This window comes from Molothrus aeneus, chromosome Z (assembly GCF_037042795.1).
Source record: "Molothrus aeneus isolate 106 chromosome Z, BPBGC_Maene_1.0, whole genome shotgun sequence".
In the NCBI taxonomy this organism is placed as follows: Eukaryota; Metazoa; Chordata; class Aves; order Passeriformes; family Icteridae; genus Molothrus; species Molothrus aeneus.
In genome coordinates, this window is record NC_089680.1 from 47,662,244 (window position 1) to 47,723,191 (window position 60,948).

Sequence of the window (60,948 nt, forward strand, 5' to 3'; positions counted from 1 at the left end):
GGAATTACAATTGAAGCCTGTGATTACAGGGGAGGAGGTTTGTTCTCAGGTGCTCACTAAAACATACAGATGTGCCTATGTTGAGCAAACTGCAAGGATAGTGCCCAAACTCAGAGAGAATGAGGCTTCTTATACAGAAATGTGTAGCCAAGAGCAAGGTTAAAAGGGTACATAAAACCAGATAAAAACTTCATATGTAAATCTAGTCCATCTTTATTTCATAAAGAGAATTAACTCATGAATATAGCTGTGTCCATTTTGCCTTCATAATTCATGACTGGCTGTGGGTGTGCAAATACATTGCAGGTATGTGTCTGACATTGGGCTTCAATAATGCCAACAGGGAGCTAGACAGGTGTTTGCCAAAATGCAACGGGGCAATACAAAGATGACTTGTAGTAACAAGTAGATAAAGATTTCCTCTTCCCCTCCCTCCACTATTCTGATTATAAAAAGGTTAAAAGAGCTGCAAGTCCCAAATAATTAAAAACAACAGTGCAAAACATGACTGTGCCTGACATCTTCACACCCCTCTCCAAACTGTGCATGACATATGATATGCAATCATATGGTTGGTTGAAGTCAGCTGTCCTGGGTTGTGCCATCCCAAGCTTTTGTGCACCCCCAGTTTGCTTGCTGGGGTGTTGTGAGAAAACAAGGCCTTGGCTCTGTGTAAGCACTGCTCATCAGTAACCAAAACCACCCTGTAAAAATAATGCTGTTTTCAGCACAAATAGCCCTGTAATAGCTATTGTGAAGAAAATCAACTGTACCTGAGCCAAAACCAGCACATCATATTAGGAATATGTCCACAGCTCCTAGTCAAACAGCAATGCTGTTGTGCAAATTTTTGAACTATATGAAAAGGGTTCCCCTTCTTGGTCATCTCTCTGCATTGATGGACTTGATAAAGCAATGGGGAAACGATGCTTCAGATGAAGGTATAGCTCTGGAAAACTCTGTCACAGATTTGCATTGGGGGAAATAAAACTTTTTTATTTCTTTTATTGATAGATCTGAATTCTGATTTGCAGAAGATTTTTAAAAATGCAATTGTGAGGCATTCTCTATCTCTTCATTTGAAACTGCATTCCACTATGCAGTGTAGACAGAACAAAACTGCAACAAATCTCTCCTGTCACTGATCATAATGCACAATTGAAGCACCACAGGCCAAGCTATCATCTGAGTAGTTCTGTTTGCTTAACTTTTTCATTGTGGCAGAGGCCAGAGTTAGGCCTGGAGAGATCAGCCTGCAGGTATTCCTATCCCCACTTGAACATCCATTCAATGCCTGTAGCATTCCCTAAAACCAGACCAAATCAGCACTAGGACGAGGACTAAAGATAAAGTGAGACTATCACAGCTGGGCAGACAGAGCTTGGGAAAACCTGCTGTAGTATATGTTTACCTTTGGGCAGATGGAGAAAGATTAAAAGAGCAATACTAAGTGGCTGCGACTGTGGTGGCCCAGCTGACAAATCCTTCTGGCAACACACAAGCTGAGCAGCACGATTCACACAAGTATCATCTCTGCATTTGATTTACTGTATCCCTTACCTAGGAACACACATGGGAAAAGTACCTACCAAGAAATATGCAACATCCTGTTTGTTTAGGCTCAGCCCTGGCCAAAACCAGGGCTTTGTTCATTTTTAGGCGCCAGCTGGAACCCTCCTACCCCACCACGGAGGGGAAGGGGCACACACAGGTAGCAGTACTAGGGAATTCAGAGTTCAAACTGTGCAGGTGTTGGCTGCAGGTCCCACGGCCCCTCCAGACGGCAGGCGGAGGCACCTATGAAAGGAACGGGAAGGCACCTCCGTCTTCCTCACGGCGGCAGCTCCCCTCCCCCGCCCGTTAGAGGGCGCAGCGGAGAAGCCCCGGCGGATCCCGTCGCGCCAGAACGCGAAGGGAGGCTGAGGCGGCACCGGCGGCGGCACCGGCCCGCGCAGGGCCGGCCCATTGGCGCCGGCCCATTGGCACCGCCCCGCCGGCACCTGGCGCGGCCCCGCCCGGCCGCGGCGGTGGGCGGGCCCCGCATGCAGATGCGTCCCCCGCCTCTCCGGTGCGTGCTGAGGTCAGGCTGGGCTGCGCTGCCAGCGCGGAGCAGCGGGGTTGAGGTCGCGGCAGACCCGGAGCCGCGGGGGCGGGCGCGGAGCTACGGCGAGTGCCTGGCTCGGGCCGGGAGCGGCTCCCTCCCGCCGGGAAGCCGGAGGGCTCGGCGGGGCCCTTCCAGCCGCTGGCAGCGGGCGAGCGGGGAGTGCGCGGAGCGGGGCGCCCGGCCCGCCCCGCCGACCCGCTCCTCCATGCGGGCGGCGAGCGGGGCTAGGGCGCGGGGCGCCGGGGGCAGCGCGCAGCGGTGCTGAGGTCGCGACCGGGAGAGACGATGGCCAAATGGCTGAATAAGTACTTCAGCCTGGGCAATAGCAAGACCAAGAGCCCTCCGCAGCCCCCGCGGCCCGACTACCGGGAGAAGCGCAACGGTGCCGGCAGCGCGCCCCGCCCCGAGGGGCTGCCGCACCTCCACCTCCACCACCACCACACCTCGCCCGGCTTTTCGCGCCGCCGTCCGCGCGACGACACCAGCGACCTGCTCCGCGCCTATCGCGCCCAGAAGGACCGCGACTTCGAGGACCCCTACAGCGGGCCCGGCTCGTCCCTGCGCAAGCTGCGCGCCATGTGCCGCCCGGACTACTCGGCGCCCGAGGACCTGGGCGAGGGAGCCCTCAAGGCTTCCTCCTCCTCCTCCTCATCGTCGTGCTGCGCCACGCCTCCCACCACCGGGTCCCCGCACCTCTTCCGCAGCCACAGCGAGCGCCGCCCGGCGACGCCACCCGACGTGAAGTACATCTCCCCCAAGCACCGGCTGATCAAGGTGGAGAGCGGCGGCGGAGGCGGCGACGGCGCGGGCAAGAAGCTCAACAAGGGCTCCAAGCAGCCGACGGTTGCTGCCCCCTCTGCCATGAAAGATAAAGTAAGTGTTGTGCTCCTGTTCCTGCCCCTGTAGGCTAGGTGGTAGGGCTGGGGCTACGTCAGGCCCTGGAAGGACTTTTGGCGAGGGGACTAGCTACTGTCCATCTGGAGTTGCCTCTGTTCTCAGCCATCCTTCATTGGGTGGCCTGGCCCTCTTTAATGCTTTAGGTCATGCGGGGCATGTGCAGGGGTAGCACGTGAAGTGATGGTGCCTTGTCCTTATGGCTTCAAGCTCACTTTCCTTGTGATGGGATACGTTCCCAGGTGTGTCTGGCCCTCCTTTGAGGCACAGTTCACTGCCAGCCTCATGATGGGTACCAAGGCTCTTGTTGTGACCCTGCAGAACAGGGTATGAATCGTTAGGGGGATGCTTGGGGAGTGCTAGAGGCCCTTGAAAAGCCTTGTGCTTGTGACCCCAAGCTGAGGCCTCAGCGCCACTGCGTGTGGTATTGGACAGTCATATATAAAAATTAAACTGGTTTTATGGAGAGGATTTGTCATTTGCTTATTTATAAACTTCTTACCTCCTAGTTCAGTGTTAAAGGTGGTTCAAAGTCCTGTGTTACAATGGCAGGGCAACTTCATGATAGCTGTGTTTCCAACTGGTTTGTAGCTGAAGCAAATTCCATAGCTACTTGCCCTGTTGCAAACGTTATCCTGTCTTTTACTGGTCATTCTCTTCAAATTTTAACAAAACATTCTAGACACAACACTGGAAAGTACTGGCCTTGGGAACTCAAGTTAGAGAGGGCATAGCATTAATTGTTTTTTAAGAACACATCCTCCTGCCTGTGTTGGTCTGGGGAGTATAGTTCAGTTTCTCTCATGTATTGGAAATAAATGTTTCTCTATTTTGTTAATTGGCATTTTCAACTCCAGGATAATAGTGACATCACAGGAATTTCAGGTATGTTCTGAATGTTATCAGTCTAAATGATCTCTGTGTACATGTTTAAATATGTAACATGATTGCATTGCCACACTTCCATGACAACTTGATAAATTATATCTGTCCAGGTGGAATTCCAAAGAAATCTGCTTGTGATGGTGATGATATAGGGTGAAAAATCTAGGATTTATTCTGTTGTCTTAGTTGGTGTTCCTGACTGGAAGCAACGTTTTTTGTGGAAGTGATTGATTAAAGGCTAGCATCTCACTATGTTTTCCTCTATATGTTAGAATCTATTCAGTCTTCTCTAAATTTCCTACATTGGTATTAGGTATCCTCTTTTAGGGAACGCCTTTCAGCAAAAACAAGTGCTTGGGGCCGAATGTATTTTTTCTTTTTTTAAAAGCTCTGTTCAATTTTAGACCCTACTGAAGCAATTTTTATCAGGAAATACGTATTTGTTGCTAGGTAACGTGCTGCTTTGTAATGGTCATAAGTCTGGATGCTGATCCCAAGCCCTTGTTGCAGGTTTTGAAACTTGTAGGCAAAAATTCTCATATTTAGCGGTTTTTTTCCAATTATTGAGAGAGAAAACTATATGTGACAAGCGGGAAATCTGAATGTATCTGAGAAAAGCCAACTGTGGCTGCCTGCAACAGCATTTTTATGCAACATAGCTTGCCTTTTGTTCAATTGTGTTAGTTTATCCCAGCAATGGATGTGAAATCTCATTTATTTCGCAGCCCCAAAATGTAGAGTTTGACAGGTGAACTTGGCAAGTAGTGGGCCAGCAAGGAACTGCTTCTCTTCTACACCTGTGATTCACTGAGGAAGAAAAATTGGCAATTTTAGTTAACTGAGTGTCTGTAGTTCATTAGCGAACAAAGCAATTGAAAATAAACTTCTCTAAGATATAAGAAGACAGTAAAGATGGAATAAAACCCCCCAAAGCTAGAGGTCTGCTGTTCATAAGAATTCACAGACATGCTAAAAACATTTTAAAAACTGGGTTTTTTATGCTGTGTGTAAGATAGCATAAGCTGGTAAACAGTTTAGGAATAAAAAAAATAAATAAGGGCCATATAGTTCTGTCTTCACAGTAGTATGTTAGTGTTTAATGATCCAGTAATGCCTGTTAAAAATGTTTGTGTTTCATTCCAGCATCACTGTTTCAGTGTTTTGGCGGTGTTTTTTTTTTTCTGAATTCATTTACAAGGATAGAATGCTGTTTTCCTTTATGTGTTGATGGAGAAGTGAGAAGCAGGGGTTTCAGCAAATTCAGTGAGCAATTTTATATCTTCTGTGATTTGTCATCAGTAAAGAATTGGATGAAAATCTCAGTTTTGTGTCATACTTGAAAGAGTTACTGGAATGGGAAGGGGATTCATGGAGGTGCTTGTTTGGTGTGGCTACTTATAAAGGGCAAATGTCAAAGTACAGAGAGTGGCAGATTGGTTAGCTGAAAATCCCAGAGGAAAAGAAAAATTGTAAACTAGCTGATTCAGGGAGTAAAGGGGATGGAGATTTAAAGTGGTGGCAGACATGATTATATTATGTAAGATTTTAGACAAAGGCTGGTAAAGTAGCCAGAGAGATATAATCTATCTGGGATTCAGGAAGTTTTGATATGTAGCAGTGGAAATATCAATTAAAGCTGAAGCAGACAAACCCAAATTGCCACGCACCTTTTAGTAGTGAGGTGACTAACCTCTACAACAGATGCAGTGAGAGTCATCATTTCCAGATGTCTTTGAATTCAAATTGTTGGGTGGATTTTTTTTTTTTTTAATTGTGTAGGTAATACAATTAGGTGGGTTTGGGGACTTAAACTGTGGTGTTTACCTTCAGACAAGGGAGAGCAGGGTGTGCTACAATTAATGGCTGAAGCAGTTCGGGTCCTCCAGTATGGTGGATAAGGAAATTATTGGCTTCCATCTTTAGTGCTGGCTTGTGAGAGCTTAAGTTATTTGCTTGCAACAAAGAAGCTAGGGAGTTTGGGCAAGTTGAAACAACGTGTGGTTTTATTCTGGATCAATCTAGCATCTCCTGTATTTGTGTAAGCATAAACACAAGACTTTGTTTAAGACCAGCTCACTAGGCAAACCACTTGTGAACGGAGATTAAAAGAAATAAGCTGAAATCTTTCTGAGTTATTATCTTCTATCTGGATTTACACACACTTGGTGTGTGTAAATCCATGACATAAAAACTGAGGGGGAAGTGTCTGTGTGAAAGAATACTTCAGATATGTTTTCACCTATTATGTATTTGAACCTAACCATTTCTCTGCCAGGTTTAGCAGCTGAAGAACCTGGGATATTTCCCAAAAACAGCTGCATCATACTTCATCACAGGAAGTTCTTAAGATGTAAGCCTGGGTTCGTAGCTCATTGTCCTTTAAAAGACATTTATTTCATAATGAGCAGCGTTTTGCGCTATCTCTGTTCAGTGGAGACAGAACAATGTAACAATTCTTTATATTGAATTCAGAAGACACTGCAAGTTGCAAGATCCATTTCCACAGGTGTTAAAGAAATTTTTGACATTAATCTCCCTTCTTTATTAGATAGGTTTGTTGGCACAGGTCAGTTATGCTATCTGGTAGTGCCTCAACACAGGGACTCTGAACAAATAAATCCCTAGGCAATTATACACTTACAAACCAAACTCCCTATCCCTCACATGACAGTCTGGACAAACAGCAGCATTGGGGTCTGGGGTCTTCTTACTTCTGGTTTTCTGGTTTGTTACCAATTGCTTGCTGTATGTTTAGTTGGTTCTGCCATCCTTGTTGTAATATGGTTGTTGCAGTCCATAAGCTGTGATCTATTATTTTTTAAATAATATTTAAAATGCTAGTTTTGTCCAGTTTAATTATTATTAATGTACATATTGTTCTCTCCAGCCTGTACTATAATCTCTGTTCAACTTAGACAACATAACCTTATAGTTCCAATAAAGTTCAACCTACAGCCTAACAATTCTAGCTATTTTTGTCAAGCAAGCACTCAGCTACTTTCAAATAGTACAAAATTTTGAATGGCAAGACAGGATGTGTCTGATGCAGTAGAGAATAACTTGATTCTGCACAGTCAGAGTCGATCTAGTGCAAAATCATGTGAATGTTGTGCAGCAGCAGCAATCAACCAGGCAACTGTTCAGGACAGCAGAGCTGCTGACTTTATGTACAAAGTTCTGAAAACACTATCTATGCATAAGAAACACATGCCTTTGCAGTAGACTAGCAAAGTAGTGTACCTTTTTGAACTTCTGACATCTTGCATAAAAGTGATTAGACTCTGTACAACATTATTAAGATCTTTATATTATTAAAACACTGTTTTAGGTTTGAGCAGATGCTTGTCTTATTTTTGTATATGGAAAGTCTATATTTTATTTGATCTTTAAACTGAGAATAAGTCGTGCATTTAAAAGAATCTTGCAGCTGGTATTTCAAGGTGAAATACTGAGAAAACACTTGAAAGATGTCTAAACAGTGTTGGGTTTATTTGTATCAGAGAATATTATTTCTAGAGATCGTAAACTACAAATGTAACTCAGTGTCTTATTCCCATGTTTCATCCATTGCAGCAGAGTTCCAAGCTGCCTCTCCATATGGTTGGTTCTGAAATAATCCTCCTCTCTACATGTGGTTCCCATTGTTATATGGCTCTGTCTTTGAGTGAAAGCAAAAAAATAGTCATGGCTGCTGGTTGTGCATTAACTGCTTAGGCAAGGCCATACATAAGGGCAGGAAATTATAGTTTTTCTGCGTATCTATGTTGTTACAGGGCAGCTATAATGCAACTAGAAATGCAATTTTTTCTCATATGTCAGTCTTATGATTAAGGGACTACAGCAGTCTTGCGAAGAGGAGGATATTTAGATACAGCCTGAGACTTTGGAGTCTTGGCTTCAGAACTTTTTTGGAATGATGTGGTAGGCTGTTCAGTTACGAGTATGCTTGGCATCTGCACTGTATGCACTGCTTGGAACGCTCATGGCTTTGGAAGCTATCCAAATTGTCAGACTTCTGGGCACAAAGAGATACAAGCAGAGAGAGACGATCAGGAAAGAGTATGAAGGAGTTGGATGACGTGGAAATTTAAGAAGGGAGTGGTAGACTTCTGGAAGAATGTATCATGTGTATGTCTTTGCAGTAAGCATCTCAACTCCATTGTAAGAAAGTTCCTCAGATACTGCCTTTGAACAAGGGACTGGACTTGCTGTTCTGCTACAACACTGGGGTCACCGTAAATGCAGCTTTCTTACTACTGCATGATAGCACACATGTTACCTGTAGACTTTCCTTCAAAACTGTCCAGATGAGGATAGACTACAAGTACTACATTATTTTACATATCCAACTTTATGTAAACTTGCACACCAACTGTTAGCATTAGACTGTTGTAATGTGTATGTGGCAGTAAAACCTTCTATAGGCTAAATAAGGTTATGCGATTTACTATGATTCAAAGGGCATTCTAACTCTAAATGAGAAATTAGGAACAGCAAAAATTGTATGGGAATTCAAGTAAGTATTTTAGCCTGATTAATGAGGAGAAAGGATCTAGAAAAGAAAAAGATGAAGCTGTGTTTCTCTTTTTAAACATTAGGTTTGCATGTAATCTTGTAGTTTGCTATCTGATCTTGTGGCCAGTTTACCATTTTATTTGCTTGGATCACTGAAGAAGTGTCTAGTTTTATAAGATTCTTTGCTCTCCAAGCTCACTGACAATGGTGTAAGAGATATGTTTGTGTCTCTAAACACCTTTGTATATGTCCTTGCTTGTGCTAACCACTGCCTGGTGGCAAACAATTTGGTTTGACTTTTTACTCCTTTGCTGTCCTGTGTCATTGTGGTTGTATCCTAAACTAACAGTATGGTAGGCATGGTTTGGAAGTGGAGGAAGTGATATGAGACTAAGCAGTTGAAACAGCATAATGGTGGATTCTAGCAAGAGATAGGAAAAGACTGTGGTGAAGATCTTCCTGGGTAGGCCGTTGTTTTTGTAAATGTTACTGTTAGACAGTCTATTTGCAAGGAAACAGACATAAGGTGTGGTTTTGGAGTAGTTGTGCATTGTCCAGGAAGTGTGGAAAATTGTTTAATTGTTTTACAAAATATATTCTCCTAATGACATAAAAGGGGTACAATTTTTTTAAGCTTTTTTTAAAAAACTTTGTTTTCTAAAGAGAACAATATATCTTAATTTTTCTGCTTGTCTTTCCTTCAACAACTCTTAGATCTACTGAAAAATCCTCAAAGCTGTATTTTCAGATTTAAAATACTTTAATGGATGGGTCAAGGAAGCACTTGTTTCTTTCTGAGGGAAAAGGTACAAATGCATTTTTAAACTTTGAGCAGGAAGTGCTGCATTGCCTGCCATGTGAAGAGTGGTCTGCATTGCCCTTTGTGAAGCAGTGACACATATGGGATAGCAGGGGACTTCAGTTACTGCCTGGGAATAGAGGAGAGAAATGGAGGGCAAGAAGGCAAGAGCTGTTATTTGTATCAACTTATTAGCAGTTCAGTTCTGTCCCTGTGAGTGTGTGGACTTATAAAAATTGAACAACAATTCACCTTCACTGAGCACCAAACCTTGTATGTGGAAGAATATTGAAATCCTGTTATTAAAAACTGGGGGTTTTTCCCCCAGCACCGCACTATCAATTCACAACTCTCTGAGAAATTTAGGCACCACATTCCCTAATTTGTGTTTCAATTACCTTTTAGATGAGATCTGTCATTCTTTGGAAGTCACCGCTATGAATGAGGTCTGTGATTCCTTCTGGGGTCAGAGCTAGTGTTGGTCTTTCTTAATACCCAAATTTAGGACTAGGAGGAAAAGCTCTTTATACATTTTATCTGTAGGGTAGTCCTCTAGAATCATACCCTAAATTTCTGACTTGGTAGCAAGGTATTAAATGCCCTTGATTTATTTTTCCTGATACTTTCAGGAATCCGACCATGTACAGATCACTCTATTAGCATGTTTTCCAAGGCTGTGAAATTTATTTTTAATAAAAAGTGGTCCTTGGGATACAGGGAGGGTTATCCAACAGGTTCTTGAATTCAGTGCTTCATAGAAGAAAAGTGGAAGTCTTTATTAATCTGGAAAATAAATCAAGACCAAACTTCACAGTCCTGCTGTATGCAGGCTGAGCTTTGTCCAGGTTTCAACAGCCAGAGATGTCTAGTTGCCTGAATTTTACATGAAAATATAATTATTTAGGAAACATCTGCTTAGGGCATGTTTGGGATGTGAGACCTGGAGGTTCCTTGGGGTCAAAGAGAAAAATCTGGCATTTGTCAAAAATATCATGTTGTGAAAAAGCCCCTAACATACCCCTGCAAAAAATCTGCAACCAGTACAACACAACACCAACCAAACAAAATAACAACACAACTGTCCCCATTTAATATTGTTAATCACTGTTGGCCACCATGATGATTAGATGGATAGAGCACCTCTCGTATGAGGAAAGGCTGAGGGAACTGGGGTAGTTCAGCTGGGAGAAGAGAAGGCTTTGGGGTCACCTAAATGGAGCCTTCCACTATCTGCGGGGAGCCTACAAGAAATCTGGAGAGGGACTTTTTTACAAGGGCATATAGTGACAGAGCAAGGGAGAATGGCTTCAAAATGAAAGAAGATTTACATTACAGTTTAGGAAGAAGTTCTTTACTGTGAAGGTGGTGAGGCCCAGGTTGCCCAGAGAAGGTGTGGATGCCCCATCCCTGGGAGTGTACAAGGCCAGGTTGGATGGGGCTCTGAGCAGCCTGGTCTATCTAAAGGCATCCCTGTCCATAGCAGAGGGGTTGGAACAAGATGATCTTTAAGGTTCTATCCAACCCAGGCCATTCTGTGATAATTTAGAGTGACTTCTACTGTAGCTAGGGACTAGTCTTTTGTGAATACAAATTCTCAGAGAGGTTTAAGAATTTTCATTACATTGTGTTAAATGTGTTAACTGTGGTGTTTCAGAGATATATTCACAGTTTTTAAGTGCCCTTGTCTTCTGTATCTTTGCTGATAGACACATGCTGTTATCTGCGATATTGGTGGGCTCAATTGCAACTCACAGGAGTTGAAAGAGGAATATATGGTCTGCCATTATACAGTTATTTAAGTATGTGCCTGCCCATGGCAAGGAGTTTGGAACTAGAGAATCTTTAAGGTCCATTCCAACCCAAACCATTCTATTATTTAATACTGATAATATAATAATATATATTATTTAATAAAAGAAATCTTTAAAGTAAATGTCCCCTAATAAATTCCCCAAAGGCCTGGTGGACAGGAAAAGTATTTTAGATTTTTTGCTACGTGTTGTTTATTATAATTTCTCTTGGATTCTTCTAGAACAGTGTGTCCTTAATCACAATAGCCTCTAAATTAGTGAAATAGCTAACAGTTCTGTGCTGATGTTGGTGTTTTAAAGATAGCTTGATCTTCTGCATTTCTGTTCAATTAAAAAAAGAGATTACCTCTATTTTTTCAGAGTGGTGAGTTCTCATTTGTTTCCTTCTTTTTCATTCCCTTGAAAATGTTTGGTTTAGTCAGATAGAGACACCTGTGAAATTATGCACTTAGGTGTGTTCTTTGGTTTCTTCCTGTGGCTGCATATGCAGATTATGCTTTTGTATGCAAATACTCATTTAAACTTGTGTTTAATATGATAATATTTGTCAGACTTTTTTTAAGACTGTAGAAGAACAAAGACTATGCATCAACAGTGAAGCTTGCAACTTAGTTAATATACAATAGAAGGATAAACCAACCGCAATTTCAGCTTATATGTAATTTTCTGGGAGGTGGAGTGATTATTGGGCTTTTGATCTTGTATCTGCTGATGAACTTTTTAGCTAGAGTTATGGTTTTTAATTTGTCAACTTGTCTGGTAACTGAGCTGTACTCTTTTTCTCTATCTTCTGATTTTTAACTAGCAACCTGCAAGGAAGAGCCCCTGTGAGTGTTCTTTAAATGGTTTTTGACTTCTTTTAATAACTGTACTTTTATTTATGTGTTAAAGTTTCTTTTGCTTGATGTTACTGATGCCTCGAAGTACTACATCTACATATATACAAAAATAGAAAATAGTATCATGTACGTATGGGATGTCATAGAACAGGCTTGAATAGAGCAGGAATCAGTAGTTGTAGGAGCTCCTAGTCCACACTCAGAATGTAGATCTCACATTCTCTCAAGAGATAAGCCATAGGTCTTTGACAATAACCCTGACAAATGCAACTGATTTTGACGTTAATTTGGAATCTGGATGACTGCCTTCTGGGGATTCCTGATAGCTGTGTTTTCATTTTGACAGACTGGACCTGTGAGGAAGGTGGCTGGATTTGGCAGAGCAGGGAGCCAAATTAAATATGTCCTGCTCCAAAGGTCATCCTCTGCGTATGAATGCTGTCTTTAGCTGTGCATAGAAAATTTCAACATGTTGCCATTCCTCTGATTATGTCCAGGGTAGATGTGGCAAGTACAGCATTAGATCCTGGATAATCTAACTAGCTGAGACTTCTAGGAGGGATGCATTGGTAGACATGCATTGGTGGATGCTGTCCATTATCTTCTACCTCCTGTCCAGTGTTTGTCAGTCAGTAACATGAAAGATCAGTTTGGAGACCAGTCAAACAAGTTTAGCCATTTGCCTTCGAAGTGCACTAAATCAAAGCTGTGGAAGGGGCACTGCATGCAGGCCCTGACCTGAGATCTCCTGTGCTCGCCTTGGCCTCTGGACTGTAGAAAACAAATGCCTGACTGAGACCAGTTTGCTGGGCAGTGGTTGAAAGGTTGTTGGGAGAAATATAAACAAACAAAATGCCTCTTTCTGGAAAGCTAATGAGCTCTGATGAACACAGGAGCACATTGGTTGTCGCAAGACCTGCTCCTACATGCCTGTGGGGAAGAGGTGACAGCATGGTGTTCTCACAGTGGATCTTCCCCATGTGGCACGGAGGTGATCAAGATAATGATCTGCAGAGCCCCCACTGCATATGCAAGGCATGTACCTGTGATATTTGTTTAACATTGGAACGCTTTTTCTTTCTCAGGATAGCATGAAAGCAGTATGAGAAGAGTGTATTAATACCATCTGTCATGAAGCAAGTGTTTTGTTTAACTAGAAAATTCATGTACTCAGAACCTTCTATTTCATCAAAAGTTTTTGTCTATACTTTGTCTACCAAGCATGGAGGCTTGGAAGGTGAGCTCATTAAGCTAAAAGTAGCTTATGTGGAGATGGCAAAAAGACTTGCAGAGTAGGAACTCTTTTTCTGCTTGAGATCTCTGAAAACAGGAAAAATAATCCTCTGAAATAGGGTTGTCAAAAGCAGTTCAGACATTTACAGTAAGTATGTTATAATAAAACCGGCAGTCATACTCATTTGAGGATTTTTTTGAAAGAAGTAGAAATACTTGAGACTTCCTAGAAGTGGAGAATTTATAGCTGTTAGCAAGTATAGAAGAAATCAAATTCTGGCACTGGCCAGCTGCTACATCTAGGATGAGAATTACTGAATTTTAGTATATATGGAAACAGTAACAGTCAGCTGGGGAGTCCTCTGACAGCTCAGCATTGTAAATCCACTTGTAATAAGATATACAGTTCCAGGAATGGTAAAGCAGATTGCTCCTTCTGCCTGAGTGCTGAAAAGTGGGTTTGGTATTTGCTGTGAAAGGGTGTTGTTTAGGTTGGAGGTTTTTGGGTGGCTTTTTTTTGGGGGGGGAGGTGGGGGGGGTCTTGTTTGACAGCATCTTTTATGTATAATTTTCCTCCTAGTATACTTTGGGCAAATGAAGAAGAAGAAATGTCAAATAGCTGTGCTAAGTCTGCTTTCTGTTTTGTGTTCTAGTACAGTTATGCAAAGGATTGGCAAGTACTATGTGTCAACATTTGCAAAGGAGAGCAGCACAGAGCAATGCAACCACCTAGCAGCTCTTGACAGGCTCGGGCAGAAGGCAACATGGATGGCATTTCAGCTGCATCACTTTTGGAAATAAAACTGCCCTTGTGACTAGGAGAAATTACTACGTGATACACGTTGTCCTCTTTGTCTCAAGGGTGTGCAGCTGCTGTCACTTGATTTGCTCCTTGGGCATATGTTGCCAGACAGGGGGGAGGGGACTTTTCCCCTTTGTGTTAACTGTTTTTAGAAATAATGAGGGAGTAATTTTGGACACCAAGTGAAAGAAAGAATTATGTTTTCCTCTCTTGATGATCCATGTCAGTCTGGTGATTTCTGGTCAAAAAAAAAGCTTCCAGTCACTTTCAGCTCTGAGTGGAGGAAAACACAAAAAACCCATAATTAAAACGTCAGTCTTGGTAGTAAAATAAGCAAAATAAGTAGTATAAAATTGCTATGTGCCAGTGTTACGGGGCCTGAGTAATGACTCTGAAGTGTGTTAGATGTTTTGTTTCCTAATCTTAAAGGAGATCTGTCTTTCCTAATAGAGTGCTCATTTATTCCATGGCATTCGTGCAGGTGTTTGATCTGTGAATACTTGTGTGTCCTGTTTTTCTTCTCTGACTGGTGGGATATGCTGGCAGCAGGAGACAGAAGCAGATGCAGCCTCAGTCTCTCAGCTGGCAGTATAATCCTGGTTCTTTGTTGAAAATATTGAAACTGTTGGTTTCAATATAGCACTGTGCTGTAACTCTTACTAGTGCTTGTCTTAAAAATGTGAAGTAACTCATTTGAAAAATCCCTTGTAAATAAAGTAAGCAGTCAGGGCAAAACCCTTTAGGCTTGCCTTGCTTTGAGTGATGAGTTGGATAGGGTGATCTCTTGTGGTTCTCTCCCATCTGAATAATCTTATGGTTTCATAGGGATTCTGATGTTGAAGCCTGCCTCTGCCTGCTTTTGTTTGCTTCAGACTGTTTTGCCTGCTGTAGATTCTATCTCTGTGCTCTGCAGTATTTCTCATAGGAGGATTTCTGCCTTTGTCCCAGTCCGCTTGTCGCATCCCAGAAACAAAGATTAGCTCTACCACTTCAATTATAGGGAGGAATGATTCCTGTGACTTCAATTGACTGATAAAAAAACCCATAGATAGGTCCTACACAGCATACAATGATTTTGCAGTTGTTAGGAAAGCAGAGTAATGTAAGGTCAAGTGTGAGATTTTCAAACCTTGAGATTTTTTTAGTCTCCTAGTGGAGAAGAAAATGTCTTCTGACAGATAATTTCTTTTTGTTATCTTTTGTCTCAGTTCACAAAATATAAATAAAATAATGTTCCTTTGAGCGAAAGAATGGCACAGATGGTTTTGGGGGTTTTGTGTCTTGTTTTTTTCAAGACGTAAAATTAAAAGGCTTCTTATTAATGCAGTGAAAAGGGTAGCTTTAGAATATTTATTTTAAAAGTTTCTAGGATTATTTTCAGTTGTAGTTCGTAAACCTTAAAAGCAGAGGAGATGAAGTATGTGCAAGGGAAGAAGGGAAGGAATTTTTTTTTCCTGAATATTAGCAGACTTCTCTGATAAGATTTGCACTGGATTGAAGTTGCTGACTGGTTGGCTCTTTCTAATCTTGTGCTAGTCAAAAATCTTTTTGACATGGAGTCTGCCTTCATGAGGTTTCTGGTATAAATAGGCGCACACTTGTATTTCAGTACCATTTAGTAACTAATCTGTGGCAATTGCGTATTTATCCTCTGAACCAAGACTGTACTTGGAAGATGGCATAGGATGCAGCCGAGTGAAGGTGTTTTTATTTGCTGATAGGATGTCATTGCCTTCTGCTTTGCACATCTCACTGGAGACTTTAGTAACAGGCTCCTTCCTGTCTTTCAGGTAATGATAGCTGATGACTACTCAGATCCGTTTGATGCCAAAAGTGAATTGAACAGAATGGGAAAAGGGGAGAACACCGGCTATATGGAGCCGTACGAAGCCCAGAGAATAATGGCTGGTAAGAAAAGGCAGTTGCACGTGTGAGCTCCAGTTGCATGGCAGTTCACATGCATATTATAGCTGCTGTGAAAGAGAAATGTCCTTTGGCATGGAAAACCATGTTTCTGAAGATGCTTAGGTAGGCAGCAGCAAATGCCATTTGCAGTGCCAGAAGCACTGCATTTTCCTGCATATGCCTTTATACCTAAAAATACTGCTCTGTACCTCGCTTTTAAATGTAGAAGTTTTGTACTGTCAGGTGATAAGATGAAAAAATAAGCGCAATGGGAGTTGGAGTGTGTATTCCTCTTCTCGGCAATGTGAAGGCTGTCATCTGTGTATGTGGGTGAGATGGCCAAAGCATGACATTGTGTTATTCCACTTAAAAACAGTTGAACAGCTTGCTAATGGACTTCTTTCCTCAATCAGATTTTCCTCAATCAGATTGGACTTCTTGGTGTTGGAGGAGGGCTGCAGATCTACATCTTTCTGTAATTTCTTTCCTTCCTTGCTTCTCTGATGTTTTTTTATCAACAGTCAAAATGAGACACTATAGGATGCCTGTGAGCCTTTAATTGCTCTTCCTGATAGTGTTCTTCCTTTTCTGTTATGTAGGAAAATGGTTAGTGGTGATGTTGTTGTATGCCTTTGAACTATTTAAATCTCTGGTACCAGCAGTGTGCAACTCTATTTTTTCTGTGTATTTTCTTTATCAGAATCAATATCCTACTTGTTGGCTGAGCAGTCTGTAAAATGTTCTGAGGTATTGGGCCATATGTTTTTAATTTGTGATGATTTGACCAGTCAATACATATGTTTGTGCAGATCAAATGTACATTTCTTGGATTTGTACAGCAGGTCCTTTTTTTCTCGTTTTGCGGTATAAGTCAGTCTTGTGCCCAGTTAAGTTGATTGTATGCTTTCCTTTTCTATTGGCAGCTCCTGTTTTGGGCCCTCAGGAAAGATTAATCAGTGGGGGAAGATGAGGCTGTTGGATGCAAAGATCCTTTTTTCATGCAAGTGTTCCTATTTTTCTTTTCTTAAAGCATTTCTGAAGAGAGACACAGGAAATGACATGGAAACAGTTCTTTGGAAGTTTTCAGTACCTTATAGAAGGGCTGGGAGCTGTTACTTCTCATTAGTGTAAATCTATTAATTTTAAGTCAAGGAATTTCTCAGAAAATCATATTAGTCCAAATAATTTCTTGCTCTTTATACAGCAGTGGTGAGCACTTTTAATTTAAATTATTAAGCTTATAGTGCATTGGCTTGTTTCTTCCTGCATTTAGGACTGGAGTTTCTTCTCTCTTCTTTTCAGATTAGTCATAACAAATGAGATATTTAGTTGGACGATACTGGATGGCTTATCTGCAGAAAGGGACAGTAGGTTCATGAGCCATTGCAATTACAAGACATCCTTTTGCCTAATTGGTACTTGGTGCAACTGATAAGCTGTTATATCTGCTCCATGTCATTATAAAGGAAACATGAGGAGGTCTTCAAGATTCTAAAGACACTTTTGAAAATAGGGTTTAATTGATTATAATGATAGAGCAAATGTTCTCTATGTTGAATATTCATGTGACTGAGCAAGTAGAAGATGATTGATATACCTGTGAAGATATTTTGTGTTTTGAGATCTGGGTATTTAGTTTCCAGTCATCTTGTCCTAATGTGGATAGAGAAGGTCTCCCCATAAACCTCCATGGCATCAGGCTATGTTGACTGTATTCAAGCACATAGTTTTATGTGTGGGGATTTTGTAATTGCTCAGGTACTGCCTTTGCACTTTACTTGATGAATGAAAATCCAAAGGCATCTTGTTGGAGAATTTTTAAATGTTCTGTTTATACTTACTGAGTGAGTTCTATTATGTACCTGCTGCTACTGAAGAAGACCTTTTGACTGAAGTTTGACTTGCCTCAAAATATTTACAGCTTTGTTACATTTGTTAGTTTTGTTATCTGATGTTCTTCTATTCATCAGATCACAAAACTAACAAATGCCATCAGATGGCTATCCGTTTAGCCTGACTAATCTGATTAAATCCTTCTGATTGCATTTAAAGTGGCTTAATCCTAGAGAGCACAAATTTGCATAATCCAGCGGAATGCACTGTAGGAGAGATAGAAAATAAAACAGTTTTTTATCAGTTATTCCATGTTTACTGGTGTACCTTAACTCTTGAACTCTGGGGACCCAGTGTAAGGGTCGTTGAAATATGACCCTAAAACTTTTGTGCATGCTATGTGTTCTTTGAGTTAGTAGAGGATTAGGCAAAAGCAGGTGTCCATATGAAATAAGACCTTGTGATTTCAAGATGAGAAAGTAAGCTTATATCTGAATAGAAATGTATGATGTCTGAAGTAAGTAGTATTTTAATTCAGAGTTTATCCTTTCTTCCTAAAAGTTCTGTGGTCTTGCAGTTGTCAGGCAGTTTGTTCTGAGCTGATGTTTAATTTAAAAGAATAGGCAGTCCCTGAGTTGATTTACTTCAATTAATTATTGAAATAAATAATTTTATCTGTTCCCATGCTGTCTGTGGTTAGAATTGGGTTCTGTCAGGCTTGAAGTTTCTTCTGCTGATAGTGCTCCCCAAAAATCTGCAGATTTGTGGTTGTGATGACTGGAAAAAAGGGCAACCTTTATGACAAGGTTTAGAAGGACTTCTCAAGGAAAGACTTGACCTGAGGCCAAAGTAGAATGTGTTGACAACATGATAAATGCATGTTGATAAGAAGCTATCATCTTTTGTCAGCTGAACACATCTGCTGTGGTATTGCCATTCCTATGTGTCTGTCTTTGTCTTCAGGAAATCCATGCCAGAGGTTCATAGAGTATCCCTGGCAATCCAGTTCCTGAAGTGCTATGTGGTGGGAATCTCAGCTTGGCTGGGTGTGCATGCAAAGCCACAGCAACAGTTGTTGCATCTTTGCCTTGACCACAACCTCTCTGGAGATTTCATGTCCCAGAGTAACTACATGAGTATATAGGAAGTTCTCTGTGGTATATGATGTGAAGTATCCTGGACTATGCATGGAATTGGCTGAAGATTCTGGACTGGCTGCTACCAAGCATGCAGTGACAGCAAATAGAGATAGCTGATTTCTAAGGATCCTGAGTAGTAGGTGGACCTTACTTCTCCCCTGGCATCAGTTTGTAGCTGCTGCAGTGGCATGTGGTCTGTCACAGAAACAAGCCTGTGCTGCTTTACCTAGGCTGTAGCCAAGCATCACTGCTTGGATCAGGTGTAGTATGTTCTTCATGCTTGAGAGAGAGCTCTGCAGAGAAGCAGTGGCTGGAGATGCTGCATTTGAACATTCAAAAAGTGAATGGCTGAGATACTGTCAGGTCAGAGTGCTGGTGATCATAATATCCAGGCCTCTCTGTCATCCATTTCTCTCAGGGAATGCTAGGAGACGAGAAGTTATTTCCACTTGAGTATTTACTCTCATCAGCCTGCGCTGAATGTCAAATCCTGAAGAAGTGTCTGTTTTCTGTGGTAATCCCTTACCTGAGAGGAGAGAGGTTTCCTTAGTTCATGGATATGACTATGGCAATGGTTGGGGAAAATGTGTGCATTTTTTTCACCTTAAAATCCCCTAAAAGTCAGAAGGCCCTGTTCCAGCCTTACAGCCATGCCTTTCCTCTTTCTCCTGACAGCTGTGCATGTTGACATAACTCTTCCAGGCATCTCTGCCTCTCAGAAAGAATTAACACTAGTCCTCAAATTGCATGAAACATTTGCCATCAAATGCCAGATCAAGGCTACCTATACCACAGCCTTCTGTGTGCTGCATCATGGAGTGCATCTAAAACTTGCCTTTGGAGAAGGATCCAATTTTAGATCATCATTCAAATGGAGATATGCTGATAGGCAAATTGTTGCACAAACATTGTGTTATTTTAAGGTATGATAAGGAATACTGCCTTTAGAGATTGAGATAATATAATAAACTGCATCTGTTGTCCTACTTGGCGCTTGGATTTGAAGAGAGCATCTTGCTTCCAAAAGGAGATATTTTATGCCCTGTGTAACTTCTAAAGTTACCCTCATCAGAACAACTTATGATCTCTTGAGTATGAAGCCCCTAGCATGATACATACTATAATATATAATTCAGCTTACTCAAACCACCATAAAATTAAGGTCATTTTAAGTCTCAAAATAATTTGAAACATAATGAAAAATGGCTGGGTAAGGGGCAGGGATGTTTGGTGAGAGAGGAAGTAGAAAGCATTATTGGGATATGAGGCCTACCCTGAGAAAAGTGTGTTGGCAAAATCTCTTCTCTTTTTTTCTGGATCAGGAATTGTATCTTCTGTTCTGTAGAATGGTCAGGGAAGGAGAAATTAAGCCCTTGAATTAGAGCAGTGATTTGAAAGGCGAGATAAGCATGCGGTGCATCAGTGCCCTGATTACTTAGAGATCTAGGAATGCCTCAGGTCTATGCCCTGGTAGTCTTGATGTACATCACGTTTTTCCTTTGCTTTTATAGATATGACCTAGGACTGTGCCAGAGACATCAGCCTCTTTATGAAGTTCTGGCCTCTAGTTCATGCATCTGCCTCAATGTGGTAGCCAGGGAGAAAACACTCTTCTTGTGTCTCATAATTCAGAAGATTTAAATGGGTAGCATTACTGCAAACAGTTGATTTCCTTGAGATGTAACGTACGATGTGGTATTCCTCATGGAGCAAATGCTATGTTATGTGCAGACTTAAAAAGGCTGCCATAGCACTATGGATAAAACATACACTGTGCCTCTGTTCTGATCTGGGTAACTTGAGAAGTTCCTCAGGGCATAAAAGATCTCCTTTTGGACAGTCAAAGTAGGTGTTACAGGAGGAAAGAATTCAATTTGTTATTGATGTATTTCTCACAAGAGTCTAGTCACACAATTGTCCTGGGGACTGGACATGTTAGATCTTGTAAGTGGGATGTGCCAACCCATGAGATTAGGGAAAGTGCTCACTGTGCATTTGGTGAGTCTGAAATTGACACAAAAGCATGCCGCCACTACTTCTTGAACATTGGAAAATCTAAGTCATGAAAAGGCTTCTGGCCATAAATGGAAATCTGAATTCAAGTTTCAAACTGAAAAGATAAGCTTGTATGCATGCTCCAGGGTTAGGTGAGTGATGTAGCAGAAGGATCTGTGTACTGGACTGAAGACCTGGAGAATCCCTAGAGCTTTTCCTAGGGATTCTCTAGAGCATTAGAATCATGGTACAGAGATACTTGTTTTCTTGCCTGTGTTGTTCAATGCTTTCATCAACCTGAGCAATTACATATTAGCAAAAGTGAGCACAAACTAAGGGAAGTGTGTGATGAGGAAGGACAGGATTCTCATCTAGAGGGGCTTTAATGCATGTGAGCATTTTGTCAACAGAAGCTCTTTTAAAATTAAATGAGGGGTTATTAGAGAGAATTCCAAAAGAAAAATCACAGCTTTGTTCATAGGCTCACAATATTAGCATCCTCTTCTTTTCTTCTTTTTCTTTGTATTTATCATCCTGTCTCCATATGCATCATCCTGGCTCTACCATAGAACAGCAGTGAACAAGTCTAACTAGCTCATACTTAGAGATTTTGTGCTGGGCTTCTTTCTCTGAGGATGCAGAAAGCTGAGACTCCTCTATAGGTGCAGACAGTGCTAGAAGAGTAAATGCCTTCTTGCACTTCACTACTTCCTTCTAGGGACTGAGGTAAGAGTCCATAGCTGCATCACAATGGAATCTCTAATGCATGACAGGCGGCCTAGCAAAAACAGTGCACCTGCCTTAACTGGGAGCTTCCCATGGACATGCTGGGAGAAGTAGCTCAGTCTTCATGCAAGCTATCACAGAAATGCTGGGAATATGGAGAAAACAGCATTCCCATGAACCTGGACCTACTTCAAAAGGTCTTGGGTGTCAGTTTCCCTTGTAACTAGAAAGGCTGTCTTTTTGTTCAGACATGTAACTTCATCTGAATAGTCACTAGAGCACATTGGTGGTGAGTCAGATCTTGTAAAATTCTTTACCAGGTGGCCTCTGGCATGTTGCTTGTTGGCACCGGGTTTGCAACTGCAAATAATATAAGAAAAGCAATGATAACTACTTTGATAAAGGCTTTGATTATGATGCCTGGATTAGCACGTACAGATGGGAAGTTTAGGAAGAATATTTTTGGCTTATTGAAAATCACTAAGCCTAGCAAGCTAACCAGATCTCTAAGCACTGTAGTGGCTCTGTGTAAGATTTGCTGTCTGTCTGTACTTGAGCATGGCAGACAGCTGTAGTGAGCACAGGAGAAGCAGTGTATTTGTCCACTAAGCTCAACAGCTGGCATCATTTTCAAAAAGCTTTAAGCTCCTTCTTTTGTTCCTACATTTATGTGTTTCAAGTCTAATTCTCTTTGAGGGTCTAACAATAGGCTAGCCATGACTGGAAATGAGCCCCAAATGAGAATCAATCCATTGTGAATTCTTCATTAGCACTATTATCATCCGGTTTCCAGATGATGTGAATAGACCACATGATGGTCATTCTAGTAAAAAAATTAAGATTTTTATTTTTACCTTTAAAAGTCTAGAAAAGTGCAAGGTAACACTTCACTCTTGAAATTTAATGCGCATGTGCTCTCATCTCAACATTTGCAATGTGGAGAGCCACTGGGTAGGATTTGAAGATCAGCAGCACACCAAAGTAAGTTTGTGATTGATAAGAAGATGATTTTATTTGGTGTTGGGAGTTTCCTTTGGAGCAGCACTGGAAATCTTGGGGAGCTCTTCCTAGAAGTGACAAAGGAGGAATGTCCGATGTGTTCTGAGCATTCCCATCATTTGGAGCATAGTGCTAGTGTTACTGTCACCTGCTGCCATCCTGTAGTGCAAAACTCCCTACAGCTTGTGAGAAGTGAGGACATATGCTCTGAACAGCTGTGCTTCTTCTTTAAAGTATGCTAGATGCAATTTTAATTAGAAACCTCCTGGGCTTCAGCATCTATTTCAAATTGTTTCTTACTTAATTTGGAATTTGGACAGACATTCCATCGGGCAATGATTTAAGGGAAAGAAATTGTCTAAGAACAATTACAGAAGAGAACGTCTTCCTTGGCATTAGGTCTAAAGTGCACGAATTGAGTGATGTTTGAAATAGTGCTGGACCTGCTTCAACACAAGTCCTTGCGTTCTCTGAGCAAAGCAGCGTGCTGTGAAACCCTACCAGTTTAGAAGCATGTCCAGTTGCCAGGATCATCAGTACTTCTCTTCCTGTCTTCATGAGCACTTGTACCCCATGAGTGACTGTGAGAAGATAAAGCCAGAAAGGGGAGAACCTAGTTTCTCATGTAGTGAGAGACTGTGATGTGCAGTGGTTGCTGCAGCTGGGTGCATCACTGGGCTGGAAACCAGCTGTGCATAAAATTAATACAATTTCTTTATGTATAAAGATGTTTCCTCCCTAGAAAGATTTAAGGTGGTCTCTCTAATGTTTAATACTACAAGTTTAATTTAATGTTGGTTTTGTTTGTGTTTCTACACCTTCATCTTGCACTTTTGATTTGATATAGTTTGGAAATGGACTAAATGTGAAACTTGAATCACAAGCCTGAATAAAAATTGAGATTTTCACAGTTTCTTGACTCTTGTTCTCATTAAGACAAAAGTTTATGCCCAAAATAATGGAAACAAGATGTCTAGAACTTTGGAAATGTACATCAGAATTATAGTAAACTATCTGAGGATGCATGTTGAAGGACTGTAACTTCATTCATTCAATTTCCTTGCTCACTGTCTGATGAACGTGTACTTGCATAAAAAGCAAGGTGAAGGAATGGATGTTTGGGAAAAAGAAACCAATGAGGTCAAGATGCTATTTAACCTTTGCCTGCAATCTGGAAGACTGGTGTTGGCAAAAAAGCAGTCATTTCGAGACACTTTCGATGAAGATGGTTAGTTCAACAAAACCTATCTGCTTTCCTAATATAAGCAACGTGTGTAATGTATGCAGGTGCTTTTTCCTTTGTGCCTACCTGTGCTTTGCATGCAGTGTTGCCTGTGGCATAGGGAGTTAGATTTGTGTTTCTTAATATGCTGCTTTGATTCTGTGTCTGTTTTCACCTGCCTTCTACTCCATCCTTCTCATTCCCAGATAAGTTTCACGATTTTGGACTGTTCTTCTTAAGAACAATGATACTTTTAATATAGGATGTGAATTGCCTGTCCTTTCAAGACAGCAATGCTTCTGGCAGCAGTTTGAGTAGCACTGAGGTCTCTGTTGTCAAAGAGGATCTTTAATTGTAGCACTCCAGCAGCTGAGTCTTGGAAATATGAAAAAGAGAACTGTGACCCTAAAGTGAAAACAATTCAGTCAATTGGAATATTGGTATTCTTTTGGTTACAAAGGTGAAAGAGCTAGTGTTTTTTCATTTTGTGTCCTGCTGATCTGTTCAAATCCTTTACATCTCCCTCCCACCTCCCCTCTACCCTCCTCTCCCCAACTCTTACCCTCTAGTACCATGTATGTTTAATTTGAAGGTGTCTCACTTCTCTGGTCATCTATTTCATCTTGGTACAAAGGATTCTCTTAGGTAGAACATGCCTGAATGAGAAAGTATATGGACATGAAGGGATCCTCTGCCTGCCCTGTAGAGATTGGTGTGAGTTGTATAAACCCTTAAATTGGATAAAGTAAATAAAAAATGAAATTGTTCTGCATTTTCCCTTGTAATCAGACCTCTGTAGACTGTGATTCCTTCTGATTTAATCAGTGTTCCATCTGTTCTTTCCATGTCTGGAAAGGCTTAGAGACAGTGAACACAAACTGAAATAACAGGTTCATTGAATACAGAGGGGGAAAAAAAAATCTCACTATGAGGACAGTCAGATTGTGGAGAAGGTTGCCTAGTGAGATTTTTGTAGTCTCTGTCTTCAGAATTTTTCAGGACTGGACTGAGAAACCAGAATGTGAGTAACCTTGTCTGACTCTGTAGCTAAAACCTGCTTTGAGTTGTACATTGAACAAGATTGCTTCCACTTCCTGAGATTTTGTTTAACCTAGCTTATTTTATGATCCTGCAACTGATTTGTAAAAGTGAGAAGTGGCTGTGAGAGTCAGCATATCCCAGACTTGATTGCTGGAACCCATGTTTGTTTAGTCTCAGTTGATTTCCAGCTTCATACCATGACAGTATGTTCCCAATACTGATCCTTTTAAACTTTATCTCTGGGAAGACCAGACAGGTGACTGTGAGGCACAAGGACACAGTCTGCTGAGATGTAGCTTGAGCAGGGGCTCATGCACAAATACTCTGGTTTTGTGGAGGTAACCCTAGAAGGGCAGACTCCATGCTGAAAGCATGCTGTTGAAGCAAGGAAGTCTGACTCCTGACAGCTGTTCACTATCAGTTTGTGGGGGGGATGGAGCAGAGGCTGAACAGATGGGTTTCCAGACTGCGCTCAGCCTGTACGTGCACTTCTGGACTCTGTTGGCAGGAATTGTGCTTGCTTTCCAGGTGGAGGTTATGATGGAAGCATAGGTGACTGATGCCATTGTGCCCACAGCAAAGGAGCACTGTAAACTCATTTTTGGTCTGACTGGGAGAAGTGCTATTTTATTAGATAGGGGGACATCAGAGGTACATCTTGCCAGCATATCAGCTCTCAATCTTCTCAAGCTGGTGCCAGCTCTATTGCTTCTTGCAACATGGCTCAAAAGCAGAATGTGGAGAATTTGTTACCTGAATAATCAGCAATGTATGGGAGATGTAGACTGTTGCTGATGAGTTTTACAGGGCTTTGTTATATGGAGATGTAATAGCGATATTAAAAGAAAAAATGAGACATGCACTTGGGACAAAAAGTGATACAAAAATCCCTTGTCACTCTTGCCTGTATCTTCCATTATGCTTTGTTTTCCTTTTCTCTTTTATTCTTTTGCAAAGAGGCTTTTAGCCAAAGGAAATGTGAAAATGTTTAAGAGCAGCATGTTAATAAACAAGCTAGTGTCAGGATGACGAACCTGGGAATAGATATTTCTAGCCTAACCCTGATTTATTGTTTTTTAAAGGCAACTACTGGACTTTACGCATGCTATCAAGCCAGAAGGAATTTCTACCCTTTCCCTGGCTAGCTGTGCTCAACTTAAAGGTCCTGCTTGGGGGTCCTTCCCCCCCCCCTCCCCCCACAAACTAGTGAGATTTTTTTCTCAGAAGAACTTTCCCAATCATCCTCTTTCATATTATACTCTCACTTACTCAAATCACTTTGGGTTTTTTATCTGTGCTGTACAGAAGAGTTAAGTAGGCTCAAAAAAGCTGGTACAGGAAGTATTAGTTAAGCATGAGGTAAACAGAATAGTTCTTTGAAGGAACAAGATACCCTTTCAGCCCTGATATGTTGTCATCTTTATTGTGCTTAGCTTGCTAGTAAATGAATAAAATTTTTGCCTGCTTTTTTTGCTTCCAGACTCTGGAAATCCCAAGTGACAAAAATTTGAGTGAAACCTTCAGTAAATTAGGTCCGTTTTTGACATCAGCTGTAATGTAGTAGCTAGTATGCTTTTTTCAGTTAGGAAGCCCAAAACAGAGGAGTGCTTTCATATCCTTAGAAGTAAATGACACTTGAAGATTCAGCCGGTTAGTTTTGTGTCTGCTTTTGCCACAGAGACTGTACATCTTGCCACATCAGTTTACCAACAGTTTAATGTGGCTTCACAGCAGTGTCATAAAACAAACTTAAAACTTCAGTGAGAAGTGGTGAGAAACACAGTTTTTGTGCTCTTTGCATTTTATGTTGGGTCGCAAAAACGTACAGCTTCTCTCTTTCTCTGATTTCTGGCTATGAAGAACTCTGGTTGAAAATGCTCCTTTGGAGGAGCTCAAAAATCTATGCAAATACAGCTGTTCTTTATCATTCTGGCTGATAAAATTATTAGAGGCAGTTGTCTGCAGGAGCAGCCTGTTCCTTCTGGCTGAGGTCAGGTAAGCTTCATCTGGTTTTGGTGTGTGTTGGTGTGCTAATATGTCCATTAATCTTTGTTATCCCTACTCAGGTAAAGACCTAGGACACCTTCAGTGTGTTTCTGCTTGTGATGGACTGTGTTGTGCTACTGTGATTAAATTTGTTGAATAATACCAATGTACAAATAGAAGATGGAAATACTCAGTCTTCATCTGGGCTTGAGCAAGGCTATTCATTGTTCAGTTTCATGTGTAGGTGTCTTGGGAGAGTCCACATACATCTTGGATTTATGAAGCAGGATGTAAGCATGCAAAACTGATGCTATAGCAGGTTACACTAACAATTAAGAGCAACACAGGTAAACCTGGGGGAAATTAGGTTTGCCCAAAGGAACTCAGCTTGCTTTCTGCATTCATTTTCTGTGGATAATTTGAAAATTCACTGATGAAGTAGTGGGTTTTCTGCTGTTCTGATTCTTGTCCTTTGTACAGTTGAACAACAGTTGCACTTGTCTGGGATGGGCTGCAAGACAGAAAAGCATGAGCTTTTTCTAAGCAAGTCCTGCAGCAGCAGTTATGACTCTAATGCAGCCTGAGATTGCTGTGAAGGTGTCTGTGCTGCTGCCTCAGTTGAAATAGAAAGGGAAGAGTGAGATGAAGTTTAAAAAAAGGTGATGTCTTTCATATATACTCTTGATTTTGCATTATATTTTTGTAGAGTAGGACATACTATAGCTCTTTCCTTTGGCTGTGACATGCACCATCACTGAGATCCTGGCATCATGGTAGAATAATAGAGCATAACAAGACAGCCGCTCTTAACTATTCTTAAAAGATCTTTTTGTATCCGTCTCTTAAATAACAAAAAAAAACCCAGCAAAAAATAAAGCCTTCCACAGTTGTCTCCATGGGTGTGGTTTTGTGCATGGTAAATGTTTCCGTGTTCACTGTTGGGTGGTTTAGAGATGCATATTGAAAAGTAAGAGTGTAACTGGAAAATTTACCAGAAAGTGTTGACTCAGTTGCATCAGGATCAGGATTGCAATGAATTTTTATAACCTGACTTTTTCTCACTTGACCTAATTGGAAAATATTAAATATTGCTCTTCCAGATTTGTGATACTTCCATTGCAAGAAGTGAAAAAAGTACTGATTTATGATGTTTGCACATGACTGTCATTTGCTTTCTTAAAGCACCTGTTCTTAACCATTCTGTGCTGAATGCTAACCAGATTTATTTGCTGTTATGTATCAGTGTAAGCACAAATACTCTTGAGTGATGATGTGATAGACTGTATACGTGCAAACACTGCTGCATGTTCTGTACTGTTGTATAAGTCTTGTCCAAGGGGAAAACCCAACACTGTGTAAATGACAGATTACTCTGCAGGTGGGCTTCTAACTAGGAATGGACATCCAATCAGGGTTTACCTGAGTAGTATAATAATTACAGATACATCTGGAAATACAGGCAAAGTACTGAATATTAGCAGCTGCACAGCTCAGCACAGAGTATTTGAAACTTCCAAATGCTTGACACAAGTTTCTCCTTCCATCAATCCCTTGCTGAACTACTTGACATAATGAGTAAAGAGATCATAGGCCAAAGAGGATGAATTTTCCCAGTAATTTCAGTGTTCATATCCCTGTCACTTTTTCTGTGCTGTCAGCTGTCATTTAATGCATGCAAGGCATTGGATTGTGATAAGTAAAATCAATGGTTGCATGTAATGACAACCGAGCAGCTTTCTTCATCTAATCATGGGAAGGTAGAATTCTAAACTAAACCATTTTTTCTCCAGGGCTGAACAGCAAATGCAAACCATTTTTTATGTCTACATTAATGATCCTTATGGCATGCATGTGCAGAACTGTGCTAGATTTTAAATTTACATTGGAGTTACACAGTTGGAGTTATATTTGGAAGCTTGTATGTCCAAGAGGTGGTGATTTATCTTCATTAGGTGCTGAATACAGTTGCTAGATTATCCCCGTAACTCAGTTTGAATGGCAGAACAGAAAGATTTCAACTAGGACAATACTTCCCTTGGGGAAAGCGTGTAAAAGTGGGGAAAATTGCAAATAACCACAGTGGCTGATCTCTGCTGCTTGCAATTTGCCAGTTGGAAAATTGCAAATGGTCACTGTGGCAAATAATCACTGTGGCTGTTCCTTGCAGTGAACAGGAGAAAAACCAGATGGTTTAGCGTGCAGATGCTGTGTGGCTTTTAAGTCCTGCCAAAGGAGGAAACAGTACTGATAGTGCCTGCTCTGCCTGGAATGCTGGCTGGGGAAAGAGCTCTTACAAATGCATCAGATATTGCTTCCAAAGCTTTGACTTCTCTTTGTTTTCTTAGCATTTTTCTTTTTAAAAATTACTAATAAAGATAAAATAATGGACATTAGTCACCAGGAAAGTTTCAGGCTATGTTTTCAGCTGGCAGTTGTGGGTTTTGGGGTTTTTTTTGGTTGGTTGGCTGATTGTTTTTTAATCATGGTGATGCAGTCATTCACAGGCTGGATGAAAACAATGCATGATTCACATTTCTGTGTTCCTCTTGATGATGTGGCCACCAGGTCTATGGAATAAATCTGTTGTAGGAATTATTAAGTAGCAGTTCTTCTCCTTGCTTCTATGGCAAATGCTAGCAGGCGCCTAAAAGAAGATAACATGTCTCATCTGGCTGAAAATACATCTCGTCTGAGTTTGTTAAATCAGATATGGCATTTCTTCTCGCTACAAAAATCTACTGCCTTACTGTACCATGTAAGTTGTACCTGTAGGGAACTTCTTCCCACTACTTGTATCAAAGGGAAGAAGTCTGGAGGGAGGCCTCTATCTACTTACCTCTCCCACATCCCTAGGAGGCTGTGCTCAAAGCCAGTAACGTGCAGAAAAGAGAACTCCTTTCTGCATAATCTCATAGAATTAAACCTCCAGCTCTCAGGAAACAGTTCTCTATTTTGTCTTGGTCATATAAACTCCCTTTTGCTCCCATCTGGTTATTCCTTGCAACATCATCCTGAATATATAAAAATATATATTTATACTCATTAAAAATAATTTTGATCTCATTTGAAAATTTGATTCTTTTGACTAAGCTTTCAGCAAACAGAGACTCTCACAGGCAGACATGATGCAAGAAAATATCTTCCTTCTGTGTGAGTCTTGAGGAGCATTTAAATTATGAATGGTTTCTTCTTCCACTCCTGCCCTCTCTCAAGATAATTCCTGTGAAGGTGAGATTTTTTGTTTGTGAAGAGCAGTGGCAAGGGCATAAGGGGGCATCAGTAGCAGTCATGAGCAGAGCAGGACTGATCTAACTTCAGGAAACAGTCATATTCACTATAAACTTCTCTGTCCTGACATGGGACAGCTTTAGCTTGTTTAAAATACTCATTTAGATGTTGGTGTTAGGATGGCTTTCAAGGAGAATTTATTCTGTTTGTGCTAATCTTAAAACAAATATTTTGGGACACTGTAGTTTGTGTCCTGGGCTGATGAGAACTCTTGTACTAACTGGCGTACGTGGAAATTCCAGCACAGTGTTCTGTTTCCCAGAGGGCTTCTGTTCCCTCTTACCTCAAGAAATGAATGGTCTTTTACACAGCTTAGAAGTTTCAGAGTATGGAAAGGGGATCTTGAATTTTTTGGTTTGCACTGTTGCCACTTGGATTGCTCTGTTTAGGCCATGAAACAATGATTCTTGAATCCCAAAGATCAGTACTCCAGGCAGGTCAAGAAAACCTACAAACAAACCAGGAATGTGATGTAACTGGCTGGAGCAGCATCTGGAGTTGGCTCTTGGTCAAGCAGCAGTAAATGTACAGAGTTGCAGAGTTTTTTGGATTCTTTGTCCCCTTATCTAAATAAAAAGGGCATCCCTGCTCCTCTTCTGTCTTACTGAAAAATGTGCAAGGAGTAAGTAGGTCAGCAGCATCAAAGCACCTCCAAAGAGGCAAAGTCTGCAGAAATCAAGAATTTAAAACTGACAGTTAAACACTGCTTATTTATCAGAAAATATGGTGTTGAGGTGGAAGGCTTTATAGAATAAATTTCTGCCTTCAGGGAACTGGAGAAAGTTAATTTTTTTATTTCTTTGCCTCTGCCAAAAGAGAAATACATCTCCAAAGATAATCTTCATGTCCTTTAGAAACAGTAGGCTGTCCTTCCAGGCCACCAGGATTTAGGTGTTCTTCCCATGTGTTTTGTTTTTTTAATCAGCATACTTTGACTCCACCAACACCCACCCCTCCTCTTCCTCACCCTTCCCACCCACAAAGACAAATGTGTACTTCCTGTCTTCTTGGGCAGGGTAGTGGTTACTTGTTTTAATTCAGTACATACCTTCTGTGGAAAATATTAATGGGGGTTTTTTGCTGATTTATTGATATTTATCATAAACGGTCTTCTCCCTGCCTGCCCCTGCTCTGACTGGCCTAACAACTTTTCTTTATCAGAATTGCTGGAATGTAATGTTGCTTTGAATGCTTTTTCCTGGGGTAATGAGTCATACTTGGACTTTAGTAGTATTTCCGGCGTGATGCAGGCAATGTGAAGATGTTGGTTTTCACATCATGTGGTTATGCCAAGCCTTCACAAGGAACAGGGGAACAAATGTCTGTTCATTCCTGGAAAGTGGCTCACTTCTGAGTCATTTGGCTTCTGTTTGGAAGAAAAGATGAGGGAAGGAAGATCTTCTCATATCCAGCTTTTCCTTTAGCAAAATCTGGAATAATTACCATTGGGTGGCAGTTGCTGCGATCTGGAAGCAGAGGGAAAAGCAGTTTGATTTCTGGTGACCTGAGGGTAAAATTTTGAACAGAGGTAAAACTTAGCTTCTCTAATGAATAGGCTTTGTAGTAATAAAGCAAGAATTCTGCATCACAAGTCCTAAAATATTTTCATATTGTCTTTCCAAAATGGATTTGAAAAGAAGCAGTAATGGCGAGGCTTGGATAACTAAGCAATTGGCTGAGTATTTTGACCTGTTTATCTGGGAATTAATTCAATAGAAGCAAATGTTTGTATCAGGGTGATCTTTGCATTAATCTGTCTTATGCCTGTGGCAAACTGGCAAGTTACTGGTTGATTGCTGCCTGCCCATACACCTGGACCAAACAGCTCACTGCCCTTCAATGTGATTACTTGCCAGTTCAGTGGTTTTCCATTAGAGGCCTCAAGAGCAGAACATGTGTAAAGCAGAGGTCTGAGCATTTCAGAAAAACTTACGCCTTGATAGCAAGCACTCCTGCAGATGGGTCTTTGTTGTCTGTGATCAGATCTGGCCCTGATGTGACCTTTACCTGCTAGAGATTGCCAGGCTGTCAGGATAATGTCGGGGGGGGGAAATGCATCAGATGCTCAGCAATACCTCTCAATGTGAACCCTGAGCATTTTCAAATTTCTTTCTGCTTCCACTGATAATTTCTGGTTTTCAGTGGTAGGTTAGAATACAAGAAATGAAATTGGCTGTTGTCCTCAAACAGGCCTTGTTCCTGAGTTATGTTCTCACATACTTTTTTTTTTTTAAATATGCTATTTTATTTTTCCCAGACTTAGCCACAAAAAGCCAGTGTGCTCATAGCAAGTTCTCCAAACACTTTGTGGACTGCCCTTTTAGGGCTTTTGAATATAAAGTGTTTGAATCCACATTCCACAAGTTCTGCTGTTCATAATTCTTCTTTGACTATCCTACTTAAAGACAGGTTAGCCTGTTCTGTCATTGCAGAAACACTCCCTCTCCCTATGGGAAATTTTGTATATATAGGAGGAAAAGATGCAAGAAGTTGACTCTGTTAAGGCTATAGTTGCTTGCTTGCTTGCTTGCTTTAATTAAATACCTGTATCTTTCTGATGATAAATATTTGGTCTGTCTGTGTGCCTTGAAAAGTTTTGTTAGTTCCGGATAAAGTCGCTTCAGTGTTGAGATCCTTGTCACTGGAATTATCTGGTAGATTTGAGTATTCAGTGAGAATAGCAGCACAGTATATGTTGTTCGCTGCAGGCTGGCTACAGTTTTGCTCGTAGTCAATAGCAGGTTGTGTTTTTATTTGGTTAGTGGGAAACTAAATCCAGGTCAATGGGATTGAAGTTGTTTAAATGCTGACTTCTGGAAAGAGAGCAGAAAAAAAGGAGCCATCTGTAGTCTGAATCCAGAGGTAGGAGGACAGAAATTCTTCAAGCTGACAGCTTGACAGCTGTCCTCTGTACAATCTTATTCTAGCATAGTGTTTACATGTTAATGGGCGTTAAATAGATGAATGAAAAATCTACTGGGCTTCCTGCAAATAACTATGTATTTGAACAAATTTAACTGCATGCCAAAATGACCTTGAAAATCATTATACTTATATTAAAGGGTTTCTAGCAACAGCTGCTTGTTGGAGTTAGGAGTATTTCCAAGTATTTTGTTTCATGCTTTCTGAAATAGGATGAAGATTTATTCAGGAATGTGGCCAGCTAAACTCTGAGTTCTGGACTGCTGAATGGAGTTTAGTGCAGCTAAATGTCCTCTGTAAAATCCCTTCAATAGAATTCTGTTCTCTGTCCTGAGTATTGCTCTTAGGCTTGTCAGATACAAAGGGCTTAGATAACCCTTGTACTTTTCTTGAAAGTCAATTTTAGTGGTAGCTTTTCAGAAGTTGACCTTGCATCTTTGTACTATTTCCAGCATGAGACCTTCATAGTCAGATTTGTCTCACTAGGACAGGGCTTTTGGCTAGAGAAAGCAGCTGAGGAACTGGTAGGACTGTCATTTTAATTTGGCACTAGTCTTGAAAGTAGCTGAGATGGAGATGGGTCTGGTTTTTCACTTTTGCACCTGATATGTGTGGGCCCGTGCACTTTGAAATCTGACATACTGGCAAGTAAAAACAGCTTTATTGTGCCTCTCTTGATCAATCTGTAAGTTAATGTAACTATATCCAATTCCACTATAGTTTTCCCCGGTTTTCAGTGGAGCATGCATAAATTACAGATGGCTGTCAGACTGATAAAGAATCACCTATGTCTGTCTTACCACTGATGCTGTGATTGGTTGCATGCAATTTGTTTAAAAGTTTTCCCAATAGAATAACAGGGGTTGAAAAAAATCAGGCAATTGATATAAGGCAGGGATTTTGTCTCCTGCAGGTTTAGACTCTTCCTGCATATTAGATGTAGACGAGCAAGATGTGCTGTTACTGTGATGCAGGAACCCCAACCTGCACAGAGTCATTGTTCATTGTCCTTCATCACACAAATGTGCTGTTGTCTTCTATTATTCGATTATTGAATATCAAGTTTGCACTGAGCTATCTGTGTGTATAATGCTAACACTGCTTATGGTACAGATTCAGCTGTGCTGTCGTTCATTGAAAGGAACATTTTCTGACTTAGCTTTTAGTAAAATTAAGTAAAATTAATAAAAGTAAAATTACTTTTATTTACAAATACTCTCAAAGGTGAATTTTCAAGCATATTTATACAAAGCTTTACAAAAGAGATTGGAGATATGTGTGTAGAAGTGTGTGTGCATGCATGCATTTGTTTTCATATATCACAGAATCACCAGCTATGGTGAGTTGGAAGGGATCCACAAGGATCATTATTAAGTCCAGTTCCTGGCCCTGCACTTCCCTCCATCTAGGTTGTAGCTTTTCCTAGAAAAGCTTTTCTGTTTTAGAATCAAATATTCATAATTTTTCTAATTATGCTTCCTGAACATGAACCACCTACTATTTACTGGTAATCTTTTCTGTATGGCCTGATGCTTTGGTTTTCTGGGTAAAAGAAAAATGTCAGGCAAGAGTTCTTGTATTGAAATATGCTCACACACACAAAGAGCCAATTGCACAGCTGTATTTGGCACAGAAATTTGTGTTTGGCACTTCCAACTGATTCAGCTTCTGTTCCTCAGAAATGCACATTTCTTAGTGTAGCATTGACTGGGTCCACAGTGCGAAAGACAAAAAGATACATGCCACTTTTCTGACTTCAGAAAAAACCAAAATGTTTCTCTTTCTGAACCAAAGTATTCAAGAGAGCAGTGTATTCTTTCTATTACAGTTTTTTTTCTCAATGCAGCATTTTTTCTTGATGTGATTGTTCATAACTAGAAATGAAGAGGATGTGTCTTGCTTGTAGCATCAATTTTGGTGTATATTTCTTCAAAATTACCGTATTTTTAATGCATAAATGAAATAATTTTTTTTTTCAAGGAATAAGGGTACTGTCATTTTGCAGACTTTTCAGTGTGCTTTGAAGGGGTTTGGAGAAGTTACTTGATTATAATATTATTGTTGATATATTACTTGATTTATGACATTTGTTGAACTGCTCTAGATCTGTGCTTCATTTGTAGCTTAAAAAGTTCTCTCTCTGAGTCTTTTCATGACTTTGCAATTTGCTATATTATTGGTGTTCTTATTTTGTTGTTGCAGTGATCAGTATAATCACACAGCATCTGAAGTTGGAAGGGACCTCTTGATATTACATAATAAAAAATCCTGGTCAAGCAGATTCAGCTAGAATAGACTGCCCATAACTATGTCCAGTCAGATCTTGAATATCTCCAAAGATGGATACTTCACAGCCCCTCCAGGCAACCTATTTCTTTGTTTGACCATTACCACAGTCAAAATGTGCTTTCTTGTGTTCAGGTGGAATTGCACATTTTTTGACTTGTGCCTGTTATATCTTGGCCTGTCACTGGGCACTGTCAATAAAAGTCTTTCTCTGTGTTCTCTGTCTTCCATCAGGTATTTTTATGCATTGATAATGTCCCCACTAAAACTTGTTTTCTCCCAGCTAGCCAGTCTCAACTCTTTCAGTCTCTCCTCATATGAAAAGTGCTTCAGTCCCATTATTGAGCTTCATGGCCTTTTGCTGAAACTTCCTGCAGTATTCTGTGTTTTTCTTGTGCTGGGCAGATGAGAACTGGACCCAGCAGTCCAGATGTGGCCTCTCCAGTGCTGAGTAGAGGGGAAGAATCACATCTCTTGAACTGCATTCAGCACTCCTGATGCACCCCAAGTTGGGTTGTCCCTCATTCCTGTAAGGGTGGATTGCTGGCTTGTGTTTAACTTGCTGCCTTACAGGACCCCAAAGTCCTTCTCTGGTGAGCAGCTTTCTAGCCTGTTAGTCTGCCATTTTCCAGCCTCCCTGGGTCCATTTGAATGGTAGCACAGCCACCTGGTCTGTCATTCACTCCACCCAGTTTTGTATCAGTAGATGGAGGGACTGTGGCTTTGCCTAACCAAGGCTCTGTAAACTCAAAGAATGAAGACACTTCCCGTGACCTACCTGGTAACCTGTCCTGGGGCTGCCCCTCATACAAGGGGAAGAAGGTACCCACAATGTATCACTTGGATCTCTTGAGCTGCCTCTTGTGCCTGTTCCTCCTTACTGCTTCTTCTGATTCTGCCCAAAAAGGTTTGGTTCTGACTGCTTTTCGGGCAGCTGAGAGCTGCTGTTACGACTGCTTTGATGTGAGATAAGCTCTAATGCTTTTTTTTTTTTGTGTTCTTACTCTAGTTCATTTTTTGCTGATATTCTGTAGGTGTAAAGGCAGACAACTTTTTTAAATCAACATATACAATAGTACTGTGGGATTTTTTTTTTCTGTTCTTTGTGTCTTCAAATTTTGCTTTGGAACTATCTCTTCCTGAAGAACTAACTATACACAAATTTCAGTGTTGTTGGGAATTTATGTAGAGTTGCTTGTGAATGTGCTTTTTAGCAGCTGACATGGATTGTGTGCTTCCTGCAATCTGGCTCTGCATAAGCTGGGAAATGTTGGTGGAGGCATGAAGCTGTGGTGGTTAACTGGAGCAAACTTTTGCTTCCAGCCAGTTACCAATGTAGAGGTAGAATTTAGAAGTCTTGTACAAGCTTGTCATCTCTATAATTATGTGGCTATTAAGAAATGGGTGGAAGTTGAATGCTCTAAAATTATAGACTGTAATGATAAGACGTGGTTAGTAGTGATTCTGATGCAACTTTCCTCCTTGCCAACAGAGTTTCAACAGCAGGAAGGCCTGAAGTCCCATCAGAAAAACATGCAGCTCTATGACACACCCTATGAACCAGAAGGCAGTGGTGTGGAATCGGATTCTGAAAGTGTGGTGAGTCGCCATTTACGAGAAAGCAAATTGCCACAGGATGATGACAGGCCTGCAGATGAGTATGATCAGCCGTGGGAGTGGAACAAAGTCAGCATCCCAGCTTTGGCAGGTAGGATTCCTAGATCCCAGCCTCAAAATTCCCTCTCACAATTATACTATATATACTTGCCTTTGGGGTAAATCAAATAGTTATGCTCTTTTGTATATGTGTGTGTGAAGAAATGTCTGTAAAGTGAATGTGGGTCATCTAAATCTTTACCTACTGCAGAAGTACGAAACTGCACTTTTTGTTTGGTATTTCAGCCAACCTGTTGTCAATCATCTTAGCAACTTACTTCATAAAAGTTCTGATTCTCCTGCTCCTTCTCCCTTCCTACATTTTAATGGATGGGATGTAGATAGTGTTTATTGTTGAGTATCTCTGTGGTGAGGAACTTGCTTTGCAGGGTCCTGAAATTGTGGAGCTATTCTCAAAGGGACAGTGTGATGAAGTGTTGGGGGTGAGGCAGGGAGAAAAGAGGTGTGCCTCCAGGACCAAACATGGAAGAAGCCTGAGAGCAATGATTAGTGGGTAGTCAGTGTGCATTTATCCTAGGTAAATCCTGCTTGACAAACCTGTTTGCTTTCTGTGTTAAAACTACTAGATCTCTTAATGGAAAGAGAGCAGTAGGTCTCATCTGTGTAGACTTTAAGCTTTCAGGATGTTGTGCTGTGGCATCAGCTGTGTTTGGAATGTTGTAGCCCAGATGGGTGGACTAGTAGATCTGCAAAAACCTTTCAGAGTCATTGACCTCAAAGGGTAGTGTTAGTGATTCATACTCTTCCTGGAATCTCGTTACAAGTGTGATTCCTCCAAGGATATGTTCTGAAACCCTTCCTGTTTAGCATAGTTATTAGTAACCAAGAGCAGAAGGAGAGGAAATGCCCCTTATCAAGCTTGGAATAACAGCCAAGGGAGGGGAGGGGCTGCCATTCTGAGGGACTTGAACAGGCTGGAGAAATGGACTGACAACAAGCTTACAAAACCTAATGAGAACAGACCTAAAGACTTGCATCTGGAGCAAACTAACCCCCTGCAATGATATGGACCTAGATCTGGTCGACTTGCTGGGCTACAGTTTTGCTAGAAGGGGCTTAAACAGTCCTAGGGGAAGTGGACTAAATGTGGCTAGCAATACTCCTCACCATGATGAAGGCTAGTAGCATGCTTGCCTGTGTGAATAGGAGCAAGCCAGTGGATGAAGCAAAGTGACTGTCCCTCTTTACTTCATATTTCTTGAAGTATGCATAATGCTGTGGTAGAATTCTGATATAAGAGGGATGTCGATAAACGTTTTTGTTAGCATAGAGCCAACAAAGTGACATGAAGAGATGCTGAGAGACCTGGGCTTGCTTAGCCTGGAGAAGAGAAAACTTTGGGTGGGTCATAGTGGGAACTTTCTAATGCCTGTGAGGAGATCCTCTATAAGACGGAGCCAGTTTCTTCACAAATGAGCAGGTGTGTGATTGGAAGATGAGATATAAGATGAATCAGTAGAGGTTCTGACTCAAGTTGTTTTTTTCTCTGCAAGAACAGTCAAGTATTGGAAGCAATTATTCAAGGAGCTCTTGCAGTCTCCATTTTCAGGTTTTTTTCATCCTGTGGGAAGAAATGACTGGATAAACAACCTGATCTGATCACATAACTGCCCACAAAAGGTCGGTGTGAAAAGTAACTTTTCTTTCAAAAACCAGCAACTTCACTGCTTAATGATGCTGAGATGCAAGTTGTGGACCAGTATGCATCTGTCTCTAGTGAGATCACATTTCACAAATTTTTCAAATATTAATAAAGCAGCTACAGAGACTGGATTTTAAAAGTTAAGTCTAAAGAGTCATATATGGGCATATGTAAATTATTATCCTTCATGTATTGGTCATATAATATAAAATCTATGCGTTTTAATTAATTTGGATCTTGTGTTAACCTCTGTATTCATCTTTGTGTCCACTTTTTTGGTCTTTATGAGGTAAATTCTGAAAGAGGGTTTTTCTGAGTTGTTTTAAAATAAAGAATCCTAGTTTTGTTGTTTTTTTCCTTTATATCTACTTTTCAGTTTTTATATGTAACTGTAAATTAACAAGGTCAGTCCAATACAAGATTTTATCATTGACTTATGTGTAAATATTCTTTCAAGTACTATGCAGTTACGAAAGCACACAGAGCAAAATTTTGCTTTACCGAATTAATAGACTAAAGAGAGGTTTAATTAAATGGTATTATGATATGATTGATTTACTCACAGGTTCAGCATAGAGAATTGTTATTTAAAATAAGGAGAGTAAACACTTTTTGAGATTAATTAGATTTCTCTCATTACGGCTGCCATTCATTATAGATTAATTTGTTTTAGGTATAAGGTTATTTTAGATACAAGAGTTTCTTTTGTCACAAAGAAATGTCTAAGGATTGGCCGCAAGCCTGATTGCAAGCTGCTGTTTCATCTAGTGTCTCTAGAAATCATCTTTGTCCTAGGAATAGTAAATGTTTAAAATAAGGAATGAAGAGGTCAGCTCTGAAGTTTGAAATGGTGGAAAGTTTGCAATGGAGAAGTGTTGACCCCCTGCTCAGATGTATGAAGTGCCCTTCTGACTTAGTCGGTGGTTCCATAGTATAGATCTGGAAAGGGGTTTTTCAATTCTTAGCTGAGGTGGATTTTTCTGAAAAGTGCAGTGTTGGTCTAAGTACTAAAAATTCTAGCAATGGGTATGTCCCACTTTACAGGCCCACAATTACCATCTTCCAATTCTGTGGAACTGTGGAGATCCTGGAGAGATCCTCTGCTGAAACTTTCCTATTTTGTGGAATTCATCTGGAGGGAACAACACACATTTGTGATGAGAGTTGCAGACAGAGAGTCTTACGAAGCAAATGTTTTTGATTTGTCAGGTGATAAACTGTGGAAACAAAACAAAATCACCAGCGACACTAGAATTACCATGAACCTAATTACTCATGCAAGTCTTTGAAGGACAAAATTGTTCTTCTGCCATGATTTCAAGATTTGTTGCTGAAGCATAGCTAAAAGCTTTTTATCTCTAGCCTGGACTTTGAGATTTGTCAGAATGAAAGTGTGCACAAGCTATGAAGTGTGCTGAGGCTGAGGGCAGTGTGTCTGTGCTCTGACTCCTAAGGATGAGGCTGAGGCTGGTGTCATGCTGGCATTGTGGATGGAGCAAGATGTACATAGCCTATGGATTTTGCTGTGCTAAGAGATGTGTCCCTGTGTAGCAGAGCTGGAATGCAGCGTTTTGACTGTCTGCAGCTGGAGTTTTTTCACAAAGAATTTTGGGGTTGTTTTATTGGAGGCTGTCCAGCTGAAGCTAAAATGTGTTTTTGATGGCTTTTATGGGAAGCGAGCAGGTCTTGTTAGAACTCCTGCTGAGCTGGGCAGACTGGTTTGCCCAGAAGAGTTGAGGCTGGCAAAGCAACAGGAACAAAGTAGCTTCCAGGTACACAAGTCTGGCTGGAAAAGGAGATAGCACCAGGGAGAGCCCACTGGATAGATAGGAGATAGCATGGGCACCAGAGGGCCTATTGAAGAATGTCACACTGACACTGGCTTCCACTGAGTTTGTGAGAAATCTGTCCTCTTCAAACTGTTGTGTGGGCACAGAAAACATTGGGTAAAGGAAATGCTTGTGAAGTCTGTAAAGCCAGTCTTAGTATTGCGTTACAAAAATGTGACCCTCACTTACAAAGAGGGTCTCAATGGTCAAGAGGGCCATTTGGTAGCAATTTCCAGCACTGATCATGGGCTCATGGAAGAAGGACTTATAAATGCCAAACTTTTTCTGGCTTCTTCTGGTGTTGAATGGAAGGTGCTGCCTAGGACCCTGAGTGAGCTAAAGCAAGGGAATTCTGGCATGCCACTGTCACAGGGGTAGGGCAGGAATAACAGGGCAGTGGAAGAGAGGCCAGATGAGGAGTATGGAAGTAAAGTATTGCAGTCTATTCCATAACTGCAGTGGCTGGATATACTTTAGCTTTGTTTAAGAGAGGATTCATAGCAGCCAAAACTCAGATTACAGCATTGTGTGGGGAGGTACCTGAGTATCACACTTGTCACTTTAATCTGCTTGGATAGCCCTTCAAGACTGCTTCTTCCTGGGAAAAAAAAAAAAAAAGAAAAGGCCAGAAGTCCAGACACATGTCTGAACTTTTCAAACAGAGAAAAAGCCCCAACATTCAAAAGCATCTGAAATTTGACTTTGTCCTGTTTTTGGAGAATAGTTCCTATGTCTTATCATCATGTTAAGTGACTTTCCACACAAGCATATAAAGATAAAAAAAGAGGGAACATTTTTAAACTAAAAGAGGAGACATTTAGATTAGATGTTAGGAAGAAATTGTTTAGTCAAAGATGGTGAAGCAATGGAGCAGGTTGCTGTGTGTGAATTGTGGATAGCCCTTCCCTGGAACTGTTCAAAGCCAGGTTGGATGGGGCTCTGAATACTGTGGTTTAGTGGACAAAATCACTGCCTGTGGTGGCATCTCTTTGCTCTTGGGGTTTTGTGACTAGATAATCATTAATATCACTTCCAGCATCAAGCCATTCTGTGATTCTGTGTTATAATCGCAAGTTGTTAAAGAGTCAGAACTGCGTTTGTTATGTGAACGGAGTTTTTTGGCATCTGAAAGGCGTTCCTTGTTTGGAAGGTGACAATAAACTCATTGGATTTCAGAGAGTACCCAAGTTACATCCAGGTGTTTTTCTTAGAGTTAAAGTAATAATACTTCTCGTATATGTCACGGGCAGGTATCCACATGCAGTGTTTTTCCTTGTTATGCTAATCAGCTTTCATTCTCCAGTAATGAGGTTAAATCTGAGTTTATATTAAGAAAGAATCAGCATATTTCCACTATGTATACTTGGAATGTGATTGAATACGTTTGCCTAAATTTTACAATAAAAAAATTGTGCCTACTTTCTCTGAGTAGAGGGGCGATTTGGAAGTGTCCTAAGCTTCATGACAAAAGCATAAACAAATTTTTAAAAAACAGCTCCGAAACATTTTCCTCATCGAACATGTCTCTTTGCATTATCATTTTGAACTTGAACATTGCAGCTGTCTGCTTTAAAACACTTAATACTGTCAGCCACATGCCTACTTGGCTGTTTGTTATAGTAAGTTCACTTTTAAGTGCATGAGGCCTATAAGTGTTGCAGGGAGTTCCTTCAGTTTTCATCGTAACATTTTTCTCCAGTATTGCTGTTGAAACTCACATAGGGGCTGATTGAGCTGTTTGTGCTTGTGAGCACTGTGATTTTTACCTCCTGACACAGTCAAGGTTCTCTGCCTGGTCCTCACTAGATGGCCTTAATATACAATCATTTGCAGCTGGGAATGTTAATTTTTGATGAAGCAGCAAATCATAGAAGGCAATAAGAGTCAGGAATATGGTGTGGGTAGATTCTTTCACTGTTTCTGTCAACATTCTGTCCTTTAGTATTTTTTTTTTAATTGTAGCTATGTGGAATCTGTAAGTGTGGAATGAGAATGCTGACATCATTAGTATGTGCTTAGCTACAGGTGTTGCACTGCTCTAATAAATTACAGCTTTGCAAAATAAGTTGTATTTCTTTTCTTGGAATAATGTAGTTAGTGAGAGAAATGATGAAAGAATATCTTTCTTTTGTCATCTGTTTCCTAGACTTTAAAGGCAAAAGCTTTGTGCCAGCAGCATATGAGTGGATGCACTGTTAATTCTTTGCTGCTTGACAGTATTTCTGATATGGATGTTAGCTGCCTGATTTGCCCCCAGATCACTGTCAGGATGATACCACATAACCTGAGGCAAACTGATGTTCTCACTTATTTCCTTTTGGAATTATGGCAGGTGACTTAAGGCTCATTACTGTTACTTGTTTAACAGCATCAGCTCTGGAGGATCAAAGTATCACATGTCAAGATAAGCAGTAGTTATTATAAAATGGTTTAGAAGAGCATGAATTTTATTACTGGGAAAACAAGGGAGTTTTAGGACTGTACTCTGCATACCTGATACATATAACTTTGTAGATAAAGCATCTAAATGCTAGTGGGTATATGTTTATTCTCTGTGGGGTGTGACAACTGCTGTAAGTGCTACAACTCTTTTGGTCCTTGCTAACCTTGCCTGGAGAGGTAATTATTGTGTATCTTGCAGCCCAGTTTAATGGAAGAGGGAAACGGCAAGCATCTCCTCCTCCCTCAAATGACCAGCACAGGCAATTAAGAGCACCTGGAGGAGGCTTTAAACCTATCAAACATGGCAGTCCAGAATTTTGTGGGATCCTGGGAGAGAGAATAGATCCAACTATTCAACTGGAAAAGCAGATGTAAGTAAGCACAGTAATTGCTCTCTAGCTCTTTGCCTCTCCATTTACAGGAGCAGTAAGTACCCAGATCCTACTGTCCAGCTTCCCTCCTCAGTATCCCCAAAGCCCCAAAGATTTACTCTTACTAGTTCTGCAAATTATAAGTAATTTTTGTGGGGTGGCAAAATAGTGTTAAACAGGAAACTCACCTCAGAAACAGTGAATTTTATCTGTTAAGTATTCAGTTATTCCATTTTCAACCTTGTTGTTTATACTGCATTAGGGAGAAAAAAGTTGTATTTCACATATAACCAAATTCTGTTTAAAGCTACATGAAACCAATATATTTGTGGCTGCAGAGGAGCATGTTTCTAATACATCAGATTTGCCTTGCATCTGGCAGTGATTTTCCTCCAGGGAGAGAATGATAAAACCACTTAAACAGCTTTCAGATAAGAGATTGTTATTTCTACCCTTGTGCTATCAAACTTGAGAGTGGTATTTAGATGCACTTCTATCTAATTCAGGTTCCAGGTGAATTCCCTGTAGTAAATTGTCTGGTATTCACAAGAGTGGCCTCTGTCCTGCCTCATTGTTGCCCTTCCTTGAACAATTTGGACAAGACTGGCTTGTGGTGGAATGACCCACTGTCCTGTATCATATCAAAGGTGCAGCCTCAGAGAAGGGGCCAGAATTCCTGCTACACAGAGAAAAATCCTGAAAAGTAAAAAAGTAGAGCAATTTACAAAAATTAAAGTGATATTCCTGGTCACTGAGAAGCCAGTGGAGTCATGCAGTTAAGTGAAGAAGCTGTGTCTTGAATCCCTGAAGGCAGTCCACTCCAGAAACTGTCATTCTGGGTCAGAGGCAGAATTTATTTGCACTGGAGAGGGAGGGCATAATTTAGCATGGATGTGAGTATGTACTTTGTGAGAATACTTTGTTCCTTAATGCTAGTGGTATTGAAAGGATTAAGAATCCTTTTACTTAAAACCCTCAGTAGGAGGGTTTGAGAGGAGGTAGTTCTAGAAATTGCTTTCCCTTTGACGTTCTATTTTTCAGACAGTATTTGGTAGCATGAGTTTGAAACAGATAATATCATCCACATGTTTTCATGTTCCATCTAATCAACCTCAGCCTTTGAACCATCTGCCCATTCACTGATTGTATGCTTATCTCCAGTAGAGGAAGTACCAACCATTATTGTGAAATCAGTCACTGATACTGTTAGGTAAATAACTAAAAGGCTGTAAATTTAACTGTAGATTTGATCCTTCAAGTTGGGTAGTTCCAGCTTGCCAAAGTCACTCGCCCAATCCCAAATATATTAAAAATAACTGCAGGAAGGAGAGTGTCTGTTACCTACTTTTTGACTCACAAATATGCTGTGGTGTCATTCTGTCTTTTAGTATAACTGCAGTTAAATGTTACAATTGAAAACTGCAGGTCTAGTTTTTCCTTCTTAACTATTCAAATGTTAGTGACATGAGGGGTTTTTTTGTTTCTTCAGCATGATGGATCAAACCTCAAATGAATGCAGTTAACAATGATGCATCATAAAATGAAAGAGTCCCCATTTATTTTACCATAGAATATTCATAATAATTCATATTACTCATTTTAGTAGTCTGAGACATCTCCACAGCACATGCCAAGCCCTTCCTTCTTTTTCTTCAAAAGTGGGGTCTGTTTTTGCAGAAAGGAATACAAGAGCTAAAGAAAAGGATGCACACAAATTGGCAAGTGGATGGGTAGGTTAGGATATTCCCCAAACACGCAGAAATACCAAGGTGAGTTAGTATATTAAGAAAATATTTTTAGTTACTTGTGACTGAGGAATCTGTAACTCTGAACTTACTAACTCACGCACCCAGGGGAATCAAAGTAATTTGTTCTATTTCCTCAATAACAGTGTAAAGAAAAAGTGTTCTGCTGTTTCCATTGTCTTATTGAAAGTGAATCCCTCCCAGACTTATAATCAAGATCTTGTGGTTTCCTGTTTTGCTCTAACTCAGAAATAGAGTAGTATTGTGCATTATATAAGCTGTAATAACTTAGTATACTTACTGTATAATTGATGCTGCTCTCCTGTCTTCAGTGGAGTTGTGGCCCCTTAGTGGCCGAAACGTGACCATTGACAAAGTAAGGGACGTCAGGAAGAGCATTCTGTAAACCACAATCAGGGTACTTTCAAACCTGGGAGGAGATCCTGTTAAGGGTCAAAGTGTGTGATTATGTTAGAATTTTGCTTTAAGGTTTGGATTGTGTGCATGTGTTTTCCAGGATATCTTAGAAGACATTGAGGTTATTCAATACTTTTGCACTGATGTCTTTCACAAGCTGTCATTGCACTTTTTTAAGACCACATCACTGATGTTTGAATTTTTGACCTTTCTTCATAAATGCTTGTATGCTGCCATTTCAAAAAATGAGCACACCCAGGACAAACAGACCCAATGCAGCTGAACAGCAAATCTCTCAGGAACTTAAAGCTGATTATCGCACTTTGCTTATCGCACTAGGTAGCTGTAACAGGAGCAATCAGAGTGTCCCAATTACATGGGCATATGACTCACAAGCAATTACACTTCTGGATACTGCTGCTTACTGTCAGGTGTAGCCAAAACAGCTTCCAGGCGTCACATCTGAATCAGATGTCTCATCCACTGTTTACTTTCAACTCTTAAAAGCAGGTTTTTCTTCCTCAAACCAGCCCTGTGTTCTTGTTCCATTTCTCTCTGAATATCAGAGTTCAGTATCTCCCTTCTTTTGGTAAGGTAATATTTCACTTTTGTTTTATTGGCCCTTTGGGGAGAAAAGAAAATAAAAATAATTGTAGCTAACAGGAAAAGTTTTTAAATTCTCCCAAATCCATTTCTTGATTCACACTTGTATTAATATTATTCTGTCACACTCAGAATGCAGTCTAGTCTTTAAATTCCTTGTAAGAAATATCCTTCACCAGTAAATATATAATGGGACATGAGGAGGAGCCTGCCTGAAATAATTTGTATCTGTGTCTCCATCTTATTTGTGAAGGGAAGAAGCTGTCAGGGCCTCCCTTTCTAGTCTGTCTTGACTATACAAATATAACTTCTCTTTAGTTCCCTCTAATGCAGACTTTGGTTTTAATCAAGCACTCAATGAATTTTTAATTTGGGCACCAACTTAATTTTTTTAGCATATTCATCAGATTTGACAATGGAGTCACCAGCAAGAGGCAGTTAAGGGAATTATTTCTGTCAAAAAGGTTTATCTGATCTTTAGTCACCTATCTTTTAATTGGAGCATCTTTCTTAAAGTAAGAACAAATGGAATTAAACTCTTTTACACAAAGCAAGCAACAGTTCCTGGTAAGAACAGACAGAGAGCACTTCTGATGTGTTCATTCTTGCTTAGGCAGACGTGGTAGTGTCACATAATGTTTCAAAGTGCACCTGGCAATTGCAAGGAGGGAGAGATCTTCCTCAGAGCCACGTTTGACACAGGGCCAGACACGTTACATTGCTCTGGAAACTTAGGGAAGGGTCAAAGTGCTTACTCCTGGAGTCTCAGATTTTGAAAGCTGATACAGAGCAGCATGCACTGAGAAGCTTCTTTGTTTGCAGTGGCTAAGTTCAGTGAAGGACCCACCTCTCTCACCCAATTTCCTTTTTTCCCTGAATTGTTCACATCCACTCTACAGATCCACCAGAGATTTATCTAAAGCTCTCAGAATTGCCACAGCTTTGTTTAAAATGTGCCTTTTCGATAGATCTTCACCCTTTATCACTCTTCTCCTTTTTCAAAGATTTATTTTAGCAAATCTTTTCCACTGTTAACTATTCATATGCTCCATGTGTGATCTTCAGTTTCTTTGCTTTTGTTGTTTATTTTGTGTATTAGTTTTAAAACTGATATATCCCAGGGATGAAATAGAACAAATTGTATATCATGGATCTGTTTGCAAGACAGATTATAATGTGTTTCTCTAAATGAGAATTTCTTACATAAACATGGACACCAATCTCATTGCGTGGTTTCCTATCTGAGTTTTCCCCTCAGCTGACAGGAACGAGAAGCCTCCACAATTTGTAATAACTTCATCCAGAGCTTTTTATCCATAATATATTAGATTTTAAAGGTATCCATGTGCTATTGGTAGCAATTCACACCTTAAAAAATTAAGTAGTTAAAGCAGTATGAGTGGGAATGTTTATGTATGTTAATTAACCTCTTTGCTTTTTTGTAGATGGTATCATGGAGCAATAAGTCGGACAGATGCAGAAAACCTGTTGCGTTTATGTAAGGAGTGTAGCTACCTTGTAAGAAATAGTCAAACAAGCAAGCATGACTATTCACTTTCACTGAAGTAAGTACTTTTCAGTAAAACATAGTAAATGTTTTTATAAGGCCTAACTTCTCTGGTGCCATATGAGAAAATTACCCAGTTTGTTGCTGCACTGTTTTAGCTCCGAAGGACTGTGTGATGTATAGTTACAGTCACTGAATTAGTATCTTCCTGTCAGGGGATGTTAATAGGTTTTTAGTCTTCATTTGGTGTCCACTCGACTAAATAAACTTGGATTTTTTTTTTCTGGTTCTAATTTGAAATGCTCCTGCTGCTTCTGCTTTTGGCTGAATAAGAAACTGTATTGTTAGGGGATTTTATTCCTTTTGTTTTGTTTGCTTAACTGGAGTAAAGCTCTACAGCATTGTTACAGTTCTTGGAAGTAAAAAGCCCAGGATTGAGGATGAAAGATCTACAGAATTAGGAAATTAGCAGTATTCTAGTCTTAGCACTGCTCTGAATCTGCCTTACCTAGCTTAGGCTGAGTAGGATACATTACAGATGTCTTTAACCCATCATAATACAAATTCATAAACTCTTGGGGTTGGAAGGGAGGATTAAAGATCATCTAGCCCAATTCTCCCACCCATAACAGGATAATGAGTTCACTTCATTTTCTAGCTGAGGAAGATTGCCAAGGTTTTGTGTGCAGGAGAAGAAGCCCGTTTACCTTGGTATAGGCTGTACAGGTGCAAAGGGAAATGTTTCCTTTCTTTCCTTCATGCAGGATAGGGTCTGATGTGGAACCTAACCTTCCAAGTAGTGCTGGGGTATAGGCCAACTTACCCTTTTCACTAGCATTACTCCTGCCAGATTGGCTTTTATACCATTACTTCACAGGTGTGTTCTAAAAATACATTTTACTGCTGGGATGATGGTGATACCTGATTGTAACAAACACTTTAATAAATAGCACCAAAGTGGTTCCTTTTTTTTATAATTTTAAAATTCCATTCTAGGACTTGAGAAGAAAATTATTTTGTAGAGTGTATTTTAAATCACTATTCCTCTGTATTATTTTTGGGATCTATCTGTAATGCAGAGGTTTGCCTTGAGCTGGAACACATCTGCTTTAGAATTGTGGTTGAGTTCCTGTTATCTCTTTTGTAATTTGATCTCTGTATACTCCGATATAGGTGTCTTCTAGATATTTTCAAACACTGAAGCATTAATGGCACAAGCTTTGGAATAAATTTTCCCTCAGGCCTAAACTGTCCCTTAAATTCAAAGTCTTGGAATATGGCCTATTTTTTAAAGTGTTTCACTTAATTCTTGCATCAGCCCAGTGATTTTTGTTATTCTGCCAGAATAACAAAACACACATCCAGAGGAAAGGTGACAGTTAAAATTATATTTTGCTGTTTTGGACAGCTGCATTCATGCCTTTAGTATCCTTTTGTAGTCTCTTTGGACAGAACTGTGATGTTTCCATTGCCTATAAAGGTGTCTTTTTGCTTCTTAGGGACCTTTAGTACCATGTGTGAGTCAGCTTTTTTTTTTTCTTTTGTTAAGTGTTTCATTTCTGCTTTAGGGGAAAAAGTAAGACTCACATCCTGATTTTGTACTGAGATTAAGTAACAGTGATTTAAAATCTATTCTTCTGTTTCATGTGACAAGCTTTTTCTAAAAACAAAACAGAAAGCAAAAACCAAACTCAAACCACTTCACTCTATTTTTTAGTTTTCTCTAATATCAAAAGATTTTTTCCCAAAACACAGCAATGAGAATCTACCCAAATATTACCTGTATTTGAAAAGTGAAAAGATGGTCGAACTTGGTCATTTTCTTTTAATATAGTTGAATATTTCATAATGGAGACATCTCTGAAGACCTTTTTTTTTCCCATAGCAGGAAGTCTTTTTATATTCTGTGGACATTGAGAGAGTCAGACAGGCTTGACTTGCATGGGTAATTTGCGTGAGATATCTGTCTGGTTCAAAATCCAAAAATTATCATTCCAAATATAATGAAATGAGTGTGAAAATAGCTTTATTTCTAAATTAAACTGCATCTGGGTATAAAACAGTCATTGAGGTAGTTTAAGTTGCTCATGTCAATGTTTGTCACTTTGAGATGGTGTAGTTTACACAGTCAAATTTAATTGCATGTGGATTAGCTATCTCTGTGGGCATCAGAGAAGGTTTTATTGAAGTACACATTTATATTGCCCAGCTCAGTTAGAAACAAGGAATTGGTATTGTTAATGACAAGTGTTTGAAGCTAAAAGCATCTTTCTATGGATTGGGATCCAAAATGGATTGGGATCCAAAGACCTAAGCCTCCTTGTCAGCATTGTTTAAATTCTGCACAGCAGAAGAGTAAAAAAATATGATCTACCTTCCCAGAACAAAATTATCCCAAAGGCATGAGGAGCAGCTGTACATTCTCTTGAATCTCCTCTGTCAGCCCTGGATTGTTCCTTGTTTCCTCTTCTCTGCATTCCTTCAGGGTTGTACATATTTGGCTTGCTCACACCCACCCACTCTTTCTTTAAACACAATTATAATTGCAGAAGGCTGGGTAAAAATTGCAGACCCATACTCCTGATAAATGTGCTGTGACAAGAAATTCCTTGCTGCTATTGAAATGGCTAGTTTTAAATTCCTTGTCTGAGACCCGTTCTTTACTAACAAGCACTCTGGTGAAAAAGGTAGAAGTAGGTGTGCAAATGAAAGAGGGAGAGTCATTTCTTACTTATAAATGTTTTAGGTGTTCAGCAATTACTTCATAACATTAAGCTCACAGAGATGCCTTTCTGATGTAGCAATAGAACAGGATCTCAGGATGGGGTTATCATATTTCAGTCTTGCTCAGTAAAGACCAGGCACCAGCTGGGCTCTACTAGCTAATCCTTTCAGTCAGGATTTCCCCCTCCCAAGGCTCTTGCAGCAGTGTGCATCATGCCCACACCACTTCATTTCCTGACTCACATTTCAGTTTTGGCAAATGTGGCTGTTCTTAATTTTATATAGGGACTATCTCACAAATTAACTAAATGTGCAGTCTGTGAGCAAAACAGTAATGGGCATTGCTTTCTGATCTGTCAGATAGTTCCTGCACAATCACAGCCACTGGAAGTACAGAGCTGAATTCAGAGAGGGTGGTGCCTTTTGACATCCTGATTCTGTGGATTCGTAAACAGGCATGTGGTTTCCCTGAATAGCAAAGGAAGCTGCAAGCTATGGGGTTTTTTTGTCATTACAGTCTGTAGAAGTGGTCTTGATTTCCAAAGTTGAGTACATAAACTTTGAGTAGTTCAGGGTTCTGGATAAATGCTGGATTTGCACCTTTCTGTTGATTTTCTTCTTGGAAGTAAATCTCATAATACTGTAAAAATAACAAGTTTTTTCCTGTCAGTATAATTTACAAAGAGGTCGTGGGATTTTTGATGGGTCTCTAAATTAGCAATTGAATAAAAGTATTTAAAAGTGTATTACTAGTCTATTGTTAGCCTAAACCATAAAGATAAGGTCCTGGCTGTTAGCAGGAACTATGGATTCTGTCACTTCTATGGACAGCCCAACAAGCTGAGGATTCTCATTACCTTCAAAGCAGTAGATGGGAACTGGTTATAGAGGATGGAGCCTGGGCTTAGTCTTAGTAGTGATTTTCAGACATTGGGTGCAAATGAACACTTGTACACCTTGTTTGTTTGTAGAGGAAGAGATGTTTATTGTATCATGGAGACGTTGCCTGATTGCTGTCAGGTGTAGAATGACAGTGTTGTGTATAATATGCTTGAAAAAGCAAAGCTGAAGCAGGGAAAACAGTTAATAGGCCAGCCTCTTAATGTCTCCAGTAAATGATTTTTCAGTTGTTTTTTGGGTTGGTTTTTTTTTTTGTGGGTTTTTTTTCTTTTTTTTTTTTTTTGGTGTTTTTTTTTTTTTTTCTTGGTCTGGCTTTAAGCTGTGAGATTTTATTTTATTTTCTTTTTGCTGTACATAGGCTTTGTTTAAGTTACAGCATGTAACACAAGTTAAAATTATGAAATGGAAAATCATTTTAGAGTGGAAAAATAACACAATATATATTTCCTACATTGCTAGAATTTTTTTTTCTGATGATATTGCAAAGTTGTTGCTTTTTTCTTTATGCAAGTGATGTTTCATCAAAATTAATGCAGAAAAATCTGTTCTGACAAAACAGTGCTTTTTTCAGCAAAAATAGGGTTCAGAAGACTAGGTCAAACTTTCTGATTGTGAACACTGAATCATGTTTCAAAGCCATTAATATTTCCTGGAAAAAATACTAGGTTTAATATCTAATTAATATTTATTACAGCTGCTTTTATCACACTTCATGCATAAGATCAAAAAAGCACATTCTATTTAACTGTCTGCCCAATTCCTTTCTCATCCTCACTGGGTTTTGAAAACTGAAAGAAAATATATGGGGAGGTTGGGATTCCAAGTCTCTTGGTATTATGGTTGTGTTGCCAAACATTTTAAGCAAGGTGTGACTGACTATTAGTCATGTATCAAGTTTGTGTCTGTGTAAACATCTGTGATTGAGAGTTCCAAAGAAATTTGGTGCAGGGATCAGCAATTAGCATTTTTTTCTGTGTTTGAAACTCATGGGAATGGTTGCAAAAAGGAAAGAAAGGGTAGAATATTGTCTCTAGTAGCACTGTTTTGTCACTGTCAATTGAATGAAAATGTGGTGAAGAGTTGTTGCAACATTTGAAAAAACCACAATGGTACTTAGGATTCACACAGTAACAATATCACATGCTGTAGTTCAGGTCCCAGCACCTTCTCTTACAAAATGTGTATGTCTTGTCTCTTCAAGGCACTGGCTCTTACCAGTGTTCACATATGTGAACTTGGGATCACTATTTAGGTTCTTTTCTTTGAAAACCTTGGGCCTGGCAGGTTCTAATAGTTGTTGCTGAGCTGAAAATAGGCATTCCAAAACCAGGACTACTCAGTCAGGCACTTGTTCAGGTAGACTCCAAAAGTGCTTCAAAAACTAAGCAGAAACTTATTTACAATTACTTCAACCATGGAGCTTTTTTCCCTCTCATTACCTGAAATTTCAGTAATCTCTTTGCATACTAAAATGAGCATTTGGAGGAGAGGAAGAGAGAATATGACTTCCAGGTTCCTTTTTCACGTGGTCCTTGTAATTCTAGTCACTGGTCTAGCGGCATTGGTGTTGTTAATCAAGTGCAGATGCATCTTGCCCTTACCTGTCACTAAAGGCACTGATTCTCTGAGTCCAGGCATACCAGAAGAGGGGAAACTGTGAGACAGATTTTAAGGACAGATAGAGAAGATGAGACAGCACAGAAGGATTCTTAGTGTAGATGTGAATGGTTTCACAGAATAATTTATAGTTGAAAGGGTTTAATTCAAGGGCATGATTACAAGGTGCTAAGTTGACTTTCTTCTAGCTTAATTTGTTCTACATTATAGAAGATGAGAATTGTCTTGTTTTGATATGTCTACTTGCAACCTGTGATAGTTCATTTGAAACAGGGAAGGGCAGATAGCACATTCAACAGTGTAATTTTTGGACACTAAAAGAGGGTGGAAAGGGAGTGAAGAAGGAAAATATTTGAAAACATATTCTTTGCTTTCATCCACCAGTAAGCCTGAAACAATGCTCAGTTTAAAGAGTTATGAACATCCAGAAAAGTAGCCAGGATAGAAATCAGGTCTATCACTAACAATGTGGTATTGGCTGCAAACACTAGCAGTAAGCAAAACCAGTTCATTGACTGAATGTTCTTTTTGCCTCTCAGTTCTCCTCCTTTACGAACAGAAAATTTGTGTGTGAGACACTGCAAAGCTTTGAAGTCAATTTAACATACCTTCCATTTGCCTAGAGAGATCTAGTTGCAAATGGATCTCTGGAGATGCCTAGTCCAATCCCCTGCTCCAAGCAGTACATGCGTTTTGCAGTGTGATGTAATACCCTGTTTCGGCTATCCCAGTTCCTTTGCCAGGTGTGCCAATACCTTCTCCCTTCCCCTCTCCTTGCCTCCTGCTGAGAGCTGTCCATCAATCTCATATTCCAGCAAGGGTGTCGTATGATTGGCAAAGTTCAAAAGATGCCTCTCAGCCCTGGGGACTTTGGGCCATCCAGGTGTCATTTGTCCCCTGAGACTTCCTCCCCCTCACCTGGTTGGTGGGACCCCTACCCCTTCCCTCCCCCTCTCCCCAGGGTTAAAATACACGGCGACCATGCGATTTGTGGTTCTGTTGGAGCTGTTCCTGCATTCAGAGGCCTGTGTGCCAGGAATAAAGCTCTGGATCAAACCCTCCAGCAGGACCCATCTCCTTTTTCCTTCACCATCACCTAAAGCCTTTTCACCAGAGGTAAACCTGAGCTCCTGCATGCCTGGACCTATTCCAAGCGCCCAGCTGCAGCATCCAGCCAGCCAAAGGTGTCTCTGAGGTGAAACACCACAGCGCCGCCCTTGGTCAAGCAGCAAGGGTCAGACAAGCCCAGGCACGTTCCATCCAGCAATATTGGGATCTAACTCCAATACATGCTTATCAGGTTGCCGAGTGCTTTGGAAAACTTGTGAGGATGAAACCCTTCAGACCTGCCTTATCCTGGTTTCTGGGCTCTAGGACTCCTACGAGGAAGAAGTCCCTGTGTCCAGTGGGAACTCCCTTGCAGCTTGTGCTTGTTGACAGAGAAACTTCTGTTTTCTCTGTATCTCTCTCTTTTAGGCAGTGGATGATTGCAACCTGACACCCTCCATCTCACCTTTCTTTCTCCTGAAGACTAAACAGGCACAATTCCCTCAAGCCTATCCTCGTACGTCAGATATTCCCATCCTTATTCCCATCCCAGACTATGCTTAGTAGTCCTGCTCTGGATATGCTCCAGTATTGACATTTCTTTTATCATGGGACACCCTCTCACCAGATATGGGTGCAGCCTCACGAGCGCTCTGTAGAAGTAGTAGTCACTGTCTTCCAGCAGCTGGCTGCACTTTGCTGTGGAACTCAGGGCTGCAGTAGGTCTTCATGGGCAGACCATTGAATCATTCTCCTTCCCACCATGTGTCCTCCCTACCATAGTTCCTCTTCTGGCCTGTTGTGCCCCAGCTTGCACAGCTGCTTGGGTTTGTTCCATCCCAAGTGCAGAAGCTATGTATTTGCCTTGTCTACATGCCATTAGCCTGCTATTCATAACTTTTAGCTCATATTCTTTTTCCCTCATCCTCGCAAGCAGTGTGGCCATCCAGAAGGCTCACCTGTCAGGATATATTTCCAGGATTCTTTTTGTGTGTGCTCAATGATTATGTGCTACACAAACCTGAATGTATACATAGGTCCTTCCTGGGGATGCAACAGCTGTCATGAATACATGGCTTGTAACAACTTGTTCATACTCTCTGCATTGTCCTCCTGTTCAAAAAAAGGCTTGTGCTTTTCCCTTCTCTGCACTAAAGTGCACTTAAAAGATTGTTCTTCAGTCCTTGTCATACTTCTGAAGTTAGCATGCACCTGATTCCATTAATATATCTGCACATTTTCTAGTCCTTTTGTGGCAAAGCAGATTCATAGTCAACTGAAGAAAGAGCAATACATCTGTCCTCATAATAAATATTTAAAGATGTTGCTCTTATTTAAGGAAAATAATTTAGAGATTAATTATGACTTGAAAGATATATTTTCCCACTAAAAAATTGATATTTAAAGCACGACTTTAAGCATGTAGAGTCATAATTACAGTGCCTGCTATAGTTTCTGTGCACCAGGTTTCTCTTCATCAGGCAGTTGTTGAATACATTGAAAGATATGAGCTTGGTTATGATACAAGCACTTACAGAAGGAACTCTGCACCTGCTAACTAGAATATGGCAGATTTTAGAGAAGCTGGTTTTAACATAATTTTGTTTTTCTGCTGCAGCCTTCTGTGTCATCTTGAATTGGGTTTTTTTGCTGACACAGGCCAACTCCAGTTTTAACACTACTGTCTCTGCCCCTGGACACACCTAGAAGAAACAATGGCTTGGAGCCAGAAGATTAGGGATTGGGACATCAAACAAGCTGTAAAAACCTTCTAAGCCTCATTTAACATCTTGATGTGTAGGAAGTGTTCTTTGCACTTGTGTTGCCCTAGCTGACATCTACAGTCTTAAAGTAGCCTATATGTTATGTTGAGACAGCAGACACTGAAAGGTCACTTCTGGGAAGAGCTGAGGCCAGCTTTACTTCTGGTGCTGCATGGCAGTGTGGGTGCTTTCTATCAGAGTGGAATTCTGTTGGATGGGTTGCTTTCCCGAGAGCAGGCAGTGCAGTTCCATGAGTTCCATGACACTCTTCTCCTGCCTGTGTAATAATGAGCCTTCCTCAAAGAGAGTGCCTGCAGAAAGACAAGAAGACAGCCGCCCTTGCTCAGTATAGCGTGCAGTCTGAAGCAGTACTATGCCATGAACCTTGGGAACATGCTCACCTGGAGTAGCTTTCCCACCTGAAGCCACCAGATTATGCACAGAGATCTGTTCTGGGCAGTTACTGCCCGGGTGGAATGGGTGAGGTCTGCCCTGAGGCAGCCGCAGGGTAGAACAGGATAGGTCTTGTCTTGCCTAGCTGAGCAAGGTTCATGGCCTGCTTGTGCCTATGAAGAAACCCTCAGGCCTCTGACAGGCCAACACCACAGATATTTGGGTCCAGATATAATGACTAGCTATAGTGAAAATGTGTTCACAGGAAAATATTGCAGGGGCTGGAGAGAAGGGCCATGGGAGGGAAATGGATTGTTTACTGGTACACCTCTGGATCACTTTCTGTGTGAGACAGCCATGCATGTGGATCAAGGCAGCACAGGTGCTGAAAACTAAATACTGCCTTAGGCTGCCTTTGTGGTGAACTGTCCATGGGGGTTGCAACTAGCAGTTGGAAACAGTCAGTCTGACCACTGTCTTGGCCTGCCCCCCAGCAGGTACTGGCATTTTGTTCTCCTACTTTCCCCTCCATGAGGAGAGCCTGTGGTGGTGCTGCACCCCTCTTCCCTGTGCACAAGCATGAACTTACACTTTGCTTTCCTTGCAGGAGCAGTCAAGGTTTTATGCATATGAAGCTGACGAAAACCAAAGAGAAATACATCCTGGGTCAGAACAGCCCTCCATTCGACAGTGTTCCTGAAGTCATCCACTACTACACTACAAAAAAGCTGCCTATCAAAGGAGCAGAACACTTGTCCTTGCTCTACCCTGTGGCTGTACGGACTCTCTAATAACCTAGTCTTACCCCTTCCTGTGGATGGGAGGTGAGAGATAAGCCGGGTTGCACAGAATTCATTGCCAGAATTAGGAGCCTGAGTATATGATGGAGAGAAGCAGCATTTAGTCTTGTGAATGTGGGCTCTCTGCAGAGTTGTCTGTGGGACTGTGTGTGTGATACACTTGTGCTGCAGCATGCCTCTAGAATTGTATTGCTGCGTAAGAGAAAGGAGACTTATTTTAATGCAAGGAGAGCAGATAGCCTTCCCACATCTTCTGTGTGAATAAAAGTGCTTCCCAATAACAGTTCTTCCTTCGTGCTTTGAGAAGACTCAACAAGTTCTTCTCAGCAGTAAAAAATGAACAACTTGTATTCTCTTGCTACCCTGAGAAACTTCTCCATGAGAAAGAGTAACCTTACTCTGAGGGACCCTAGGGTGTTCTTGATGGATCTGAGAAGGAGCTGCTTAGCAAGCAAGTCTCTGGCTCTGGTCACATAGTTTGATGGGTTTGGGATTTTTTTAATGCAGTTTCTTGGGGTAGTCAAATATCGAACTTCTATTAGGCACACAATCTTAAAATAGTTTTGTGAGAGCAAATCATGGTCAATTACTTATGAATAGGGGATGTAATTAAACAGTAGTTTGTTATATATTTTTATCCTTTTTGGTACAATAATCTCTTAATGTTTACTGTCTTCATTTGCAAGTTTCATTTGTAGGTACAGGCAGCTAATTCTGTTTGGGCAGTTACACCATAATGTTTTAAGTAGTTAGGATAAGTAATTTTGATATGTGGGTTAGTATTTATGCATGAGGGTGGTCAAAGGCTTTTATAAAGCTTTAGTAGGCAAAATCTTCACTTGCTCATTCATGTGGATCAAACAGCTGTCCTACTCATGTAGCAGGCTAACATGTATCACACTGCTTTTCCACAAGGTGGCTTTTGCAGCTGTGAGAATTGCAGTATGTAGCAGAGCAGAATTTTGTTTTTCTGGTCTACCAAGGCATTCTTAAGCCATAGCCCTGTTGGCATATACCTTCTGGCCAGTGCTCTTTTTCACCATGAGCAGAAGCCTGCCTCCTGCTGTATTTCAGTTGCTGTCAGCCAGAAGCACTGTGGAAGCTGCTCTGTATCTTAGTCCTGCCAACTCAGTGCCCATGTACTTGGGACATATTTTTTACATGCTCTGTGTGCTCATTCAGTGAGATAAGTGAAAAATTATAAAATTGTACACAAGCTGGAACTGGGGAATCTATAGCCTTATAGTCCTCATGTTGTGCCATCTCCCACATACATCTAGAATGTTGTGCATTAACCCATCAGCTGGTATAGTAGCAAACTGGTTATATGCAGGTTATGTATTTTACAGACAGCAATAGGACTGTGAAATTGTGTGCTATTTAATTCAGCTTTCTTAGCTACTACTATTTTTTTATGTATGCTTAGAAAGAAGTGCAAATCTGAAAATTGTGATGGAATAACCACTTATTGCCTGTAAAAGTAGTTCTTCATGGTATTGTTTAATCTGTTAAGAACCTCAAGGATGACCCATATACTCTCACTGGTGCTAAATATTGTTTCCTTTTAAGCCTGCCTTATTCTTTAAATGGCATCCAATGCAGATTGAACAGAAGTTGATCATATGTGTATGAAGAGCCCAGTGTCATTTTGTGCAGCAGTGGTAATGGGTCAAACTTTCTGCCTTACCCAGAATCGGAAGTTGCATTGAAATAGGTTTTCCAGTTTTCTGAGGAGGGTGGCTCAGTGGAGGACAAAGAAACAACATTCCTTTCCAAGTGAAAACAAATATCCCCTTTTTGTGTACTTGATGCCTTGAGAAGGCTGACCTAGAACAGAGGCTAGACAGAGTTAAAGAATAAAGTAGGTATTTATAAAAGGCCTTAAAGGATACACCGTGGGCAGTGTAAGAGCCTGGCCAGGGCTACACCCAAGATGAACCCAAAATGGTCACAAAATGGATGACCAGTCACAAGGTGTCACACTTTTATAAGTTTTGGTCCATTAGCATATTGGAGTTAATTGTCCAATTATAGATTGAGGTTATGAACTTCCATCCTCCTTGTTTTCTCTCTTCAATTCACCATTGTTTATACTTTTTGGGCCTGGAGCTTGTAACAGTTGTCCTTGGTCAAGCTGGAAAAGGAATTGTTTTGTCTATCTACCCTGAGAAGAGAACTTACCAACACTTAATATGAAACTCAGAGCTACACACTAAAACAGCACAGAATCTGAAAAATATGAAAGCTGAAACTTAAGGCATCATATTACCTGAATGCTTTTTTTATTTCCCTAAAGTCTTTACTCTCTTAACATCACTCAACTGACAAGAGCGTACAGGCACTTTTAAGTTAGTATATTCTCTCACCAGAGTAGCAGTTTATGAAGGTGGCTGAGTTCACACAAATTAGGAATCAGGTGACATCTGCTCTGAGTCTTGGCCTTTGTGAGCTCGAGCAAAATTATCATGCCCTTTGGGACAGAAATATGTTATTTCTTCTTTTGTGTGTTGAATCTGGCATGATTGCTGTTCCATAGTCTGTTTTTCTTCTTTAAAGGGAAAAAAAAAGTATGCCCCTACTCTAACAGCAATTACCAGTAGAAACCAATAGCATCATAACCAAGGCCTTGTCTGGCTTCCTTAAGCACTTTGTCTTTAAGTCATGGGGATAACTATTGTACCAGACCTTTCTTGTCGTGGGTCTGATCAAAAGTCAGATGAAGCCAACAAGTGCCATTTTATTGCTGTCTGCGTATTTTGGGTTGGGATCCATTGTTTCATACAAATTATGTGAATGTGCATCATACAAATGAGTATACTGCTTATTACAGCTTCAAGGATCAGATCAAGGTTCTTGGTTCAGGAAGAGGAAATCATCTCAGAACGTATTGGTTGTCCATGGGAAGGTTTTTTTTATTATTTTTCTAAAAGACTTTTAGAAAGTACTCAATAATTGCAGAATAAATAAAACTAGGATTTTGTTTGCACTGTAATGTTGTCTCTGTTTATTTAAGTGATTGTATGATATTTTTCCAGTGAAGGAATATTCTTCCCAGATTTTTTAATGTACAGTGAAAATGCGGTGTGTTAACAGTGTGTAGTATTGCGTATAGGTGGAAGATCTTGTAGTGATCATGCCTATATTGCACATTAAAAGTTTATTTAAAAAAATATATATAAACCTCTCCCTTTTTTTCCTTGTGTACTCAGATTGTCATGAATAGCTAATAATTGAAGCAGCCTTTTAGAACAACTTGTATTTATTTGTCTCAACTGTGTTGTGAAAGTAATCACTAGGTTGTAATTTGGAGTCTGGAAAATCATATGTCTCAGTTCTACCCTGACTAATTCTCTTGATAATGTGCACCTTTACAAGGGCCTGACAAGGGTGCATGTGTGAATGATATTGCTGATGGTCCAAGGAATCCAGTTATTGCTGCTAACAGCTCAACACTGGTGAGTCACTTTTTGCAGTCTTTGTAAGAGGTGTTAATTTGGCTTCTATTTTGATGAGTATTTCACAGCATGGTGAAGGCTGTGAACATCTGTATGATGTGTAGGAGAGCTTTAGTGGCCAAGGTTGCATTTCACAGCTCCTTCCATAATTTGAAAATCATTTAGGTTTGTGGAAATGCAGTCATCACCGTGGTTTCTCTACTTGATAACAGATTATTGTCTTACTTTGAAATTAAGTCTTCAGAGACAGGATGCAAAGCACAGGGCTGAATTAAGTGCAAAGGTACAAAACAGACATTTTTAGCTTATCAAAGAACATGAGCTGAAGTAAGTATTCCTCTATATTCTGAGGAAAATGCTTACTGCGTGGAGGATGACACATTGGTGTGCTTCTCCTCAGCATCCCGTTGGGTTTTGCACTTTATCTTGATGCCATGGCTCAAGCTGGCAACACAAACATCATGTGGCAATGTTGGTGGAGTCCACAAAGCATGTTTTATCCAGGCTCTGATTCCATTTTGACACTGCTACACTACTAAGCTGTACTCTGGTTTACTTGGTCCTCTGCTGCTGCAAGTTATTTGTGCTGTCCTTGGGTGGCACCTCAAGTGGTGCCTGAGCAAAACAAACAAGGTCTTAACAGAATTTTAAATAAACAGATTAAAGACCTCACCCCATACACTATACTCTATCCCTGTAGAGAGAGTAAAACAAAACAGATTTGGAACAGAACTGTCTGTAGTCCTGATATGAGCAAGGAGTAAAGGAAATAGAAAGGAGATTCAACGGATT

The 60,948-nt window shown here is 40.4% G+C and overlaps 1 protein-coding gene across 1 annotated transcript; it reads left to right on the forward strand.

The window, feature by feature from the left end:
- Positions 1-2,322: 2,322 nt before the first annotated feature.
- Positions 2,323-59,873, forward strand: SHB (SH2 domain containing adaptor protein B). Its single transcript, XM_066569628.1, has 6 exons — positions 2,323-2,977; positions 15,673-15,790; positions 36,717-36,932; positions 43,014-43,185; positions 47,396-47,515; positions 56,509-59,873. Exons 1-6 carry the CDS (start codon positions 2,390-2,392, stop codon positions 56,690-56,692), a joined length of 1,398 nt encoding a protein of 465 aa, XP_066425725.1. The 5' UTR covers positions 2,323-2,389; the 3' UTR covers positions 56,693-59,873.
- Positions 59,874-60,948: the final 1,075 nt, after the last annotated feature.

Bases quoted from the DNA above. Each gene is read 5' to 3' on its own strand.
- SHB (XM_066569628.1), top strand. From the start codon at position 2,390: ATGGCCAAATGGCTGAATAAGTACTTCAGCCTGGGCAATAGCAAGACC. The intron at 15,791-36,716 runs GTAAGAAAAGGC...CCTTGCCAACAG, and splicing joins AGCCCAGAGAATAATGGCTG to AGTTTCAACAGCAGGAAGGC. The intron at 36,933-43,013 runs GTAGGATTCCTA...TGTATCTTGCAG, and splicing joins CAGCATCCCAGCTTTGGCAG to CCCAGTTTAATGGAAGAGGG.